The sequence below is a fragment of the Magallana gigas genome, chromosome 10 (genome assembly GCF_963853765.1).
Source record: "Magallana gigas chromosome 10, xbMagGiga1.1, whole genome shotgun sequence".
Lineage (NCBI taxonomy): Eukaryota > Metazoa > Mollusca > Bivalvia > Ostreida > Ostreidae > Magallana > Magallana gigas.
Window position 1 is genome coordinate 15,172,453 of NC_088862.1, and position 72,089 is coordinate 15,244,541.

The following is a 72,089-nucleotide window of genomic DNA, read 5'->3' on the forward strand; positions in this document are numbered from 1 at the left end:
CCCAGAGAAATTTCAAAAATAATCTGCGCTTGGCTGCGTTGAATTTCTGTAGGTGATGTATTTTTTATTTTCAACCAAAAAAAAATAAATACAACAAAAGAATGAATTCTTAAGAAAACTTAAAATATCCAAAACCATAATTGAATCTACATTGTTATATTGAATAGAATTAGATTGTACTTTTCTTCAATTAAAAATGAACACTCGTTTTTTTTAAATGCCTCTATCACAATTTTTTGTTAATGAATTGATTTTTTTCTTTTCATACTAGTCTCGTGCTCATTGTTTCATAAAGGCAATTTCTCCAGTCAAAACATTTTGAATACTAGTAATTCCAAAAGCCAAATTTTGTGAAGATGGTATTTTTTTTAACTGCAATGATGAATGATCTTTCAGCACCACTTCTGAATAAATAAATGCGCCAATTGCATTATAATAAACCAAGTGTTTTATATTAAAACAGGATCATAGACTACTTCACTGGTATTTCATGCATACTAAAACTTCATCAGTACAGCTCATATCTCTTCCTTCTTTGCCTATACAAGTACGGCATGTTTGTGAACTTAGATTAAACACTATGGTGACCATTAAAGGGACTTTGACATGATTTATGATCAAAAATTTTATTTTTATTTTTTATGTATAAAATGGTTTACTGGTGCATTTTAAATGATTGACCAAATTATTGAATGTTTAAATCAAGTTACAAGCGAGATACAGATGTAAGAATTCATTGTTTTGTTAACAAAGCTCGAGTCTTATAGATGTTTACAAAAAATGTAATGTAGAGACTTACCATTTCTTAGACAAAATGACATGTAAAAAACAATTTACTATCATCAACAAAAGAAAGATACATTCGATTGAAACTTACACCAATACAACACACATGTAAAAAAAAATGACAACATTTGAGCTTTGTTTACGAAACAAAGAATTATGAACTCTGTATATTGCTTATAAGTTGATAAAGCATCTTAAACTTCTCATGATATTTATCAGTATAAACATTGAAAATGGAAAAATAAAATTTAAAATTTTTAAGTCAAACCGTGTCCAAGTCCCTTTAATGTCTCGTGTTTTCTATACTTGTACTTTTTAATTTCAATGTCAACCATTATTAGTGTTTCTATTAGAACCATTTTAACAAGAGCTTGGACTTTTGGTAGCTGTGTCAAACAGTATTGTGACGTAGACCTGTCTATTTCATTCCTGGCCACTCAGCCATGGCTCTTTGAAATCAACAAAATTTGTCTGGCTTTTGAGTTAAGACTACGCAATCGGTGTTTATTTTGCTTGAAACAGGCGTCTTTTTTAACTTGTTTATTAACACAATCAATAGATAGTAACCCCAAGGCCTTGTTAAAATGGTTCAAATACAAAACAGATCTAGAAACATTAACAAAATAAACAAAAACAAAAAACTAAACACACAAACCAGTCCAAAAACCAACTGAATGGTTCCTACGCGTATTGGGAGTTGACAAAACAACGACCGTGTAGAGCAATAATTGTGCTCTCATATATAGACAACCTCGGAAAGATTAAATTAAAAATAAGAACAGAGGTGAAAGCCAATTATAGCGGGATAAATAAAGACAATCGAGGCTAAAACAAGAGACATATTAATTGCTATTGCGTTTCTTTTTTTCACGTTTTATTTTTTTTTCTTCATTTTGTACCTTTTTTATAAACCAAATTAATTAAGGGCAAGAGACATCACTTTTCCCGTGGAAATTACGTGTACAGTAGATAAAACAAATTTTCTGCATGATAGCGTACTTTAATTTTTCCTTTTTTTTTTATTAAGGTGAAGTTTTCCAAAATTATTTTAAAATTTCTTACGTGACCGATTTCCTCCGCCTCAAAATATATTCATTCGGTGTTTCATTTTTAGAAAAATCTTTTTTCATAAAAGAGGTTGTTTTGGATCTAATTTATTTTTAAAGCGTTTAAAGAATATACATAGGCGGACACAAAAGGAATTTAAAAAAATATAAAAATGACTTTTTTAGGGGGGTGAGGGGGGTGAAGGTTGGGGAGTGGAATATTTATTATCTACAATATTGCATAGCAGTCGAAAATTCCTTCATATACATGCATATAAATAACAATAATTTATTCACATGTGTTTGAAAGAGATTGCTCAATCAGCAAGCAGCCAGATGATTTACACCGTCATATGCATAATATAAATATATTTCATATTTATTGCCGTCGCTTTATCATTTTTACACCTCCTACACCCATTCCATTGTTGTCTGGGTCAAATTGTCGGACGATGTTAGCTGATTACGTAATGTCAAAATAATTACACGACGCCATGGGCATTAATGACCGGAAACATTGAAGGTTCTACTAATTACGCTGATGGCTCTATAAATCCCGAAATTTCATAACTTTGGTTTCGCAATAGTCGTGTTTGCATTTATTGTTTAGAAATACGATTTCTGGGCCGCATATTTAAGTTAACTATTATAAGTAAAGAAATTAATTTGTGTGAAAAGAACATGTAGCCATTAAAAACCAATTACGCCAAAAGACACGTTAAAAAGGAAAAGTTAAACTGCCTTTTTTTCTACATTGCCTTCTATGCCTTTTCACATCGATGTGTTTTTGCTTTTTGGAAAGACACTGAACGTGAAAAAATAATTCTAAAGTATTAAAAATCTTTCACATTTTCAATTACATGTACATTTAAAAAAAAACCATCCATTCCTTTGTTATCATTGGACCTTTAGAAAAATGGCAACATTTTTGTTGGATTTATATTAGCGTTAACTTCCATTGCTCACAGTATAAATAGAATTCATTTAGAGCATTTTGGTAAATCATCAGATGTTTCGGCGAGAATGACACTATCGCCAGTTTAAAAAAGAATACATAGTTTAAAATACAAAAACAGTTCATCCTCTATACTCTGTAGGTTTGGTTACACTTATTAATCAAGAACTTCTCGAAGTCATTAATATATAAACAGAATAAAAAAGGTGAGAACTTTTCGCTTTGACGTACTCCAACATTGCAACCAAAAACAAAATCAAGGGATAAACCTTCAAACTAATCGGGTCTCCTGTAAAATACCCACTTCTATACTATACTATGTTTATTTGTAAAATCTGATGAGCTGCAAAGCTTAAAGAAATAAAGAATGAATGAATAATCTTTGATCTAACTTCCATATGTATGTTTTAATTTGATAAGAATTGTCTTTTACTAATTAACAATTTGTAATTGTCAATGAGTCCATGACTAATTATCATTGACAATTACAAATTGTTAATTAGTAAAAGACAGAATTATAACATTTTTTCATTTATTCCATTTTTAGTTAACTTGCTCCAAATACCATATCTCCAGACCGTCATTAACTAAGATGTAAATTTATTTGAAAATAAGTGTTGTCCCCTTAGTATTGATTTGAATCAGTAGATCAAAATTTGTTGCATACTAACAATTTATATTGAAAGAATGTGATCGAATTAAAAATTGAAACATCTTATTCAAACTTTTCTGTCTCTATTTGCGAGAGTATATTGCTATTTGTTTTATTAAATACTTATTATAATGTCATCAAATGATGAATGCAGTAATAATCACACATGATCATTATAACAATAAACACAAAGTTATGATCTATGTGATAATAATCACAAAATTATGATCAATGTCATAATAATCACAAAATAATGATCAATGTAATAATACCTACAAAATTAAGATCAATGTTTTAATAATCAATTGTTTGAAGTATACACATATCAGACTCATAAACATGCTTTTTATTTTACAGCCCCCGGAAGATTTTTTAATATTATTTTGACAGTAATGAAAACATTAGTAACAAAAAAGAGCCAGGAAATTTGAATACCAGTTTTGAAATCAAAGATAGTAAAAGATAAATCAATATATCAATGAAAACACAGAATGAGAAACCGAGCATTTGCTTTTATATTCAGTTCTGTAAGCATTTTGATCCCGAAAAAAACCTTAAATCTAAAAAATAACTGCCTTCTACTTTTTGGAGGGGATTGGGGATTGACGTGGTCTTTCGAATTTAATTTTTTTTAAATTAAAAATTAAGTTAGTACATTATTTTTTTTTTATTATTAAAATAAAACTTATTATGTTATGTAAATCATCCTATCAGTTCGTGATACATGCTTTGTATGCGAGTAAATAAATATTTTTGTTTGCTTTAGATATCCTTATGAGGTCGGACGTTGAATTCACAACTCTATGATTTACAGCGGCAAACAGACAGGTGTTCCATCGTTGTCGTTTCTTTTTTACGCGCGTCATTTCTTTGGCAGAGTGAAGAGTTAATACTTATACATATAATACCCGAGGTGATATGACTACTAATGTCCTCATTAATGCAGATGAAAGGCATGATTAACGACGTGTTAGAATGTGTGACAGTTATAATTCTGCAATCTTTTTTTTGTTTTGTTCTTTTTTTTCTTTCCACCAAATTTCATTTTTGTCGTTGTTAATAAGCGTGTTACATCGTGAAAAATGCGCCTTTTAAAAATTTAAAGCAAAAATTACGGTCAGGATATTCCGATGACATGCACGCACTGTTCTGCTGAAAAGTAAAGTTGGTGTGTCTCCTATAAAGATAGCCCACAAACAAGGAATGTGTGTCGTAAGTTACAATGCGATAGTGGTAGATTATTGCTATTATCCACCTTAAGTTCCTTTTTTTATTCACTTTTTCACCAACCTTTCACCAACCGTGCAAGCCTAATGCGACTCAATAAAAGTTCTGCGAAAGCTACATTGAGATACAATTTTTTAATCTTATATCTAATTATCCCTGCCTAACCTCTCCTTGAATTTGCGTTAAAAAACAATAGAAATACAAAATTTTAATAAATTATGAAGATGCACTGGAATTGCGTCAAAGTTATCATCGATTGTTTGTAGAGAAAAAAATGTTAGCAGATATATTGAACCTTGAATATTCTTTTTTTCAAATATATAAACCTGGTATTTGACAAGGTGAAACAGTGTACGCTTTACCATTTGTTGTCACCATAAACGATTAGTGGGAATTCTGTCGATCATATTAATATGCAAAGATGACGAACACAGTAATTTGATCAAGAAGAGAGAGAGAGAGAGAGAGAGAGAGAGAGAGAGAGAGAGAGAGAGAGAGAGAGAGAGATTTTCACATAAAAGGCAGTAGTAACCAGTGAATGCAGCTTTACAAATTGGTATCAAGATGTTTGGCGTCTCATAAAGAATAATCCGTTACTTACAAGTTTTTTTTCTCGGGAGAAGGTAGCGCATTATACATACATTGTAGCGTGCATATATGCATGCACCGTTCTCCTTAAATATATATTTATAGTAAGAAGAAGTGACCCTGTTCGTCGTGTGTCTTTTGCTGTCAAACATATGCATTTTCACGACTGAGATGAGCTCTGAGCATGGCGCTTTGTCGACACGTCATACTAAAGGTGTGTAGAAGACGGTGTTTATGTGACATTTTATAGCCGCTGCGCTGTTGAGGTCTCCACTGTCTTGTATCTACATGTAATATGTACATGGAGTACAAACTCTTATACCTGATCTTTATATGAGACCGCCATCAAATCACTGTATATTATTTCGCCTGTTCATATAGCTACACCTTCGATATATTTCACCTACTAAGTTGCAGTGTTTTGGTCCCACCATCTTTGATTTGTGTCACTGCATGAACTCTGTTCTTAAAAAAAAGTTAAGTTCAAGAACATTATGATAACATAATATTAACGAAACAGTTCCATCTGCATGTATTTCAAACATAAAGGTGCCGTATATATCTTTTGCGACGGTGCATCTCTTAAAAGTGAAGAAAAATAGTAAATAAATCGTAAATCTATTTTTTTTTTTACTGTATTGACATATATCTGCATACACTGTACTTGGACTGACAAGTATTCGTTTTATTGCCGTGTTGCTCAAAACTGTTTGGAATATATATTTGCTCCTATCTATATAGCCTTTTATTATCATTTTTTCCCAATCGCACCAAGCTATAATATAATATAATTTTTCAAACACTTTGGTTTTAATACTAGTATTTTTTTTTAAATTCTACACCTTGTGTGATCATTATGATATTAATTGTTGGTTTTTTTCTTCATTTTAAAAAAAATTGTTTATGACCCCCCCCCCAAAAAAAAAAAAAAACGTGATTTCTAAATCTATAAACATTTATTTTAGTCTTCAAGTTATTTCACAATACATCGATAATGTATGTACATGTACGCATGATTGATTGATTTATTGATCGATCGGTAATTCATGGCCTGCCTAACACTGCATAACATTTGGGCCACATCATAGCAATACACTGTAACAGTTGTTAATGTTTAGTGATTTTTTCCCTGAGAACAAGGATCAGGCTGTTATATGTTGGTAAAAACAGGCACGTTGCATCGTTTTGGAAGGTTTTTTTTTGGGGGGGGGGGGGCAGATTCATCAATCTTGACAAGCAAATAAACAAAAGAAAAGAAAAATATCTTCAATTTCACTATTAAATCTCTTATTTTCACTTCAATTTTTATATGCATCCCAAACAGTGGGGGGAGGGGGGGGGGGGGGGGGGCAACATCATCATAACTCCGTCATAACTCATCTGAAGTGTTTTATTTATAAGTGAATTAAAAAGAATAAATGTTTTCTGCGAGAGAAAAGTGTGCAACCCCCCCCCCCCCCCGATGCTACAACAACAACAACAAAACACAGAAAATTGTCCAGTAATAAATCGTTGTGCCATAACATACATTTCTGGTGAGTTATTTTTAACTGCCGTCTCTGTTGTTGTTTGTTTGGGTTGTAACGTGTTTTTTTTTAATAAAGGTTAACTTTACCACATACAAGATTTTTCAATTGATTCAGATCATAATAACATCGGATGGCCTGTTGTCGAAAACGTAAAAAAAAACCCATAGATTATAATACAAATTGTCAGTAAGATTTTGGCACTGCTGACATTTTAGCATTTAGATGATTATACGATAAATTTTTTTTTTTTTTAAAGATTCTCTGAATTGTAAGATAAAACACATGAGGAAATAAAATCACCGGCCATGCATCATCAAAAAACTTGATAAATCAAGTCATTGCTTTTTAGGATTTAAAAAAAAAGGTTTTACATTATACATTGGTAGGTATCAGGCCGTTGATCGTTAATTGCCACGACATCTCAGAGAAGGAGGATATAACTTGACCTTTGTTTGCTTAGGCTTCAAGCTGGCGGGCGATTGATACCTGTATGTAAAATAATGTATAAAACATGAAAAATGCCAGGAATTAGAGATAAACAGATGACTAACTTGGAGCATATCACGTCATAACGTTGTCAAGCACGCATAAAAAATGGGGAAAATGTATTAAAAAAAATAATAATTGTTATAGTTTTGACCGCGAAAACAAGAATGCGTAAATAACATCAAAATATTCACAAAACCATCAAGAAAAAATTATAACCTAAGAATGGTGTCACGATATTGCTGAGTTCAAAGTAAAATGACAAAATGTTGAGATAATGGCGCATGTAGATTCCTCACGCCAACTTTTAATACATACTCATGCGCAAAATCACTGATGACGCTGAAGCTGGTCATGTGACTACGCGCGTAGTGATGAATGAAATAATAAGGATGGACCACGCAGGTATTTCTAGATCACGAAGTCCACTGAAGCAAGCGAGGAAAAAAAACCAAAATCACTCAGCTAGGAGAGACCTGCATTCAAACAAAACACGATAAGCTGACCAGGGGTGTGGTGATAGATGGGGGGTTAGCACTGTCGTAGCATGGGCCGACAAAAGCCAATTACAAAGATCATGGGCCGTGTTGTAGGGTGAGATACTGCCGCACGCAGCCGTGACTCCCATCTGACAAAAAATAATGTTGATTTGTTTTGACGTCCATGCAACACTCCGGACTTCAAACCGACGCCCTTTCGCCCCCGAATTCACCCCTCCCCCATACTTTCACAGTTTATCTCATTTTAATATTTTTTTTTACCGATGAGCGAACTTAAAAATTGGCAATAAAACAAAGGGAAAATCGATCAGCACACATTTGAAAAGAAAAATGACTATATACAATGTTAAGAATCTTATGCATTTTTTAGAATCAACGAGCAATCAACTAATTCTGCAATGGACATTAAAACGCATGTAAAGCATTGTATTTAAAATGAAATGGTCTCTTTGAATATATGCAAGTAAAAAAGAATGTAGAACATTATACCTAGTCTCTTTTTGGCATGTCAGAGAGTACACCATACCAGAATGTTGACTAATTAAAGCACTATTTCTGTTTATTCCGCTGTTAACATGACAAAGCCCTGTTCTTTGGCCTGTATGACACGAAAACGGCCCTTTTTGGTCAACATTAGAACTATAAACACGCGTATTGCTGATAGAGACATCATAACAAGTTCAGCGCAACTACATATACATACTGATTTAGGAAGAATTGGTGATAAGCAAACGGTTCCTACGATTTTCATACTAACCGAAGTCAATGCCATCATGTCACCACTAACCACAGTTAGCATATCTGTACCGAAATTGCATACATTGCGATAACGTTTTGATTTAACTTCACCTCTTCTTAACTTAAACCTTTTATTTTTTTACTTTTATTTGTTTGGAGGTAGAAAAATGACTTAAAATCATTTACAAATTTAATCTAACCGCTTGAAATGCTATACCGGATGTATCATCTGCTTTATAACTTACATTGTAGGTCAATCCCCCCTCCACCCACCTCCCCCCTCCACCCCCGCCCTCCTTCCTCATCCCAATGCAACATATGGATAGTGTTATAAAACAAAAACTTCGATTTTTAGTCCCTTTCTATTGTTACTAAATGCTTTTTATGTTTTCGTACCCTCCTGTCATATACTAGTATGTACATGTATGTATGCTCTAATGGTGTGTCGCCAGGCACCAATAGCACATCTAATGCAAGAAATGATTCTTCTCTAGAGATATACTGTGGAATCATTAGATTTAGTGGTGGATCAATTTTCGTGGAATTCGTGGGTACCTCTCATCCATGAATTAACATCCTCCACGAATTGATAAATTAGGGTAATAAAGTCATATTTCCTTTTGTAGATATATAAGAATACACGAAATTACGTTCACACGGACCTGTAAAATTTAAGCCATCCACGAAAATTGGCACCCACGAAATTTAATGATTCCACAGTATATGTTGATGGTTCTTGTTTGTCTGCCTGATTTAGCCAGAACTGAATATAAAAAGTTTGACATTTGCAAAGAACTCTTAATGTTGTTCACACTTTAATGAACAGCACTAACAGGAGAGTAACTGTTGCATTCTTTAGAATAATTTTATCGATTAGGTTTCTAAGACTACACACAAGACATGTATAAATTTAATATTTAAATTTAATATTTGTCATGAAACTGTCTATTCTGAAATACTGGTATTGATTTTTTTGAGGTAGATGAGAAAATATTTCGCGTTCATTTTAAATATATGCACATTATTTTTGACCTTAGGTATCCATCTTCTTTTTAATTTCCTATTATTTATAATTTCATAAATGTTGGAATATCTATATATCCCAATATTTTGCTGATATAAGACATATTTAAACACATGTATGTAAAGATCTATGTGTAATTTTAAGTTTAAAACTAATTGTGCAAAGATATTCATTTGTTAAGTTCCCCCCCCCCCCCAAATCAGCGAAGATAAGAAAAATAGAACGTACCTGGGTGAAAAATTCCTAAATTCATTAACCAAAATTTTGTTCACATATTTAGTCATGTTTAAATTTCTGTATACAGCTGTAAATCAATTAGAGAGTAGTAAACTCAAAGAAAACGCAAAAGACAAAAAAAAAAACCAATTAATTTACATGTATGCATGTTTGCACGAGAGTCTGAACTTGACCAGCAACATTTATACTGACTGTCTCCATATCAATAATTTTTCTTAAGAAATTATTTAAAGATGAAATTATTTTTTATACGTATTATTTCATAATTTGCTTATCGACAAAAGCTGTATTTTGAATTATTCAGAAACAGTGTCATCATTAATTGTTGACAGAGTGCTGCAGGTCAGCAGAAATAGACAAGCTTTGTTTCGAGAGTGATCAAGGCATTCTTACGATTCATCAATGCTACTTGTTGCATAATCCGATGCAGTACAAATCATCTGTCTTGACACCGTTTTGACAGCTGGGAAAAGTATTTTATTTCTTCATCACCTCATAAAATAACCCATCCAGACGTTAGACAGCAAGAAAAACAAAAATTACAAATCGGCACCAATCTTCATACAATTCTTCTTTTCCTAAACGAAAAAAAAAATTAATTAACCTTGTTTAAGTAATAGAGATGCAAATGATTATTTTAAAAAATTCAAAGATACATTTATCATAATTCACATTATAACATAATACGAAAAAGGTGACCTCGGGGTATATTTTCATCGGAATTATTAGCTCTGGTCTAGATAAGGTGTCACTTCGGGAGACACAATAAAGGCTACGTTGAAATGACCGCCGCAGGGAGAGAATTTTGCATGATTTTTTTTGTGTTGTATGTAACTGAACTAATGTGTCTTCGGATAGACCCATCAATAATGAACGTAACAAGTCATGCTTTGTTTCAGATCGCCAGCGCTGGAGCGGACAGCTCTTTATAACCCGCGCTCCCCTCTGCAGAATTATCAGTGTTGCTTTGAGCGTCCACTTGTCGTGTAGCATAGGATCTCGCCAGGGACTGTCTTTACTTCCATTACTCTTCACACTAAACAAAAAAAGGTTGGTGTTTTCTCTAACAGTGGCTTTCTTTTACAGGGGGAACTATTATTACTTTATCTTCTTCTTTAGTTTAGTTGAAGAATTTTGATATTTTTAACTTTTTTTCCCTTTTACTAAAGATGATATGCTATGGATTATGTTTTGGATGAAATATTCATACCAATGCTGTTTTCAACAATCATTCAAAACTATGGTGCTAAAAATTTGTTCAAATAATAATTAGTTTTTTTATTAGTTATAATTAGACAAATAATTAAATAGTCATTTAGTTTGTTTTATTTCTAATTTTTATTTCTAATGATTATACAAATGCGTTAATCGTAAAATTAAATATTTATGAGACTGCACTATGCAAGAACACATCATTTTTGCGGTAAATGAATCTTGATCATAGGAAAAACGTAGCATAATTTTATATTTCTTTCTTATAGCTTGTAGTTTTTGAATTTTAAATACGAATTTCGTACTTTTCCCAAGATAAATTGGATGTTATTCAATTGTTAGGTTTTTAATATGGACCATTTAAACTTCAGAAATTTCAGATAGTATTGCAAAAGCATTCATTAATTCGGCAAAATTTAATTAAAAACAAAATCACTTTTATCGTTTACAAAACTTGGGAATTAATCATATTTTTCATTTACAAAACACCGCCCACACTGTTGGGTTAATTCGGACATAAAGCTTCAGGCATTACCTTCTCCAACCTACGTTGGACATTGTATGGAGTTATTAATTATCAACTTAAGTTAAACGAGGGATAATGCGTCCTCATTAATAATATGCACCCTTTTATCATGGTGACAATTCATTCATCAGCGGATTATAAACGCTACCTATTATATAGACTAAGAGAAAAGCAAATTAATTAATTGGCCGTCCATCCGCCTTTAATGAAAACCATTTGTTATTCAAGACATTTTGGACATGTCTGTGGCTTTACAATCTTTACGATAATAACAATTCACAAGTTTGCTTAAAGGAAGTTAAAAACGTACTTGATTTTTTTTTCATTATAAATCAAGCTAGCATTTTTGTATCATTCTTGAATTTTTGATTAGTTTGTTCGTAAAAAGGGTTTCATAAAAATATTTATTAATTCGTTCGTAAAATGGATTTTGATTGATGAATATATTTTCTTTTTAATTTCAGTAGTCACCATGAATTCCTACTTGGCTATCGCTTTCGTCGTCTCTCTGGCTGTCACGCAGGTCACATCACAAGGTACGTCCTCTAATAGCCACTAGCCGCTAAACATAGGCATAGCTTCACTTCTACACGAATTTCTATTGCATGACTTAATGATTGACGAAAGAAAGATTAGATTTAAATTCAAAATTTTAAAACTGTATTATTCCTCTTATTTAAATCATCACAATATTTATCAACTTTCTATCGTCGATCTTTTTTTTAAGATTTTGGGAAAGGGATATCCTATAGAATAACTTTTTAAAGACACACTAATAACATTCAAGCATATTCATCGACTTGGCATTGTCTTTGAATCAGCACTTGCATGCGTTTGATGCATGGTACTTTTCTTTATATTTTGTTTGTCTGAACGCAGCGAAGCACAATCGGAACGCCATTTAATTTTTGGTGATATTATTTGCTTATTGCGGGAATTTCTTTTAAGATCGAGCATCTGCTGGAATTTTGCTGGGATGGATTTATTCTTTATTATATTGGCTCAATTCTATGCTCTCAAATCTTCTAAAAGGACCTCTTTTTTTGAAGAAACAAATATCGTTCTCTGTTTTTCTTACCTTTGTAAAGGAATTCATAAAAATACCGACCCTAAACAAAAATAACTATTTAATTTTTTTTTTGTTATTGTGAGAAACACGTTTTTAACGTAATGGACAGTGTGCATGTATAAGCTAATAAAATTGACCTTCGAATGAGGGGTTATTTTTTGATGGCTTCACAGCACCATTGTTTATGGTGTTCTGTTTAAGGCTGCGGGGCCATAAAACGTCAAACGGTTCCACCTCAAAATGTCAGATCACGTTTTTGATTGCCCACGTCAATCGGGAGCCACGCTGAGAGCTTCTGGGGTCGAGGTTTACGACGCTAGAACAGCGCTTAGTTGACATAAAACCACTCTACATCAATCTTATGTCAACTTGAGTGATAGACTTACTCCGTTCGGTACTCCTCGGTTTTTATTATTATTATTTTTAGGTCATCATTTTTGTACCATGAATAACCCCTTCGTAAGAATAGATAAAATTTCCCATGTTGATAAAAAAAATTTGGACACGATATGTATTTTTTAAAAATCTTATCGGAATAATAATAACACAGACCGCGTTGCTTTTTCCATGGACAATGGAAGGCTTTATACCATACTGGACAGTTACTATGGTGCCCTTGCAGATCTATATTAAGCATTGAGTATATTTATCGCTTTTTCTTTTCTTTTTTGCTATTGCTTAATTGCTTTAATTTTATTACCTGCAAACTCGTATGCATCTTGTTACGCCTTTGTAAAAATCTTCAAAATTAAAAACATTATTTATCAAAAGATTAAAATAAATATAAGTATGTGGAATTGCAATTGAATAAACAATTTATGCAGAAATAATTATAATTAAATATATTCTCAAACAATTCTAATTTTATTTGAAAAGTGAGGACATTGTAATGAAATTAGATCATATTGGCAGGTTTTAATGATTTACATCGACTGCTAGCTATGGAAACGATGGGATTGGACATCCCCGATTCCTTCATTAATTACCAATTGTTTAGGGGCATGGTTCCACCCAGCCAGGGATTTAGAACAAACACTCCGTTTACATCGACCAGATTTTCAAACTCTCAGGCTACCTTGAATCAACGTCCAAGGAATACTGCTACTTCCTCTTCCGGTTCTACCACGCAAACTGATACTAACCCTACAAGATTCAACTCACCAGACTTTTCTGCATTTTTTCCGAATCCTACTCCGGTCCGTTCGACAAATACTAACAATAATTACATGTATCAGAGAATGAATCCTTTCTTTTTGGCCATGATGGAAAACTTTGTCTGAATGAGAGACCCTCGTGTATCCTCTTATTAAAATTTTTTGGTCCTCCTAACATTTTTAACCATTTTGTACGAAACTAAATTAATCGGATAAATATGCATGTGTTTTACTCCCCCTAACGGCACAAATTTGCCTTCCAAATTTAGACACTCAGCATGGACTTCTAATAAATGTTAAAGAACAAAAACAATCTTTCAAATCTCGAGATTATCAATTTTGAAAAAAAAAATGATTTTATTCTCATTCGGACCTTTACGCATGCGCGTCTGATATGCAGTTTCCTGTTTACTAGGTACACGAGCGGTCTCGAGGCGCAGAGCCGAACAGACAATATCTGCCAAGCGAACATCCATAAATAGGCCAATTCCTAATGTACCTTTCTGGGCTCTGCAAAATGAAAATATGATGGAGTACTTAATGTTCCAACAAATGTTTCATGGGGCTCAACACTCCAACCAGCATCAACAGCCGAACTCATTTGCTAACTATTTTTTCTGGGACATGTTTCAGTGAACTAATGAACTTTGATTCCCGCCGATCGCTAAATTTATAATTAACTGTTTTTAACCATTTCAAACTATCTTTCTTTCTTTTTTTTATAACATGCTCTTGAATTTGTACTATTAAAGGTGAAATTCTTTCTGCGTTGGTTTTACTGGTGCCGGGATTTTTCTATTTTATTTTATTCATTTCTTTTTAAATTTTTGGATGATGGGCCACTGGATGATTATTCAGCGATTAAAAAAAAAAATCTCACTTCTCCCAAATTTTTCCAAATTCACATTTAAAACTTTTAAGTAAATGATAAAGAAGCGCTTTTTCAATGATTAAAACCATCCTTACAGGTGCTCAGAATGAAACCCCTGCGCAAGCGCAGAAGACTCAGGATCCAATGGGACAGCTTTTCCCGTTGATGGCGCTTGGGGGCATGAGCGACAAGTTTCTCTCCAGCTATCTTGTTATGAACATGCTCGGGGGCCAGAACTCAATGATGCCCGGTGCCATGGGCGGAATGAACCCACTCTTTTTGGGCCCAATGTTTGGCATGGATATGGGACTGTTCTGAATGCGTTTTAGACTTTGCATACACGTTTTAAAACTCTCATTATCGCTCATTGCAACAATCATTGATGACGCCATCATCTTCATTATCGCAATTTTCCGTGCCATCTTCATTAGAACTCTTTATTTATTATTATGTGTGCTGTGTGATTGTGTGACCTGTATTATTCCGCTAATTCTTTGATTTACAAGGCTTAATAAATCAATAAGAAATTAGGCACTCTGTTTATGTTTTATTTCGTTCACTATTATCTCATTTCTATATATATATTTGCATGTCTTGAACTATCGACGTAGTTCATTTTTTCATTGCATATGTGGAAGGGTGGTGATTTTTTTCATTTTATTATATTATAATTAAATCTATATGAAACTATGCTTATTATATAGCCTCATCGTCACCTTTCATTGCATTACTCATTTCACCAAATTTCAGTCTTATTTGATTTATTTATTTTATCCCAACAGTCCACAAAAATTTTATTCGAGGAAAAATCCTTTGAAACGCTCAAATAGATCAGTGAAAAAAAAAAAATTCAATTTTTTTTTTCATATTTTTGATATTCATTGCTTGAAAACAAATCATTATGCACATGTTGCCTAGCTTTTGCACTCAGCACTTTTTTTCTTACGCCTGTAATTTGCAGCTGCCCCTGCCGCTGGATCTCAACCTGCCGATGCTTCGACCGCCGCCGCCCAAAACGCCAGAAACAGGATGTTGCTCCAGCGTTTGAGCCGTGCTAGAACCGCTTCCGGTCCCGGAGGACTTCTCGGCGGTGGAATGAACAACATCCTTCCCTTCATGCTCCTCAGCGGTGCCGGTGGAGATTCCATGAGGTCCCTTATGATGTTGAATATGTTCAGTGGTGCTGGTGGTGCCGGAGCCAGCGCTGGTGGTGCCCAGGGAGGCATGATGGGAAATCTCCTCCCCCTTATGATGCTTTCAGAGGGCGGACTCTCCTTCTAAGCAGCAAATAACTTACAATCTTTTCATAGCCTGTTCATCGGTTTTCCGGGAATTGGAGAGAGGTTGATTTCGAGCGTTAGAAGGATCCGATTCTGTGTTTTCCATAGACTTGTGTGCTTGGTGTAGCCCAATGTCATCTTCTCATGCCCGCTTGCATTTCTTTTTAACTTCATCATTTCACCGTTTTTTTTCCATGAAAGTGTGTTCTTTTATGAAAACGAACAATCCCACATACAAACTATTTATTATCATCAATTACTTTTAAAACCAACGTTTTAGCGCGGATGTTAGCAAATGTTGCGTTACCGAATAAAAATTTTATCTTAATATTATGTTTCCAGCTCTTTTTTTTCCTTTTCATTTTCATTCAAAGAGAAATCTTCCCTTTTAACCGTTTGTTTAATGACCTAACACATCTTTAGGTTAACAAATGTTAATTTTTACTTGTTCATAATATAATTAGGGAAGGCGTCTCTTAGTTTGATCACGTGATGGTTATCGATTTTACTGATTATTAATACCAATGTCTGATTAGACAGAAGGAACTTCTTGGGTGTGGATAGTGTAGATAGAAAAATTAAGAATTAACACTTCAAGAAATAAAATCTTGAGTAGAAAATTATACTAACCTGTAGAAAAGAAAAGAAAAACCAAAATTTATTAATTCTAACCAGATTCAGAATTTCAATTTACATTTTTTATGATTACAGACAAAGGACGTTTTAACATTCGCAAAGTGAAAAAGAACTTTTAAATCTAAGTACATGTATAAGCAATATAAAACGTTTTACTGCAAATGCATTCAAATGTACTATATCAAATAATGTAAAAAACTTTAAAGAAAGACCAAAAAATGCTTTAATCTATAATAATTATCAGAATTCTTTTTATTAAAAATTAAAGCAGGGTATTTGGCAAAAATATGTTTGAATTTACTAATACAAGTTCTTAATTCATAAAGATAGACTCTAGTACATATCAAAAAAATCTTGCTCCGTTTCCCTAGAAATCAAACGGTACAGATTTAGTCCCAAGATCTGCTTTGGTATTAAAGAAAATAATGGTCTGAATCGTTCATAAAAAGAAGTACGTCTAAGAGGAAGGAAGTATGTTTAAAAAAAAAACCCAAGGAAATATGTCATGTAAGCAAGAAGCTGTATGTCATGTCCGCAGAAAGTATGTCATAAAAGCAGGAAGTATATTTCATAAAACAGGAAGTAACTCATGCAAGCAGGAAGTATGTCATAAAAACCGGTATGCTTCATTTAATTATAGCAGGACAATCAGCAGCACAGAACGCCGCCAGGAAGCGACTGATGCTGTCACAGCTTAGCAGACGCGGCTCCGGTGGTGCAGGGGGTGGATTGTTCGGGGGTGGACTCTCCGGCATTGCTCCACTCATGATGTTGTCTGGAGGCGGTGACGGACTCGGAAAAATGCTGATGCTTAGCGCTCTCACCAAAGGCAGTCAAGGTGGAGCCCAAGGAGGTGGCATGCAACAACTCCTGCCTTTAATGTTCCTAACAGAATCCGGAATTATGTAATCCCGATCTCTATTTGAATTTTAGTTCTGGTTAATTAATTTCCGGTTCTGGCTGTTGTGGTAGATGTTACTATGGGGTGCGTACGATCATGGATCCTGATGCTGCTTGTACATAACTGTATAAATTATATAAGTGTGCTTGGGCTATATTTACCATATACTTCTGAGGAATTGTACCTAGTGAATTATGTTGTATGAAATAACTAATATTTAGTTTCTTTTAAAAGAAATGTTAGAAAAGATATGACATACAAAGAAAAATTATTTTTCTTGAAGTCTTTCAACAAATTATTACATATATAAAGTTCAGCAACCGATTAAAATGTATAATTGTATCTCGTCCATTAACGGACACTCTGCATAAATTGACATTTTTTTAACATACAAATGTTTTATGAAATAAAATACGTGTTATTTCTAGACCAGTCTTCTTCTTTTTCTTTCAAACTCACAGAAGGAAAATTGTAGTAAAAATATCAAAGGTTATGCAAAAAATATGTGAAATTCATAAACACACCATCAATTTGTGATCACATGGCATGTCATGCCTGAACGACGTAACGTTACATTACGTCATATAAAACATTATGTTAAATTAAGAAAGAACTAAGAGAACATGAAAGTCTTGAGAATGACCAAATAAAATCTTTGATGGAATTGTTAATTATCAATTCATATTAATCCATCAATACATGGCTGTAATAATCGTATCATATATATGCGCCCTTGTTAAAATCAGTGTGCTAAAATTTAAACAGCATCAAGGTCTGCAACTTAATTGCGTGAGTTTGGTCTGCGCATCTCGACCGGAAGATATCAAAGTTTGCTTTATGCACAACAAAAAATATCTATACATGTAAACCATAATTGTTCATTTAGGAATGAAATCTCTCAATAATAATAAGATTTTGTTTTAAACCAGCGTAGTTTGAAACTTAGGTCACTTCCGGTCGAGATTAGGAGCATACAATGGCGGCGAATTGAAATTTGTTCACTTTACTGTATGGATATGAATTTATGATGAGATAAAATATATAACATGAAATTTGGAGGTCTTTGTTTAGAGTCGCATGTATGATCATTCAAGTTCAACAAAGAGGCAAAAAAAAAAAAACCCAAAGTATCAGAAGCATAATTATGAAATACATGTACGGGAGCACGGTTTGGAGGAAAGTATAGATTTTCTTAAGAACGATTTAGTGAGTGATGCTCATATGTAATATAAGCAGCCATTTTTATGACATGAATATGGACAGAAATCATTCAATGCGGCTTGTGACATTCTAAGACGAGAACTTGGCAGCTTTAGATGAGAATCTGATGGATATATATAATATTGTACACAGAAACACCGCATTGGTTTGACGTTAATGTATTCGATCCTCAGGTGACCAATCTCAGTCAATCATAATTCCATAATGCTAGCGAGAATAAGGATTAACATCTGATATAAGCAAATCTGCATTTGTTATATCAATGTGACTTTTTAATTATGGTGACATTTGCTTGATATACATTACATGTAAAAGTATATTATGTCGTTTTTAACGGTATTTTCGCGATGTTGAAAACCTGACCCAAATTTTGTCAGCATGACTTGATATATGAAAAAGAATTTTAAATAATAAAAAAATTGGCAATTTTATGATCAATATTAACGAGGTTCTAGCCTTTGAAAGTAAATAACGGCGATTTACATATGCATATTAGTTGTTTGATTGAATATTGACAGGACTTTGTGCTGTTAACAAAAAATTACCAGATATTGCAATCTGCATTTTATGAGGAGGGTTGCGTATCAGTGTCGATGACAATCGGCGAGAGCTCTTTTGCAATTGACATTTTCATACATTTGAAAACATATATAGATGATTATAAAATAGAGCATAAAATTTTATATCCCTTCTGGAACCCCTTGACTCAAAACATAATTATACCACTTATAGATTTTAAGTATTCGATGGATAACTATACAAATTTTATCATATTCAGATTAGTCCCATACACATTTCTTCTTTTCTTTTATGAGTAAACATCTTATTAAAAAAAGAAAGCACACTGCTGTGTGACCCACCTGTCTATAGCGAGAAGCCTGCAAGCTTATAATTAAACATGAAGTTTCTAACACATACCCACCGCTCAAAGTGGTCTCCAATATAGATTCTGATTTTAAAACGTTCTCTGTCAAACTGTTTCGCTACAGTAACTTCGTTTTTCCCCGAACGCGTTATCCCATTGCCAACAGACCAACCACGTTTTCGCGTCGACATCTTGACGTGTACATTCTAAGATTAGCTTGTCACATCACGTGCTTATGAATATTCAAAGTTGGGTGTTTACTGACCGACTCGGTCAGTAAAAATAAATCAATTATAATTGATATTTAATACTTTTAAGATGCATTTGATGACTTTGATCTAAACTGTATCAATAATTTTGTTTTGTAGCTTAATGGAAAAAGGCAAACTTTTCTTTTAAAATTTTCATTTCAAACGGCATATATATACCTTTCAGATAACATGTTTGTTACACCAAGATTGATGATTTGATCGAATGAACATAATGAATTTAAAGATCTTTTTAAAGCACTACAGTATTTATAACGAGTTGAAGGACTGGTTGATTTAGTTCAGCATTAGTTTAATTTAATGAACTCTCTCCTTTAATTAAAAAGAATACAGCCTCGATCTGCTGTCTGGTCGACATCCTCACAAATCTAGAAATATCAGACTTATATTAAGTGAATGTTTGTACATAAGTCGATAATAATTAAGCTGTTGATATTTATTTACTTTTGTGCCTCGGTAACTATATAGTACATGTATTATGCATACCTACTTGAAGACTCAACTGTTAATTCTAGAATTATATTTATCCCTGTCAGCTGCCGAGAATTATTTCATTTCTAAAATATAAATGATAAAGTGAGAGAGAAAAATTACTACAGGCCTTGTTTATTTTGTATAATAATGTAATTTTGCGAGACTTACATTGCAGAATGTAGGTGAAGGAGGATATCTTCAAGAATTTTTTTGTGTTGGAATAATTCATCTTTGAATTTTCTTAATCTGTCAGAGGGTCCCATCTACCTCCTCAAACCCCACGCCATATCATTCCCCTATCAACATCTAGATCCGCTCCTGAATAACGAAAGCAGATCGAGGCCCATAACTGCAAAGTGTATATTAACTAAGTAAGCTAATTAGTCTGATCTTGACAGATTTTCATCAAGAAAACAATTAGACGTGGACGCCTGGCATGAATAGTTTTAGCATATTAAATAACTTTTCTACCAGAAGAGAGTGTGGGGTACATGTAAGTATGTAAGTCTCGATAGATTATTAGGGTTGCCTGGGCGAGAGAGGGTGACAGAGGTTTTTTGTGGTAATTTTACGATGTGAATTTAATTAATTTTAATTTTTCTACCCCCCCCCCCAACATAATCGCATGCTCGTTAAGTTAAGAACTGATAATCATACTATTAAAAAATGTATGTAAAAAATAACGTAAATGATAGTCAAATATTGAGTGTTGTGTTTTTCTAAGAAGAACGAAAAAAATATTTGATTATTGTTTATTTCATTAATGAACATATTCTTTTAATATCGCCTTAAAAAAAAAATAAATGTATTAAGGCCTAAAAATTATAAACCACTGTACATATGTACTAGGCACTTTTGTACTTTTCTTATACCTTGTATAATATTTTGTTCTTCGGAATATCCTTATTGCATCACGTCTCCCCGAAAGTCCAAATAAGGTCAACTTATCCACTCGATGATCTGATTGGCCACAAAGTGATACCACATAGTAACCAACAGCGATGTGATGCCGTAATTACGTAATGGGACATACAAATAAAAGTACCCTGGGTATCATTGGTGAACTGTGCTTGAAAATTCTGAAAGCAGTCTTGAGATAATAAAGGTGAGTCTCTGTCTCTGTCTCTCTCTCTCTCCCCTATAAGCTACCTACAGTTTTTCAAACCGCTGTTTTGTTTGTATGTCTGTCTCTAATTTTCTAATAAATATAAAAATCGCAGATTTGCGTGCACAGCGATGGTGAACGTATGTAAATATGTACATGTATGCGATTTCTTTTTACAAATGAATTTCTACTCTTACCATTTTAGATTTAGGACAATGAAGTTTCTTCCGTTCTGTCTCGTTTTCGCTTTTCTACTGATGACGTCAACGGTACTCGGAGAGTCCGAGACTTTGAGAGAAACGGACAAAACGAGGCATTATACCAGCAGAGTATACAAACTTTATCATACTTACTTGAAAGATGTTGCTAGCAAGAATCGATTCCAGAAATATCAATCGAAGCCGGTAATAAAAGAACACGAGCAGCCATTGTTCTAGATTTTCAAGCTGCAAGTTGCGTTGAAACGATTTCAAGTTATTTTCTTGTGGCCAATATATGTGCAAAATTATATTGTTGTGTATAGTATATTAAATCAATACAGCTGTGTTGCACAATACACGATTTATTCTGATTGTTTTCTTTTGCCTCTCTATTTTTTACTAACAGAACGGTTTATTCAATTATTTTTCGTATCGAAAACAGTTCTAGCAATATTGCTTTCTGAATTTTTGGTTAAATATAATGTCTGATGTAGTAAACATGTTATTTTGGGATTTTAGCAATTTTGGTGCCTCTCAGTGAGAAATATTGAAACAACGACCACATGCATATTGTTTGTAATTTCATGCAGGTGCGTAGCGTCGTTTTTGAAAAAGGGGGGGGGGGGGGGCAGACTCATCCAAAAAATCTTGTCAAGCAAATAGAAACAAAAATGGATTGAGTGGGCTTGATGGTCAACAGTTACCCCCATATCTTTCTTAAATTTCTTATATTTACATTTAGAACCATTTTAACAAGAGCTTGGACTTTCGGTAGTTGTGACAAACAGCAATGTGACGTAGGCCTATTTCATTGCTGACAACTCAGCCATGTCTCTGACTTTGAAATCAACATGATTTGTCAGGCTTTTTAGCTAAGACTACGCGATCGGTGCATATTTCGCTTGAAACCGCGTCATTTTTAACTTGTCTTGATGCAAGAAATAGCTACTTTATATCCTACTGAAAGTCCAAGGCCTTGTTAAAATGGTTCTAGCTATTATAAACTATACTGTTAGAAAAAGAAAATTTGAAACATTTTTGCGTTAATTTTCGAATATTTTTTCTATATCTACATAGAGTTATAATACAGAGCTTTTCTTTTCTATGAGATTACATGTAGTATGTAGTATTCGAAAAATTGTCGCGATCATCCTTTTAAACACAAAGTTCTGCAGTTGACAGCAGGATTTGGGTGTCCATGCAAGCTAAGGTTGGAGCGTAAACTCTCGATAGAGAAACTGAATGGGGAGGAATTTTCCCTAGGGGTCGGACACCCAAGCTCAAGCAACGGTGCAAAAGTTGAACCTTTCCATAATAAAAATATGAAAATGTTAATCTTCTGACAAAAATACTTTTTAATGGGCATAATTGAAAACTAGGAAATTAAATTTAAGAGTTTTTAGCTCAAATCCAGACAATGCCACTTTGAGGAAAAGGTTCAAATAAAAGCATGCGGAAGCAATTCTAGTACCTAAAAAATTCGAGTATGGTACAAGTACTTTCAAAGATAACTTTTTCAAAATTATTTAGATGCTGTAAATGATATTTACCTTGTCAAAATGACCTTGGGTCAAGGTTATGACACACCTTCAGGTCATAAAAAATCTTTGTGTGAAGGATCAACTTCCAATGTTCATCCACAAGAACGATATAGACCAGACACAAATTTTTCACATACAGACGGACAACGTGATTCCTATATATACCCCCAGACTTTGTTTGCAGGGGATTTAATTAACAATGTACATTAACTAATTCTCAAAAATAAAATTTGCAGGGGATTTTATTAATGTACATTAACTGATTCTCAAAAAAGAAGTTTTATAATAATGACGCTATCAGGTATTTTATTTTGATCTTGCAAAGGGAAATAATTCATATCTAATTCATATATCAAGATATTCCCCCTTTCACTACAGCAACAACATCGATCAATGCTGCTGCATTTAAACTATTGAGGCAATGTTGCCTCAGAACCAATACATGAATTCTTTTCTTTTAATCAATTAAGGATCCTCGACACCCCATGACTTCTACTTTTTATGACAGTACCTCACAACATGGCGATTTTAGCATATTGTGACACAGTTTAGACCACCATAATTTGTACAGTTATCTTTCTCTGTAGCGCAGTGGATTTTACTTCGGTCTACCAGCCCCCAGGTCCCGAGTTCGAATACTGCAGGGGTTTTTATTTTCATAAACAGTGGTAAAATTTTAAAAGTTGATTTTTTCCCCCAAAAAGTGAGATTTTTTGGTTCATTTTTAAGTCAAACGCATGCTAAAAATTCAAATCTTTAAGTAATTGAACAGAATGGGCTTGTAGGCAAAACTTTTCCCAGGTGTGTGGAGGACCCTTAATGGATATATAAAAGCACAAGTTTTAATCTTTGAGAATTTAATCAACACAGCTCTGCAGCCTTTTATTCTGAGTTCTTTTCCCTTGGGATCATAAATGACCATTTCTGTCCCTTTCTACTCCTTTTTCCCTTTCCACTTGTCTTGTTCTTCAAGTTCTCTGTGTGTTCCATCACAGAATGGCTGATTCTTCGTCTGTTTACAATTACACAAGAAATATGTCTTTTCTTCTTCCACCCGAAAAACCAAAGGTTTGAATTTGACTTTTGTCCAGTTCCGGTCAGCTAATGTCTTGTGTGTTCCATCACAAAGGGGCTGAAACAAAAAAAACTTCATTTTAATCATACAATTTATTTTTTTAAATCATGATAACAATTTACTGAGGGATTTAACTATTATTTTTCATATACTATTGATGCTATTATGTTTAGGTTAAGTCATCCATCAATAAAATAAAGGCTATGCCTGTCCACTTTTTTATATCATTACAAATACAATAGATCATAGAAGCTTTAGAGTTGAACAACCACCTTTGACAATCATAAATATGGAAGAAATGTCATCTATCTAATACATAGAGTTGTCAACTTCAAATAAATAGAACTCAAATTGTACAAAACATTGGAATGCAACCAGCTGTAATTGATTTTTGAACCAACAATAAAAATTAAAAAGAAATCATCTACCATCCATACCAAATTAATACATCAGTTAAATATTATTGTCCATAGATGAGATTTATATATGGTTGAACATGTGTGTTTATATACATTTCGTACAAAATCCCAAAACATTGATGCCAGCAAAAATTAATGAAACCTCAGTATTGAACGTGTAACTAGTGCTGCTAATTTGCAAACCTGTGAGTGTGAGTAACCACAGGAACACCAGTGGTAATTCTTTCCAGGCCTCAGTTCAACTTTTGCTGGCTTCTTCTCATACACCTTCCCTTTCACACCCAACACTTGATTCTCATACTCTTTTAATACTTCAGATTCTGGGTCGAAGCCTTTTCTGAAATATCTGTGACGAACTGCTACCAGACACTGCAAGAGTTTGTAATGTATGATTATCATCACAACCTTTATATTAAAAAATAATTAAATGCATGTACTTTTTGCCTTCCTTCTTCGTGACCACACCTTTACTATAAAATACACAGGTAGGTAAATAAAGCTATGTAAGCAAATCAAGCCACGTTGCTAAATCTAGTGATCAATTGTTCTGGGCCTGTTTGTTTCAGGCGAATAACACATAACTTGCCTAACAGAAAAAACTTTTAGACAGGTTAGGTTATTACATGAGACAGACTAAGTTAATGGCTGTCATTCGTCGTTATTTATCAAATTTGTTAAATGAACATGCATGCGATAAATATCACGATACATTTTCGTATACTTTACCGTCTGGTTTTGTCGAATAAACGAAATATTTTTCAAGGACGATAAATGTTTCATGGAGAGCGCCATCTTTATAGTCCCGCAGCTAAAACAAACAAAATAAAGTCTGATTTATAAAAATCATTAAGCACTACATTTAAATCTAAGATATTTCTTATATGATTAGTTATTGAATTTTTAAGTTATTTAAAAAATACTATTTGTTTACATTCCCGGACTGGCGACCAGTTTATTTACCCCGTGACTATTTTGTTACTAACTTGACTTAGCGACCGGCATAGTAACGGTGAATTTAGGTGATCGAAAAAGCCTTTTCCCTAGTGTGTGTTCTACAACGGAGGAAATATGAGTCAAAGACAAGTTTTGCAAGGTAAATTGATAGTTTATATATGCATGTTTATTCTGATTTTACGCCATATCTTAAATATCTGTAAATTCAAAATTGAAAAAAAAAAATACTTTATAGAGTTTCTCTCAACATGATTTAGTTTGTCATCAGTTTTGATTGACAAAACTATACCTTAAATTAAAACAAAAGAGTTTTTGTTCTGTTAGTTATACTCTTTTGGAGGTAGATAAAATCATATTTCATGAAAAGCATGAATTCATATATATGATTATATCATTTTTTTTTTTACCATGAAAACAACGGACTTTTCTGTTGATATATACGATAACATTACCTGCTTTGTAATATACATTGTATTTCAGTTATTGACATAAGCTGTTTCAAATTTGTATGATCTAAGCCTTTTGCAAAAACAATTGTTTGAACTATCTTAAAAATGCAGATCATTGATCATGCATGCATATATGTGACCATAAAAATAAGATTATTCTCTCCAATAAAACCAAACAACTATATTCCCCGTCTTTCTTACAGTGTTTGAGCAGTATCAGAAGGCTAGAACTGGGTTTGTACAGACCGTAGCAGAGCTAGCCAGCAGGCCCCAGAACATTGAGACTCTTCAGAATGCTGGAGTTATGTCCCTTCTTCGACCGCTCCTCCTGGACATTGTGCCCACAATCCAGCAGACAGCTGCCCTCGCCCTCGGCAGACTGGCCAACTACAATGATGACCTGGCAGAAGCTGTTGTCAAAGGAGACATCCTTCCTCAGCTTGTTTATTCCTTGGCTGAACAAAACGTAGGTTTCTCTCTCTCTCTCTCTCTCTCTCTCTCTCTCTCTCTCTCTCTCTCTCTCTCTCTCTCTCTCTCTCTCTCTTTTGATCTATAGTTCTATCTTCCTCCCAATTAACATTCATAACAACAGTACTTGCGTATACATGTATTAATATAGAATTTCAAAATAGAAAGAGAAAACCATTTTTTTTTACATTATTATTTGGGTTTTTTGTTTTTTGGTGTTTTTTTTACACATTTAATTCTTTGATAAATACATCTAGATTTTCTTAGATTTAATCAGTGGTATTGAAAGCCCATATATTTTTATGCCACAGTATTTAAACTGCTTTATCTTGAAACATTTTGATTTGCATTTCAGAGATTCTACAAGAAGGCAGCAGCTTTCGTCCTGAGGGCGGTGGCTAAACACTCCCCTCAGCTGGCCCAGTCGGTGGTGGACTGTGGGGCTCTGGATGCCTTAGTGATTTGTCTGGAGGAGTTTGACCCCGGGGTCAAGGAATCGGCTGCCTGGGCGCTGGGATACATTGCTCGACACAATGCTGGTGAGTTCATGACAATGTTAATTAGGTCACTATATGCAAAGAAATTACATATAAACGTACATTTAAGACCAAGGTATTCAGTATTGACTTTGTTATATGAAGACTGACAATGGATTACCAATGATTTTTTAAAACAAAATTTTGGAATGAATATATAAATTGTACGTTTAAGTTCTGTGCATGTTACTCATAGATTACATGTTTAGTTGTGACACTATATTATATGGCTGGTGCGTAAAATCGCGAGAAGCATCCCTCGCGGATTTTAAAACCTCGCAATTACATTTTCTGAGAGTTCATACCTATTGTAAATATGGATAAATGTTCCGCTTTCACGATTTTATATTCTCGTCATTTGATACAAAACAGCGGGATCACGGAATCAAGTACTTGCGTAATGTAAGAAATATACAGTATTATTTGAACTGATATTCATGCATTCAATGATCCTTCTCTCTTCCCAGAGCTGGCCCAGGCTGTTGTAGATGCAGGAGCAGTCCCCCTCCTTGTTCTCTGTATACAGGAGCCAGAACTGTCCCTGAAGAGGATTGCTGCCTCGGCCCTCAGTGACATCTGTAAGCACTCCCCAGAGTTGGCCCAGACTGTGGTGGATGCTGGTGCAATAGCCCACCTGGCTCAGATGATCCTTAATCCTGATGCTAAACTCAAGGTAGGTTAATCTCCAAAAGTCTCTTTCATTTTGGCCATGTTAAAATATAATATGGCCGGTAGATATTCTATATTTGATTGCAAGACTTGAAAAGGGGAATAACTCACTTTATGTCAATTTAGACTAGAAAAATGAAAACTGGGCCATTTTATTTTTTTTAAAATGGCAGTTAACTTAATGAATGCAGCAGCATTTTCCTGGTGTAGCACCACTCAGATTTTTCCATAAACATATTTTTTGGCCTTACAGAGGAAAAGTTTTTTAAATAAATGTTGCTTCATGCATAATTAATATACATGTACTTATTCATTTTCTTCTTTAGCTTAAGAAAAAAATCCAGATATATGAAATTTTCAGAATATTCTGTATAATATTCTAAATTAGTTAATAGTAGATTTGAAGGTTGTTACATTTTAAGAAGTTGTATTTTGAATATAAGTTGTGCTAAGTTCATTTAATTTTTTTTTTCACTCCTTAGCGCCAAGTTTTCTCGGCACTGAGTCAGATTTCCAAACACTCTGTTGACCTGGCTGAGATGGTTGTTGAGGCAGAAATATTCCCCGCCGTACTGACGTGTCTGAAGGACCCTGATGAGTACGTCAAAAAGAATGTCGCCACATTGATCAGAGAAATCGCCAAACACACACCAGAGGTACAAAATCTCTTTAATTAAACAATATCTCTAATTAATTATTAGTAATAAGAATTGTCTCAAACTTTTAACATTAACTTTTAATTTAAAATTCCCTTATAGAAACAAATAGAAATAGAAGCTTTTATCATAGAAAAGTCTGTAATGAACTTTATCTAAACATTTAAAAAAATTTTCTTACTGTAAGATTTTGAATTATTACAATTACATGTAATATGCATGGTTACATGTAATATAATTTTGTGTGTGTGTGTTACACAGTTAGCCCAGCTGATCGTGAATGCAGGAGGTGTAGCAGCTGTGGTGGATTATGTCGGAGAATCCAAGGGAAATATCCGTCTCCCAGGAATCATGATGTTAGGATACGTAGCTGCACACTCCGAAAACCTCGCCATGGCAGTCATTGTGTCAAAGGTAAAACAGAAAATCAAACTATACTAGTGATTATGTAAAGTAAGAAACAATCAATGCAACTTTGATTGATTCATACAAAAATTCAAAAAGGTATTAAATCCTGCTCTATTTGTGTACTAAACTGCATATGGGTTCAGCAGTGTTCAATTCATCCAATTTCTTACCCTCCTCAGTACAAGTATATATAAATAGGAATTGATTTGAGAGGTAATTATGTACTGGTACTTTTGTTTTTATATATGAATGATGAGCAACCCTCACTTTTAATAAAATTTTGGTAAAAAAATTGCATAATAAACAGGAGACTTTACAGTAGCTTTGTTTTGTTGATAGGGTGTGGTGCAGCTTGCCATTGCTCTGTCGGAGGAACCAGAGGACCACATCCAGGCTGCCGCAGCTTGGGCGTTAGGACAGATTGGTCGCCACACTCCCGAACACGCGAAGGCTGTTGCGGTGGCTAATGTATTACCCAAGCTCCTTCAGTGTTACCTCAGGGCAGATGCCTCAGAAGATCTTCAGACAAAGGTTAGTATCGAAGTCAAAATGTTCTGGGCAGAATAAATAGAGATCACAGCTAGAGTCATAGGCAGAACATGTAGAGGGTCAGGGCCAGAACAAATAGGGTTTAGAGGGTCAAGGGCAAAACATATAAAGATTAGTGAGTCAAGGGTAGAACGTATAAAGTCAGAGGGTTAAGAGCAGATGCAGATATTTTCTTTAAGAAATGAAGTTGTAGCGCATTGATGAAAAAGTTTTCCGGTCAATTTTTTCTTTGATACGTCGATCAATAGAAAAATTATTATCTTCATTTCTTATCATTTAATAAAACATTTTCAAATAAAAAAATGTGAAGTGTCATTGATCAAAAATGTAAATAATGTATATGAAGCGGCGCGTATGAATACAAAACAACAACAGCAACAATATTCAAAATGGATTCGCCTTCAGCTGATGCAGAGCTATTGTGCTGAATTTAATGGATTAAACACAAATAGTGAGTTAAAATCTGAACCGGCTGCATTGAAAACGAAAGGAAAATACATGCGATAGCTTGTGATATTATTCACTGTGCAGAAAACTCGTAATAAAACAAGTTTTCATGTGAGATCGCTGGAATATGCAACTGGACATAACAATCCAATGAAAGGCGATCGTGGACGAAAATAGCTGATATGTTGACAAAGAATAGTATGTATAAGCGACTCTTGTAAACGTTGTGGTAACTATTGATAGCCAGTGATGTACTTAAATGGTATATCTGCCGCTTGGAATGCGCCGAAGGATCAGGAGTTGATGCATTACTCATAGCTTTTCTTTACGACGCTTATTCTGATGACCGATCATTTACGTGTGTAAATTTAAAAATTATCGTTACCAAATTTGAACAGCAGTGTTACCGTGAAAGTTTATAGGCCTATATGTTCGTTATAATATTCCTGGAAAAGGAACAGCCAGCCTCGCTGTAAATGTTGATTGATTTCAAGCAGACGAAATCGTGAGAAGACGCTTAATTTTCTATCTCGTGAATCAAACAAAGTGTTTTGTTTATTTTTGAAGGTTAAACTTTCAAGTTTTTATATTCACAAGGTTGCATTTTGTTTGCTGACAATAAAACACACACAACTTTACATTTTGTTGACAGTGTTTATCTTGGAAATTCCCGTTCTATAAATAGTGTTAGATCAGAACAGTTGAGAAAAGTAGATCCGGCAAAAATTTTATTGATGCAGGTATCAAAGAAATTTTTCAACCAATCAGAAGCGTCGATATCTCATCAAACGAATAAATATTAAATGATTCAAAAATCAGTTTGATATAAAAAGGAATTTTTGAATGTATGAAATCAGTGATGATCTGTTATAAAAAATTTAGTTGTTTGGTTATAAAAATTTTGTGTTAAGGATATCGCCACATAATTTTCCGTGTTTTTTTATTTTATAGAGCAAGAAAGCCCTAAAGAACATCCTACAGAAATGTGTCCATCTACCAGCCCTCGAACCTCTCCTCCACGACGCACCTCCAAACATCCTCAAACACGTTGTCGGACAGTTCAGCAAAGTATTACCCCACGACTCCAAAGCCAGGCGCTTATTTGTCACAAGTGCTGGTCTCAAAAAGATACAAGAAATCAAGGCCGAACCTGGCTCTGCACTGGCTGAATACATCAACACAATCAACAACTGCTACCCAGAGGAAATTGTCAAGTATGTACTCACTCCATGCTTAACTTATAATTCAATTTCTTTATTTACCGATTAAGGGCCCTCAAGGGGCAACATGCAGATTGTACATATAACATTTAATGTATATAAAACATTCAATAAACATATATACAAGAGGGAAAGAGTTGGATGATTGAAAGAACTAGGAGAGACATGAACTATTAATCACTGTTATTGTATAATTGTAGTACAGTTTAGGTATTGTAATGCTATAATATACCCACTTTTAGTATCTCAGACTTTCAAATGAATAAGAAAAACTTTAAGTGGTTTCTAGATATAAGAAAGATAAAAGGTGAAAATGGACTCTTTCTGATTTTTTTTATGGGGGGGGGGGGGGGGGTGGGGGTGGGGGATGTTGAGGAGGGTTGATAGTCTGTGTAAACTCAAAAAAAATTAAAATTGAAATTTAAAATTAAATTTAAAATCAAAATTAAACCACATGATCGATGTAGAAGTATATATAAATATTTATTTACAGATTGGGGGGGGGACTAACCCTTCTGCGCATGTCTCAACAAACACTAGAACACAAAAATAACTAACCCCCCCCCCCCATCTGTAAATAAAGAAAAACACAACAACAGATGATAAATAATAAACCCAATGAATAAATTGAAAAATAAATATAAAAGTACATGACTCGTACATACACACTTTATTGAAATGATTATAGTTGTATATGTATACACATGTAGACTTTAAAATTAGAAATGATAATTTTAAAAATACTATATAAGGTGTGTCAATGAATGTAACCCTCATATGCTCTCTTCTACACCATGCATCATCATTATTGCAAAACTATTGTATAACTATAGCAACTAAAGCTAAAATCAGAATTTTATTGAATTCCGAGTTAAATAATTATTCCGAGTTCAAATAATACCCTGTTATACATTATGAGGAAGAATTAGACAGGATTTCATTATTAGCTAGGAGATAAATGTAGCATGATGAAATATTTATTAATCTTATTGAGAGTTATCTCCCTTATCAAAGGATCTCTAAATCTTAAATAAAAACTTTTTAACTATTAACTTCTGCAGTCTTATTTTATCAGGCTTAAATCTTCATGGTCACTTAAAATATGACTGTAAAAACAACATTAATTATCTAATTTCTAATCACATAAAATGTGACTGTATAAAAAAGTTCTTTTCTAGTATCTACTATTAAATTAACTTGTTATTTATTTATTTATTGTTTTTATTAAATTTTGCAGATACTACTCTCCAGGATATTCCGACACTCTGCTAGAGCGAGTGGAACAGTACCAACCCAGCAAGTAAACTATAGGACCATTATCTTAATAAAATCATCAAGTGCAAAATGGACACAAATAAACAAGTGCAAATAGGACGCTGAAAAAATTTATGTGACCAAATAAATCGGACAACAAGAAGATGGAAGAATTTCTTTTTTTCCCCCTGTTTTTCTTTTGTTTGTTAGAGATGTTAACTTAAAAAAATTATAATAGCATTTACATGTTATATTATATGGGGGTGCTGTTGATTTATGCATGTTATTTAGATCTGGTGACATTAAATTACTAAAAGATTTGGAGAAACTTGCAAGAAGTTTGTTAATATGAATTAGAATAAGTATTACTGTTTTTAATTAATTAAACTAAAAATTTTGAGTTTAAAAAAGAAAAAATCCATGAAAGTTTGTGTTATTTACAATCATTACAAAAACCATCATTTCAGGGCTTTAATTCTGTACATTTATATATGATTATTTATAAATATTTCTAATTTCTCTGAAAAGAATGTGATAAGATAATTGAAATTATAGTCAATGTTATTGCTATTACTGATTACATATAATTATACAATAAATTTTTCTTAATCTTTAATATCTGCTTTATTCTTTTTTTTTCTGTACAGTTTGGTTTGCTCTGGCGACCATACTTTTCTGTCATTTTACAAAATATGAAATTCTTATACTAAATGATAAAATTGTGCATCACTTGTACAACTACGAGTAATCAATGTACTGCAATAAATGAAAAAGAGAATTGTACACTAAGATGTTTATGAACTCGAGATCAGAATTAAGAGGCGTAATAATGCGAAAATGGGCATAATAACATCTTTTCAAAATGCACAAGGGAGTTGAGAAAGCACAAAAATGCGAATATAGACATTATATAGCTTTTAAAAAAGCAAGATGAACGGTTTTTGATGAGTTTCATAATGGCATAATTAAGCCCTTCTTAAAGACATAATAAGACATTTTTCAAAGGCATAACAGTTTTCAAAATGCGTAATAACACATGTTAAATGCGGGGAAAAAAGTCGAAATAATGTCTTTTCAAAATACGTTATATTACGCGAAATTTTTTTTTCATCCAGTGTAAAAGTGTAAATGGTATATTTATCGAGTTATATTCATATCTAGTACTATGGGATTTTTAAAATAATGTTATTATCAATCCAATTTAGTTTAATTAAATTGAATTTACAATTTAAAAAAAAACCCCATACACACGTCAATTTATTCACATGCAGGATTTGTGCTCAGTTGCATTAAACAAGAAAAAATGGTCTTAAAGCCGAATTATTTTGAAGTACTAATTCTTTGAAAGACACTGTCTAGATATAAGAAAGGTGTAAATCAATTAATTATTCTGAGACGCCGGAATTCATGCATATTAAACAACCCGCCTATATTTGGGTAAAAGGGTGGAATCTTAAGTCCAAAAAATTTCCTTCTTATTACGCCGAATTAATTTTTCCTTTGAGTAAGGATAATAACTTCACTTTAATATCTTGCATATCTTCCGAATCTTTTGATCCATTATCAAATAACATTCACCCAATCGTAAACTCTATTCTATCTTTTCACGAGGCGTATATATACATAAATGTTTGAAGGATATATAAGCCTAAAGAACATACTTTAATTAATTTCACAATAGATTCTGGCCGCGACGGGAAGTGAATGCTGGGATATGTTGTTCGTGCTGGTTTTAACGTTAATAACGTCTCTTCTAGACATGTCTGCCTCTGCATATTTGGAAATGAAACTCAAAACTGACGCCAACTACCAAAACGTGATCCCTCTGGACATCAGATACGACATCGAGGCCGCGTATGACGTCAGTCTTTTAACCTGCTCCTTCAGATGTCTTCAAAACCATCCGTATTGCTGCGCAATTCTGTATAACGAAATCTCGAGATCATGTCGAGTACTAAATAGTTTTCTAGATGATGGTTTGGTTATGACGTCACATGGAGAAACATGGACATTTCTAACTAAAGAGCAAGGTTTTAAAGCGTGACAAGACTTGTCATATTTATAATTTTGAATTAACACCCACACCAGGTGCGGATCTCGGATTTTTTTTTCAATTGGAGGGGAGAGGGAGTTAATCCTCACCACCCCACCTCCTTATATAAAAATCTTCTACTTAGTTTCTACCATGTGAATTTACAAGCAAGGACAAAAAATCTTCCCTGCATGCAATCGAATTGCTAATCTTTCGATGGAAACTATTGGGAAAAGGTTCCTGTCCACTTCCGGTTTTTTTTAATCCGCGCATGCACCTAGCAAACTCAAATTTTATAATATGACAAGCCTTTTATCATTTGCTTTTGCAATAATAGCCATAACTTCTAGACATGTAACTTTATAGACTGTATTTATTGTTTTCTGTTCAGTCTGTCCAAGTGGATGGTTCCCATTCAACGGACACTGTTACTCTTTTGTAGAGACCAAGTTTAACTGGGACGATGCTGAGGTATGTTAACTGTTCTTGGTATAATTTCTACAACTTTCTGCTAAACATGGGCATAAAAGTTCATGCACAGAGTATATTTTATTTTACACATTTTCAGAAATCCTGTATGAAGAATGGTTCATATTTGATAGAGATTGGTTCGGAATCTGAAAACAAGTGGGTCGTGGATTTTTTTGTCAGATCCAAACTACCAGGTGAGATCCAAGGCTTGGTTTACACCGGTTCTTTTTTATTCCCTTTGTCCAACGATCAGTACTGTGAACCAACTTTAATTTGCGTGCGAGACATTTTCGCGAGTTTCGCGAGAGTCTCGTCGTCCAGAATTTTTTCACCGCAAACCAGCCCAGTTCCCAAATTTGGGTGGTATTTATATTTCAGGTAAACTTCATCTTGATCGCGAAAATTGTTCGCCGCAAACTAATTTATTTCCTGTAAATCGCGAAATTAGGTCGTCGCAAATAAAAGTTGGGTTTCATTATATCGAAGTGTTAACAAAATACATGTTTTGCAAAATGCTTCATTAGAAAATCTAAAATTACCATGTAGGGTTAATCTTCCTAAAATCATAAGGCCTCATTCAGATAAAAAATAAACTAATTCAGTTTTACTTGATGACCAAATATCAATATACATGTATGATGATATTTATAATTCATTCCGATGAAATTAACAGTAAGGTACTTGACTCCAATATATGACCTCAGGATATATACATATTGATATGAAATTTATTTTGATCAATTTATCAATACGCATCAAACTATGCCATTTCGTCAGATATAATCATGTAGTTTTTTGCAAACGAAGCAGATATTTTATATTGTTTTTGATCTTAAAAAAACACAGAAAAATGTGCGGAATATATGGAATGCGCTTTTTGGATTGGGTTTACGGATCAAGCTTTGGAAGGAACGTTCTCATGGAAACATAACAACGAGAACAGTGAATACACCAACTGGGGAACAAATGAGCCAAACAATGGCGGCGACGAAGACTGCGCCGTATTCACAGCGCCATCAATATCTTATAAATGGAACGACGGCAGATGCCCAAAACTGATGATGTCCGTTTGTGAAATGGATACAAACATGTAATTTTGTTTTATTGAAACGTCAAGATAAACATATATCGTTACATGATTATGGTAAGTTATTAAAGAGGTTGGATGGCCGTAGTAATTTTTTAGGCTATTGTAATCTCATTTAGAAGGAGAGATATGGATAAAGATATAGGAATTTTTTAAAAATAATTTTATGGCTAAAATTTTGAGACTTTTTTTTCTTAATAGTAGTATAATAACCGAAGAACACAAATCTTAAATTTTAAGTTTAATGTTGTTTTTTTTGACAATCCAGCCTCTTTAATTGTTTTGCTTAACTTAAAGCAAGTTACAAACGTGTACATATCATAATTTTATAATAAGATATTAGTATAATAATGAATAAAAGCTTTACAGTAAATTTTGGGGTATACATGTACTATAGATCAAGTCGAAGACGCAGATATGTAACATTCTATGGAGTTCAGTCACAATAGAAGTCCACAAACTTCATTTCTGTATGTCTATCATGTTAGCCAAATCCGAGAACTAAGTTTGTATATACCCAGAAGAACTTTGTATAAAGATACAGGAATTAAAAAAAATAATTTTATGGCTAAAATTTGGGTTTTTTTCTTATTAGTAGTCTCTATGACCGAAAATCTTAAGTTTAATGGTTATATTTTTGAAAATCCAGCCTCCTCAATTGTTTTGCTTTACTAAAAGCAAGTTACAAACATGTACATATCATAATTTTATAATGAGGTATTAGTATAATAAGGAATAAAAGCTTTACAGTAAAATTTTGGGTATACATGTACCAGATTAAGTCGAAGACGCAGATAGGTTATTCTGTAGAGTCAGTCACAATAAACTAGATGTCCACGAACTTCATTTCTGTATGTCTGTCATGTTAGCTAAATCCCAAAGCTCAGTTTGTATATACCCATTTAAATATTGACATTGATTTGAAAGGCTGGCAAATATACAGGTACATGCACATGTAACTGGTACAGATCGCCTTTACATGTACATATACTGTACTTAGAAACAAAACGATATTCTCAATATTCTCTGGAACATGGATAGTAATATGAGCACCAGATTTCCACTGAGTCTGTAAAATAAAAAAAAAAAGAATACTTCAATATTAATGATTTTCGTGAAAAATAAAATTACATTAGAATAACATACTTGACAGTTATATATGTATATGTTATGTTCGACAAATCACAACGGGAATATTCCATTTAATAAGTTCTGCTTAGATTTCCTGATCTGAATTAGCCAATGCGAATAACAATTAAATGATTTGTATAATTTTAAAGCTCATTCAATTCAAATAAAGCATGTTAGGATATTATGCAGTGAATACTTTTAAGGAAGATGTCCGGCCATATTGTAGAAACATGTAATATGTGGACCAAAAATGTGAACATTATTTTAATTTTTCTTGGCAAAAATTTAACAAAACTGTTGTTAAAATAATTTTAAAAAACCCAAATGATATGATGTTTTAAATGCTGTTCTGTACGCAAAATGAGCACACAAGACAGTACAAATTTTAACAACGCCTTTGAATCACAAAGAACTGCGCAGATACAGGCTTAAACTGATTATCTTAAAATTTAAAAAAATAAAATTATTTATCAGAGGAGGTCATTGGTGTCTACTCTTCAACCATTTGTTGAGGAAAAGGTTGAACCACAGTGGTGGGTCAAATTTTTACATTGGAATCTTTATAGAAAAATCTTTTTAAAAAACCATTTGGTCAGAAAAGCAATAACTTGTGCGGAAGAAACATCAGGTAGTGTAGATTCAAATTTGTTCAAATCCTATGGAGAAGGGTGGGGCAACAATAGAAGGTGGCAACACTTTACATAGGCTATAGAGAAAAATATAAAAAAAATTCTCTAAAAATATTCCAAAGAAAAGCTGTAACTTGATTAAAGAGCATCCTCAGATGTAGATCGAAGTTTGTAAAAATCTTGATTTGCGGGAATAGGGTGAGGCCACATTGGGGGAATTTTTTTCTCCAAAAACGCCAATGTCATAATACTATTACATGATGCTACTTATTTGCAAGCATCTTGACCTAATGTCAATCCTCAATCGTTTAGACTGTGGCCCCTTTGACAATTCGTGGGTCCCACAAGGGTTTCAAACTTTGATGTAGATTTATATACATTTACATAAGGAATTGTTCAAAATAATTGCAATGCTCAATAGTAATATAACTATGAAATCATCCTGTTAGTTGCAATAGGCGCCCAATGTTTAACTTAAGAATGTCTGGAAAAACAATCAAAACTCTTTCCATACAGGATCTATTCTACTATATTGTCAATATATTATTTTTTTATTTGACTCCAAAAAACTGATTTTAAAATGGCTAGTGTTGCACAGGCGAGCGATGTGGCCCATAGGTCTGTTACGTTTTGGCCCGTTTTTGGCATATAAGTTCAAGAAATGTTTATACATATTTGCACAGTACATTGAAATTAATGTCAAAACATGACTGGTCCATATGCATATTTGGTCCACATACGTACAAGATTGCTGAATATCTTCCTTAAAATATCTTAATGCAAAAAATCATTATAATAGTAAAAAGATCAAATGTCCACCCCCCCCCCTAAGTATTGTACTACACGAACATGAAAAGATTGTGGCTTACTATAATGCAAAACGTAACGCACCTCACTGAATTTGATCGCAAATCCGGATTCTGTGAATCTGTATCCATGTTTTCTGTCTTTTGACGATTCTTTCTAACCAAGTCATAGCATGTTTGATCTAAAATTTAAAACAAATTAAAGTGAAAATATTAAAGGTGAATAATTGAACAGCAAAAATGTACGTAATTTACAATAGATCAATTTTTATGTCGAACAATAGCTAGGCATTGTCGTGCTGAAATATTTATTTCCCAATCCTTAGACCTTTTGTTCAGCCATTTTTACATGTAAACAAACTGTACCACTTCACTTTACGGGGGTGACGATGTTGCTTAGAAAATCCTATTTGAGGCAAGTAAAGAGACGATATCAGTAGTTAGTTGTAAGAAAAATTTAATGGTTCTAATTGTTTTTACATAATTTGCGTATATATAAGGTTAATCAGTCCAGAAATAGTGCACGTTGTTGTGCGCAATAGATACACAATTTTTTCAGTGGGTCGTCCATCCGTTTTTTTTTCATACCGGGAGCTAGAGACCTGCAGCTATGTTTATTATATATAACACAACAGTAATATAATCAATATGCATGTACGATGACTATTGTACTTATGCACATGCATATACAAGTATATGTACAATGTTTGTAAAATACCAGCATAAAATAACATATAACGTACACAGTGAACAATGCACCCCTGCGAATGTTTTCTTAATCATTGCTAAGTACGTAATAAATCCAGAGGTGCTGGAATGAAAGTTCACGAGACTTCACCAAATTTTGTTCAGTTCCTGAGAAATTTCGAGCGGAAGTATTAGTGTTTTGATAATATTCTCAAAATACGTAAGTACTGGTCGTTTTTCATAACTTATCCTACTTTGATTTATGTTAAGACATGAAAATCTATAAAGATACATGTCTTATTTCATCATTTAAAGATTACTATTACTACACGATGATATTTAGAACAGAGTTATCGTTCGTGTTCAACCACTCTACACGTGGTTGAAAGTATAAACATTGGGTTGCCTAATAAAATCATAGCCATGTTTAAAGCTTTTGGCATGCAATACCATGCTTTTAAAAAAAAGAATGAATGTCTGTTTTATATGAAAACTTAGTTTATCGAGATATTTTAAAGGAACATTCTGCATTAAATATTATAGTCTGTTTTACTATTGTTTCTTATGCTAGGTCAGGCGCGGATAAAAAATTAATCCTATAAGGAGGGTCGCTATACTTAGCATGTTAATTGTTGCAATAGCAGAAAAAACGTATGATTTCTATTCTTTGTGATATTTAATTCTAGAACTCATTTTTTCTACCAATTAATGAAGATAAATTTTAAAATCAATAGGCTCTAGATTTTATATTTGACTACAAGACTAGTACCTATAGATTCTAGGAAATAGACTATAAACACGAGGCACGAATTTTACTGCGAAACTGAAAGGGTCAAATAAAACTACGTATTAGAAATTTAAATGACAACAACATTCGCAGGGGTGAATGTTTACATTCAATTTGATGCTTAACTGGAATAGAATAGAACCAGTGCATGGACATGGATTAAATAAATATCAAAAGTACGTACTAAACAGACATCTCGTAACCATACACTTAGGCATAAAGTCTTTTGAACGCCTGACAATGTACGAACACATCCGAGTCGAATGCTCAGAACCATGAAATTCAAATGAAAGCTGTTTTCACTGAGAAATCAGCGCTGGCAGTAAGGATTTTGTCACTTATACAAGGCAGGTGATGAAACCAAATACTAATACCATTGTAAAATGAGTGTTTGAAAATATGAGCATGGTATAAGTAAAGAAAGATTTTTTTAAGTGTGCAAAAGACTTGAAAAAATAATTATGCATTTCCAAAAGCAATTAGAAAAACCGTAGTATTTTTGTAGTTACCCATGATGCATTTCAACTCAGAAATGTCATTCAGCCGATTGGTCAGTTTGTGGATTACGTCAGTGTCTCATTTAGTATGTAAATTAATTCCTACGCCACTTTCAATAGTTTCCCGACCTATTTAAAATGGATAGGTTTCCATTTTTCGTCAACAGGGCAAAACTGTTATTGTATGTAAATTAGTCATAATCGAAATTTAGAACAAACTTGCTGCAAAGAGATATGACAACGCTAATGCTTCTTTGGTATTGTAAACAGAAAAAAACTTTAAGTCAGTTGGTTAGAAATGAAATGTGGTGATAACAAACAGTGTTCAGATTTGAAATTTCAAAGGAAAAATACAAAACAGAAGCTGAGCAAACACGGCCCTCTAAAAAAATATAGGTAGGATCAGGCGCCATGTAGACGTGATCATCCTCTGCTGACCCTAATCAGGTTTTTCTTCAAAACTACGTACTGTTTTTGAAATTGTTTGATCTTTTGGTTGATCTTTACTTCTTGCCAAGTTCATGGGGATTAATCTCATAAACTGTAGGTTTACAGCAAAACTTGCATACGATAAAATGATGCATTTGATGTATATGCATTCGGATTTGTCACAAAAATTACCAATAAATGAATTTCAAATTTTTGCACTGTCAATATACTCTACGTTTGGATTATATCACAAAAAGAATATTATATCCTGTTTGGGTGATTGGTCTCAACCTGCTATTTTAAAGTGAAAGTAAACATTTCAAATCTTTATAATTTGTTGGATTTATATCTCGTCGAGGCAAGAAACAAACGTTTTATTCCAATAGGAAGTTTGAAGGATATCCAAGTTCAAGGCTGAAGCGGACAGATTAAATTCATTCCATTTTAATCAAAACAAGCAGCCAAAACTTTGGGCATAAATTTTTCGAATTAGTAGAGTGGAACGTCCATAAGTATCAAAAAATCTCGCCAACATTTGTAACCGAGATTTAATTCTTGCTTATCACAGCAAATGTGTAACTTTGTAACTCTATCAAAAATTTGGGATGTCAACCCCAATTTTCCCCAATCTGAAAAACAAGAGGCCCAGGGGCCACATTGCTCACCTGAGCAACAATTGCCTTAATTCTGATCAAATTAGCATTACAGTATCAAATATTTTGACAACTAAGTACAGTAGATCTTGCGAAAGAAAATAATGAAAATCTGCCAATTTTTAAACACCTCTTTTTTTGGTAAATACCAAGCCCCTTTTGTTGTTGTACCTGTCAGAAGATTTTCTCTATTCCTATATACCCTCCTCCATTTCGTGGCCCCACTTTTCTCTATGGAATCATGGTTTCATCAAACTTAAATCTGCATAACCTGTGCTTTCACAATAAGTACTGAGTTTAGGACCGAAAACTTTCCCAGAATATTTTTAAAGATTTTCCCTAAATATTCCTATGTAAAAATTCAAACCGCCATCACGGCCCCGCCCCACCATTAGGGACTGTGATTTTGCAAACTTGAATTTACACTACCCAAGGATGCCTATACACAAGTTTAAGCTTTTCTGGCCAAATAGTCTTTATAAAAAAAGATTTTTAAAGATTTTCTCTATATATTCCTATGTAAAAATTCATCCCCCATTGTGGCCTTACCCTACCTCTGAACTATTATTTTAACAAACTTGAATCTATACGATCTGGGGGTGCTTTCACTCAAATTTGGGCTTTCCTGGCCTAATAATTTTGAGAAAAAGATTTTTAAAGATTTTCTCTATATGTAAAAATTTATCCCCCATTGTAGCCCCGCCCTACTCCCAGGGACCATGATTTGAACAAACTTGAATCTACACTACCTGAAGATGCTTCCATTGTAATTTGGGCTTTCCTGGCCTAATAGTTTTTGAGAAGATTTTAAAAGATGTTCTCTATATATTCCCATGTAAAACTTGATCTTCCAATTGTGGCCCCTCCCTACCCCCAGGGACTATGATTTGAACAAACTTGAATCTACACTACCTGAGGATGCTTCCATTTTAATTTGAACTTTCCTGACATGATAGTTTTTGAAGAGAAGATTTATAAAGATTTTCTTTATATATTACTATGGAAAACTTGATCCCCCATTGTAGCCCCGCCGTACCCCCAGGGACCCTGATTTGAACAAACTTGAAGCTACAATACCTGAAGATGCTTCCATTTTAATTTGAGCTTTTCTGGTCTAAGAGTTTTTGAGAAGAAAATTTAAAAAGATTTTCTCTATATATTCCTATGTAAAACTTGATCCCCTATTGTGACCCCATCCTACCCACGGGGACCATGATTTGAACAAATTTGGATCTACACTACCTGAGGATGCTTCCATTTCAATTTGAGCTTTCCTGGCCTAATAGTTTTTGAGAAGAAGATTTTAAAAAAATTTCTCTATATATTCCTATGTAAAACTTGATCCCCTATTGTGACCCCGCCCTACCCAGAGGATCCATGATTTAAACAAACTTGAATCTAGACTACCTGAGGATGCTTCCATTTTAATTTGAGCTTTCCTGGCCTGATAGTTTTTGAGAAGAAGATTTTAAAAGATTTTCTCTATATATTCCCCTGTAAAACTTGATTCCCATATTGTGGCCCCACCCTACCCCCAGGGACTATGATTTGAACAAACTTGAATCTACACTACCTGAGGATGCTTCCATTTTAATTTAACTTTCCTGGCCTGATAGTTTTTGAGAAGAAGATTTTTAAAGATTTGCTCTATATATTCCTATGTTAAACATGATCCCCCTTTTGTGGACCAATCCTACCCCTGGGGACCATGATTTGAACAAATTTGAATGTACACGACCTGAGGATACTTCCACTTTAATTTGAGCTTTTCTTGCCTAATAGTTTTTGAGAAGAAGATTTTAAAAGATTTTCTCTATATATTCATATGTAAAACATGATCTTCCAATTGTGGCCCCACCCTACCCCCAGGGACTATGATTTGAACAAACTTGAATCTACACTACCTAAGGATGCTTCCATTTTAATATGAGCTTTTCTGATCTAATAGTTTTTGAGAAGAAGATTTTTAAAGATTTTCTCTATATATTCCTGTGTAAAAGATAAGCCCCCTTTTGTGGCCCAATCCTACCCCCGGGGACCATGATTTGAACACATTTAAATCTACACGACCTGAGGATGCTTTCATTTTAATTTGAGCTTTTCTTGCCTTATAGTTTTTGAGAAGAAGATTTTAAAGATTTTCTCGATATATTCCTATGTAAAACTTGATCCCCCTATTGTGGCCTCACCCTACCCCCAGGGACCATGATTTGAACAAACCTGAATCTACACTACCTGAGGATGCTTCCATTTTAATTTGAGCTTTCCTGGCCTAATAGTTTTTGAGAAGAAGATTTTCAAAGATTTTCTCTATATATTCCTATGTAAAACTTGATTCCCCTATTGTGGCCCCACCCTACCCCCAGGGACTATGATTTGAACAAACTAGAATCTACACTACTTGAGGATGCTTCCATTTTAATTTGAGCTTTTCTGGCCTAATAGTTTTTGAGAAGAAGATTTTAAAAGATTTTCTCTATATATTCCCATGTAAAACTTGATTCCCGTATTGTGGCCCCATCCTACCCCCAGGGACTATGATTTGAACAAACTTGAATCTACACTACCTAAGGAAGCCTCCACTTTATTTTGAGCTTTGCTGGCCGAATTGTTTTTTAAGAAGAAGATTTTTAAAGATTTTCTCTATATCTTCCTATGTACAAATCCATTCCCCCATTGTGGCCCCGCCATACCATCAGGGACTATCATTTGAACAAACTTGAATCTACACTACCTGAGGATGCCTCCATTTTAATTTGAGCTTTTCTGGCTTAATAGTTTTTGTGAAGATTTTAAAAGATTTTCTCTATATATTCCTATGTAAAATATGATCCCCCTAATGTGGCCCACCCTACCCCCAGGGACCATGATTTGAACAAACTTGAATCTACACTATCTGTGGAAGCTTCCACTTTATTTTGAGCTTTTCTGGCCTAATAGTTTTTGAGAAGAAGATTTTTAATGATTTTCTCTATATATTCCTATGTAAAACTTGATCCCCCTCTTGTGTCCCCACCCTACACCGGGGGACCATGATTTGAACAAACTTGAATCTACACTATATGAGGATGCTTCCACTTTAATTTATGCTATCCTGGCCTAATAGTTTTTGAGAAGAAGATTTTTAATGATTTTCTCTATATATTCCCATGTAAAACTTGATCTTCCAATTGTGGCCCCTTCCCTACCCCGAGGGACTATGATTTGAACAAACTTGAATCTACACTACCTAAGGATGCTTCCATTTTAATTTGAGCTTTTCTTTCCTGATAGTTTTTGAGAAGAAGATTTTTAAAGATCGTCTCTATATATTCCTATGTAAAACTTGATCCCCCTCTTGTGGCCCCTCCCTACCCTTGGGGACCATGATTTGAACAAACTTATATCTACACTACCTGAGGGGGCCTTCACACAAGTTTAAGCTTTTCAGGCCTAATAGTTTTTGAGAAGAAGATTTTTGAAAAATACCAACTAATTTTCAATAATTCTCAATTATCTCCCCTTTAAAGTTAGTGACCCTTCATTTGAACAAACTTGAATCCCCTTGACCTAGTGGTGCTTTGTGCTAAATCTGGTTGAACTCTGCCCAGTGGTTCTTGAGAAGAAGATGAAAATGTGAAAAGTTTACAACGACGCCAACGTCGACAACGCCGACAACGGCGACAGCGACAGACAACGGACAAATTGTTATCAGAAAAGCTCACTTGAGCCTTTGGCTCAGGTGAGCTAAAAACTGATTCTCGAAACTCACCTTCTTTTTCTATTGTCGCTTTTCGAACTTAAGCTGAAACTCGGGTACGAACTCTGATAAGCCGAGTTAAACATGAACATGCATGGCATCGACTAATTGACTAAACTGACATAATTTGAACATTTACGTGCACCAGAGTTTAACTTTAATGTCGGATTCGAACTCTTTCAACTTGGCGTCAATAGGCAGAGGAGATGCATTTTAGTTTAAAAATTGCCCCATTTAGTGTTGATTTATTTTGGCCGATTCTGTGAAATTTCAAAGTACATGTAATATTATTTTTAAATATTTAAGTAATGCATATTAATAAATAAGGTTTGCAATTTTAAATCCTGATTTTATGAGATTTTTGGACAGCGTTTATGAATTTGTTCTGTTGATAAAGTAACGAGCTGCGTATGAAATAAAAGGAGTTCATTTTTCAGAAGTTTTTGCTAAGCATACCGTAAACATTGTTAAGTACAACAATTTCAATGCACCTTTTGCTTTAAAACCACAGGGTTTATTTGCTTACTTTTTGAACTGATTTAAGAAAAAAGTACAAAGGAGTCAGCAGCTGTAGTAAAATGTCGACACTCCTTGTGAACTTTGTTTTTACCGATGAAATCGTATAGCGACAACAGAAAAATAATATAAGGAACGGCTTGATGATTTTAATCAGATTGGAACTTTCCTCAACAAAGTAAGTTTTGTTATGAAAAATTTGATTTGCTTACACAAATCGTCAAAATAATGCTTTTAATTATATGATGTATTTTACAACAAATTGTAGCTAAATTACTGAACTTTAAAATATGTGTAAGTGTGTTTTTGCTAGAAATAGGAGAAACTGTGAAACTAATTGATGGATCTAGAATTTGAAGTTAGAGTGCGCCAATTTTAAGTAGGATGTATTGGATCCGCCTTGAGGCCCCCAAATGGGTCCATAGTAAAGCCCCTATAAGGAACCCAGGGGCGAAGCCCCTGGAAGCTTCTGGGTTTTAGAGATTATGTAGGGTAATAATTGGGTCCTTTTATGATTTTTGTAATAAATTTCTTTCTTGTGATTATACTTTAAAAGTAGTGAAAATTATTTGCAATTTTCAAAGGTTTGTAGATTTAACCTGCATGCAGTAATTTCATCAAAACAATAGTTTACGAAATGCAAATGAATTACGTTTTTCTGTCTGTTTATACGTTAACGATAGATTTTGTTGATAAATAGATATTCACATCTGTAAACTATAATCTACATTCGTAAACTATAATTAAGATTTGTTCACCATAGTTTCACAAATTATGAAACTATATTAACATGCCATATAAAGGAGATATAATAAATTAAAAATTGATTTTAAGAAAATAAACATTTGCGACATTTTACTGTGATCAAAGTTATTCATGTATAATGTATGTATTATATATGCCCTGAATTTTCCACAGAATTCGATATCCTAATTTGCATGTATGTCTAAATAGTGCATTTTCCACATGTTGAAATAGCATGCACCGCTTATCGGTGGCCGTGTTTACTTTTAAAACTTACATTTATAGGCCTCTGCCGAATTGTAAATTGCTGGACATGGCGGGTCATGCGTTGTACAATCTGCATTATCATTTTCTTGTATGACTCGTCCCATGACATTGTACTCTGTACAATAACCTAAAGTAACAAAAGAATTGCCATCTAAATATTCAATAATGAAAGTAGACACGTAGCGTTTTGATTGAACGCAAGTATTTTCAACATACATGTAAATATATTTTGAAACTTCTTCACAAAGGTCAATATATAAATAAATATACAATATATTATATACAATAAATATATAAATATACAATATATAAAGGACAATATAGTTTGAAAATTCTGAACCTGTAGGCTTATTGGGTGTGAAAAAAGGACATCAATCAGCCAAACTCGTCCATGAAATTTACTAGGACCCGACACTCTCAACCAAACTTCACGACATGTTTTTCTTTGATTTACTTTGATAAATAATTGAATATATACATAGTAATATAGGAAAGAGTGTTTCGGCGGTTTTTTTAAGAACGGGTATTTGCCCGAAGGCCCGCCTCTTCAGGGGTCCACCTTAGTAATGTACTCTTGTGGTAAACGTGACCTAATGATCATATCGCCTATGCTTTTATCCTTGCTATAGGCTATAATTGGTTCCGATGTAAAGATATCTTTGCTTCTCGTGTCTGTTTTCATTTCGTTCCAATATTTTAAGATGCGTTTTTTTTAATCCTTTGATTCTCGTATTATATTTTGTGACCATAACTAATTTATTTTGGAGTTTCGATTTGCTGTTATTTTTATACAGGATCTCATTTCTGTCTGCTCCAGTAATGCTTGTAATAATAGGGTCAATTTCTGTATCAGAGTAGCCTCTCTTTGACAGGTGTTTCTTAAACAGGTCGGGGAAACTATTTTCTGTGAGGTCGGAATAAATTTACATACTAAATGAGGCATAGACGTAATTTTCAAACTGACCAATTAGCTGAATGACATTCCTGGGTTGAAATTCATCATGGGTTAATACAAAAAATTACACGTTTAAAAAATGCTACTTTTTCTAATTGCTTATGGAAAGGTATATTTCATTTTTTCAAGCATTTTGTACACTTAAAATAATATTTACATCATCATCTTCTATTTCCATGCTCACATTTACAAACTCTCACTTTACAATGGTAAAAATTTTAGTTCATCAACTGCATTGTATAAGTATATTTGTTGACAAAAGCCTTACTGCCAGCGCTGATTTTTTAGTGAAGAGAGATTTCACGTGATTTCATTGTCCTAAACATTCGACTCGGAGGTGTTCGTACAATCAGGCATTCAAAACCTCATGTGGCCTTTTAAAGCCTAAGTGTTTATGGTTACGAGATGTGTGTTTGATGCGTAGTCTTGATATTAATCCATGTATTCTTTTAGACAATACTTACAGTTAGTGTATGCATCTATTCAGACTTATGGCATTCCATTAGAGCGAGTATATACAGAGATGACACATACTACTTATATATGCATGTACATATGTACAATGATCAATGTACATGCGTATTGATTATTACTACTGTGTTATATAAAAGTCATACAAAAATAAACATGTATCAAAATGAATTCATTTTTAAATTCTAGTCAACAAATAGCACTACAACAGCGAAAAACACAAAATTTACGAAAATCAAATACTGGAATATGACTTGTGAAGACTTTATGAGAGGTATTTTAACGTACTATTTAGCATGGAAGTCGGCAATGTTTGTTAATGTGAGCACGACAAATATTAATGAGTACCTAATCTTTGCATTTTTTAGAAAGAAATTGAAAAATTTTATAAATTGACGTTCCCACAGTCATTTGAAATCAACTCGTAAATTAGTCTAAACCACGTGTTTATTGTAAAAAACGTAAACATGTAGTAAATCACATGTGTTGCTTTTTATTCACTGATTGGACAGTTGTTCGCGGTACTCATCGCTCTGCGCAATGACAACAATATCCATATAAGGTAGTTTCCCCGACCTGTTAAAGTCTTGCAGAATTACATTGAGAGCTGTAGTGTCATTGGTATTTCTCACATGTCTTATACATTCACCCTTAACAAAACCTTTAAATACCGCTGGGTTGTGAGAGCTTTCTCTGTGTAAATACTGAAAATTGTTTGTTGGTTTTATGTATGCTTTGATATCTAGTTTGTTGAGTTCTTGGAATTGTCTTCCTTTATACACTATTGTGTATAAAAAGTTCACTGAATCAACAGAGATTTCAAAAGTGAATTTTAAATGCGGGTGGCATCGATTGCCAAGTTCAAAGAACTCAAGAATCTCAGTCTTAGACCCATTAAAAATGATGAAACCATCATCTCTAGATCTGCCGTGAAACCACAGGTGCTTGAAAACAGGATCGACACCCCCCTCCCTCCCCGATTATAGACCCCGGGACTTTATTCTTATTTTTTTTTTATTAAATTATCCTTTTATGACATATTTCTAATCTAATTTATATAATCATTGCCTCAAATTACCTAAAACAAATATTTTTAAAAAATCAGACCCTCTACATATATAATACAAGAAGGTTGCTAACTTCGTCCATCTAGAACCAACGGAAGTATTAGGGTTTATCGCAAGGAAGATAATTTGTAACATAATTTTTTTCTTTTTTCTCTTATGTCTTCCATTGTAATACACTCAGTAGGAGTGCCTTCTTTTAGATTTTCCAGTTCACAAGACGATAAAAAAGTTTTCGCGGCTTGATAAGAACTCATATTTCTTATGAATTGTACTTTTTTCGAGTTTGCCATGCAATTACATAAATCTCTCGGAGTTGTCTTCCTTGCGATAAAACCTCACTTCCTTTGGTTCTAGATAGATCGGTTCAAAACTTGCAACTTGTCGGTGAAAATTGTCTTATTTACCTAATAAATGTATTTACACGGGCATGACATGCAGATATTCAGTGAAGGGAATTATTGGGCTAAGACATTAGGTCACCGTTTTTACTGGTAGATGTAGTTTGATAGTACATTTCAACAAATATTCATCGGCAGTGCCTCTCGGCTGGCAGACGAAGTTAGCAACCTTCTCGTATTATATGTACAGAGGGTCTTCTGATTTTCAAAATATTTGTTTTATGTAATTTTGGGCAATGGATGAATAAATAAGATTAGAAATATGTCATAAAGGATAATTTACGATAAATGAAAAATAAAGTCCCGGGAGTCTATATATTGGGGCGGGGGTCGATCCTGTCCTCATGCACCTGTGCCGTGAAACAAGACTTTATAAGCATATTGAAACTGGGCCATGATTGATTGGGTTATCTGGAACTTTTAAATATCAGATATCTCCGGTGAAACTGTTAAACACATTGCACATCCGATGATTTGTTTGTAATATTTTCCATTAAATTCAAAATAATTTTTTTCGAGTTTGCATTTTACAAGAAAGAGGAGATCGGAGACATCGGGATAAGGTAAATCTGATACGTCTCTTTGGTTATTTTTGTAGGCTTCATCAACTGCGCTTAATAATTCATCGAACTCCATGTTCGTATACATACTTGTTACATCATAAGTGATCAGTAAAATCTGCGTAGGTAAGCGTAAAGTTTCGATTTTATTGATAAAGTAGGTTAAAGTTCAATATATTTTTTTTTCTTAATTCAGTTTAGCTGGAATGAAACAATCCAACATATTTTAAAAAAGATTTTAACACCAAAGATATCAGGATATGTTCATAGAATAAAACAAAACATTGAATTTGAGTAATTTAATATGATATGATTAAGCATTATTCTAAGGAAAATAATTTTTTCTTTCAACAAGGCAAATAGTGTCCGGAGAAAGCTTATCATAAAAATTCGCGTCCAGAAAGTCCAAACGCATAGAAAAATTAACTGGTAATGTTTGTATTTCTGTGTACTATATTTTATTATTTTAACTGAGTATATAGCTTACCAAATATGGTTCGATTGAGTGCACACACTTCCAAAGTAGCATTCATCCAGGCATTGATCACACAATGGTATTGAAAGCGATGATCCCCTTTGCTTCTTATAGTATGTAAACAGTTGTTGTCTATGGATTCACACTTCATACTTTTGGCGGCATTTTCCCATGATGACAAATCTGATGGGCATCGCGTAACAATTCTTACTGTCATGGCTGACTCTTCACAAGAAGTCAACGCTAACACCTTTTGATAAATAAGATATGTACATGTACAATTAACCGTATTCTTTCTCTGTATAGACAGTAGTTGTGTGTATGATAAAGCTTGAGATTTGCCCCAAACAAGTGAATAAAATCAGTGCTTTTACAAAATATCTTCTCCATGAAATAAATCATATCTTAAACATACATGCCTTCTCCCTCAGTATTGTGCCAAAGTGAACTCAAGAATCAATATTTGACGAAATTGTAAATTTCTGGACTTTTAAGTTTTCGATTAATTTTTTAATTTGTTTAATCTCACAAATTCAAAATTATTTGATTAAATTTTGAAATTAATACAGTTTTTTTGTTAAAACTAACACGCACGTAGCATCGTTCCGAAATTAGTTACCGTTAGTAGAAATTGACAAGCAATGAAAATGGAAACTTTTAATTTCATTGAACCTAGAAAGGGGAATGGCACTAATTTTACAAAGCCTTACATTCCTCATCCAAGGATGGAGACGGGTTGCCAGTTCTCTGTTCAAAAATTTTATAAATTAAAATTTTATCTTAGTGTATCTTCAGTCTGCGTCAACGTTGATCCCCCCTTCCCCATTTGTACATGTACTTGTACAGAAATCATCCTGTTGCAAAAAAAAAACTACAACAAATTAAAATTGTCAACTGACATTTGGACATTTACCTCAGCGTTCATGTATATGTTCATCATAAACAGTAGTAACACGATCGTTGCCATGTCTTCCATCATTTTACTGGGGCAATAAAGTGTTAAAAGCTGAAAATATTGAAAATAATCTTTACTAATTAAATTATTTTACAAAAGAGATACCCAATGTATAGTCATATGCATCTAAACTTGATTAAGTTAGTTTACTCTTTATTAACCACGAAGCGTAATTAAACTGTTTCATGCAACCCAATTTCATGTTCAATTAAAATATTCAACATTATCGAATAGGAGATAAACAATATGATTGAAATCAAAATTAGATTTTTGATCCCCTCCAACATATTTGTTGTCGCTAAAAAGGGTTTTAAGACATCCTTTACATGGTTATGTCTTTGTGAAGGGTTATCGAATTCGTCGCAGCATATAAAATCCATTCTTACAGCTTTGCAATTATTGATTTAATAAAATACTGAATTTCAAACAAATTGAAGCATTAGATTACGTGACCATATAAAATGATATATATTTACAGTAATTTTAATGTTTACTAATAAAACTGTCGACAAAAGGCAGTTTCCCTTTCAAAGGGGCGTTTCGTTTACTTTGAATAGCAATAGTGGGGAATTGAAATATGTTTATCGTGTGGACTTATAAGGAACACATTCCATGTGTTGTATATGACAAGTAATACATGGATACAAAAAGTATTACCGTGTGAACCTGCTTTTAGACCTTTATAAAAATGTTTTATTTTTATTTACATGTAACCACTGATTATTCAATAAATTCAGGAAAACTAGAACATCAACAAGTAAATGTATTGAGCTCTGTATCTATAAAATGTAATGAGGCGATATTTTTTGTCGTGATTACATCAAGAGAATACATTGCATCATAGTATTAAAAGGGTACTGTTATTAAAGAGATCTGTTTATTTTTATTAAAGAAATCTGTTTATTTTTATTAAAGAAAGCTGTTCATTAGTTTTTAATAAAAGTGACAGTACCCATAAAACTCAACCAAACACGAGAGTAGACCCCAACTAAACCCTCTGTTTACTTTCGGGGTTTTCTTGGGTTTAAGTCGTGTTTTTTGAAAAATTGTGTCCATGGGGTTTTTCATTTGGTCCATTTTGGGGTTTTCTTTGGGTTTACATTTACATTTTGGGTTTTCATTTAGCGACCACTTTATGCAATAAAGTGTGCCGAATCAGACCCAGCATTAACAGATATTCTTACTACCTGTAACTCCTGTCCCTTGCATATTCCATATTCACCTGTAGGGTCTGCTTTCAGATATATACTTCTGATCGTAGTGTAGCGGATAGTGGATGGAATATTTCACTTGTGGATACAAGCATCAAATTTTGCATGAAGGTTCCTTGAACATTACTTGATCAAAAAATATCGTTGGCCATTCAAGTTTTGGTCATTTTCAAAATGGCCGCCTCTTATTTCAAACTGGCGTCTTTTTTCATAATGTTTTCATGATATTTTAAATATTTCTGGGTAATGTTTTTATTTTCTGTGAAATTATGAAGAAGAATTTGTTGTATGATATAATTTGATTTTCATTTCACATATTCACCTGTAGGGTCTGCTTTCAGATATATACTTCTGATTGTAGTGTAGCGGATAGTGGATGGAATATTTCACTTGTGGATACAAGCATCAAATTTTGCATGAAGGTTCCTTGAACATTACTTGATCAAAAAATATCGTTGGCCATTCAAGTTTTGGTCATTTTCAAAATGGCCGCCTCTTATTTCAAAATGGCGTCTTTTTTCATAATGTTTTCATGATATTTTAAATATTTCTGGGTAATGTTTTTATTTTCTGTGAAATTATGAAGAAGAATTTGTTGTATGATATAATTTGATTTTCATTTCACATATTCACCTGTAGGGTCTGCTTTCAGATATATACTTCTGATAGTAGTGTAGCGGATAGTGGATGGAATATTTCACTTGTGGATACAAGCATCAAATTTTGCATGAAGGTTCCTTGAACATTACTTGATCAAAAAATATCGTTGGCCATTCAAGTTTTGGTCATTTTCAAAATGGCCGCCTCTTATTTCAAAATGGCGTCTTTTTTCATAATGTTTTCATGATATTTTAAATATTTCTGGGTAATGTTTTTATTTTCTGTGAAATTATGAAGAAAAATTTGTTGTATGATATAATTTGATTTTCATTTCATATATGAACACTCTGCGCATGCGTTTAAAAAGATGCTGCAGCTCATTTTTGAATGTACATGATCTAATCGTCTAAGCAGTTGCACTGAAAAGAGCAGTGCAAAATAATTCGGACTTGAAACATTTGCATTCCCCAGAACAACTGATATTACATCAACATTCCAGTAGTTCTTAACATGAAGCCGCCACTGGTGGTAAGGATGTCCAGTGTGAAATCTGAAAACCGTAATCTTTATCCCAACCCCATCTGGAAGGGGATGGTGAGTTTTGTCATTTGTATAGTGACTGAACCAATGTATGTTTAGCTTGCAATACAGATCTCTTAATATGATCTACAAGAGCAGCTTCTGAGGGATCGAGGGGTGCTATTGTACGGACGCTGCTTACGAGCAAAGAGGTCAAGGCGCGTGTCATTTACTCTATTGGCAGTGCTAGACCGAACGTACAAGATGAGTACAAATTGATTATATGTTCTGTCACACAGTCACATGGAGAACTTAAGAATCCGAATACCTCTGCAATGCTCTCAAACACATTTCAGCCTGCCATGCTCTCATTTTACATGTCCCATCAAATTCGGTCTCTGTATCACAATCCGTGAATGCATGAAAGAATTAAAGTGCTTTTGATCTTGGACCCACTGATCAAACATTATCATGAATTGGTATCGATCGCAAATTCCTGCCCTTTCACCCATAACTCATCAACTTTCAAATCATCAAAAACTCCCACACCAATAACAACAACAATCTGTATCCGAACTTGATTTGATACTACCCAAGACTGCATGTTTTGTATGTAGGAACATACAAGTGTCAGATTCTTCATGGTTTCAAGATAATACAAAGTCTGTATACATAGCTCTGTTACTGACAACATTTTTTCCTTTGTTACAACTATAGTAGTTTCTGTCGTTATAGTTACAGATACGATTTTGTTTCCTAAAAACCCAATAGATCCGTTTTTTCTCGATACACCGAAGAAAAGAGTTCCAAGTCTACTGTTTCCAGTTACCTACCCTCTAGATTCTTTGACAATTAGCAATATCGCATCATCATCACCTTTTACAATTACATGTACACTGTTCTGCTCATTGGCTTGTGCAATGGCTATGCTTGAAAAATTCAGTGATTCAGTTTTTCTAATGGTAGAGTTTCCAAACAAAAAGCTGATTCTTCAAATACATAGTAAGCAAATTAAGAAGATAACTGTAGCCTGTTATCTAGACTTTTATTTCCTGTCAGAGCATTGTGATTTCAAGAATTTTTGGAATATGAAACCAGAAATTCCCCCCTCGCTCTCTCAAAATGTTTTTTCGAATACTTGTGTGAAATCTCAGTCGATGCCTATTTTGGAAGCTAGTCAAGAATTGCCAAACAGTGTACCGACAGTTCCCTCACTTGTTATTGACGGCCCATCATTATAGTCAATTCAAAACAAACGAACAATGTCAAACCTTTGACATTATCCTAGCGCACTTCGCTTGTGCAAGGCTATTGTCTTCGATGTTTACAAAGATGATAACCATAAAGGTGAAAGTAGAAGAAAACGAGGCATAAGATCTAGACGGAAGATAACTAGAAACACTAGACCTCCAAACTCTTGGAACCCTTTTTTTCGGTATAACGAGAACAAAACAAGACCATCTGGATTTAAGCAGACAAAATCGTATCTGCTACTATTACCACAGAAACTACTATATTTATAACAAAGGAAAACATGCAAATCAATGCAAAATGCAAAACATGCAGCCTTGGGTACTATCAATTCAATCATCACAGTAAGTTCGGATACAGGTTGTTGTTGTTTTTGGTGTGGTTGTTTTTGATGATTAAAAAGTTGATGAGTTATGGGTAACATTTGGAAAGGGCAAGGATTTGCAATGGATACCAGTTCATGACATTGTTGGATCACTGGGTCCAAGATCAAAGCATTGTCATTCTGTCATACATTCACGGACTGGGATACAGAGTTCGCATTTTTTTGAGACAGGTAAAATGGCAGAATGGCAGGCTGAAATGTGTTTGAGAACGTAACAGAGGAACTCAGATTCTTAAGTTCTCCTTGTGACAGTGTGACAGAACATATAATTAATAAACTAGAAGAATTTGTACACATCATGTACGTTCGGTCTAGCACTTCCAATAGAGTAAATGACACGCGCATTGGCCTCTTTGCTCGTAAGCAGCTTCCATACAATTGCATCCCTCGATCCCTCAAGAGCTGCTCTTGTAGACCATATTAAGAGATCTGTATTGCAAACTGGACATACTATCACCGTGTGAAATGTTCCCCTTGGACATGAAACATTTTCCCCTGTCATTGGCGTTGAGTGACTTTGATCTGGACACCCTTAATTGACTCACAGTTTATCTGAGTAATCCGTTAATTGAAGTAACTCTATTATTCTCTTTTGTTAAAAATGTTTTGTTATCTATATGTAATTGTTGGCCATGTTTAATTATTTGGCAGTTGGAGAGCGACGGTCAAGGCGATCGTCCACCGACTCCCGATATCGCGGAATATTGAAATAAGTTGCGGAGTTTTAATAAATCTTGTAAAACGAATACCGACCGACTTGTGCATTTTCCATGGGTCACAATACATTGGGTCAGTTACTATGTAAGTAAAAAACCACAGCATCCCCTTCCAGACAGGGTTCGGATAAGCTTGCGGTTTTTCGGTTTCACACGGGACATCCTTATCATCAATTGCGGCTTCAGTTCAAAAACTACTGAAATGTTCATGTAATATTAATTGTTCTGGGGAATGCAAATGTTTCAAGTCCGAATTATTTTGCACTGCTCTTTGCAGTGCAACTGCTTAGACGATTAGATCATACCCATTCAAGAATGAGCTGCAGCATCTTTTTAAACGCATGCGCAGAGTGTTCATATATGAAATGAACATCAAATTATATCATACAACAAATTCTTCTTCATAATTTCACAGAAAATAAAAACATTACCCAGAAATATTTAAAATATCATGAAAACATTATGAAAAAAGACGCCATTTTGAAATTAGAGGCGGCCATCTTGAAAATGACTAAAACTTGAATGGCCAACGATATGTTTTGATCGAGTAATGTTCAAGGAACCTTCATGCAAAATTTGGTGCTTGTATCCACAAGTGAAATATCTTGCTGAAATATTGACCTAAGCCGCTACACTATCGGGGTTTACTCTCTGTGTCCTATCTGGGATTACTTTGGGTTTACTGTGGGTTAAGGCTGGGTTTACTCTTGGTCCACTCTACTATACCTGGAGTAATCACAGAATGAACCCCGAAAATAAACTCAGGGTTTAGTTGGGTTTTACTTACTGTGAGGATAGGTCTGAGCGGTCTGACGAAAAAATCACATCTAAAGTTTTAAGGTAGAATTAGGGATGACAATCGATTGCAGAATTGCTAAACGGTTAATTGAAATTTGTTTACATAATCTTTTTATTAAAAAAAACTTTGGCCAGAAGAAGTTGATACTTGTGTGGAAGTATCCTTATATAATGTAGATTCAAAGTTGTGAAAATCATGATTCTTGGGGGTAAGGTGGGCCATAATGGGGTTAAAATTTTATAAGAGAAAAATCATAAAAAATCCGCTTCTCAAAACCTATTTGGTCAGAAAAGGGTGGGGAGGCCCTTAGAAGGAAGGAGGATAATATTTACATTTGGAAGATATAGAGAAAAATCTTTTAAAAAATTAGTTTATAAATCTGAAACAACAAATGAATCACAATGTTAAAGTCAAGAATATCAAATTTGACTGAATATAAAAAATGTAAAAGAAAAACTATATATATTATAAATTTTGGAAAAATACCAAAGTTTGGTGCGTCCAGATATTAATCTAAGAACAGAGGCGTATACAGCAAGCAAGTAGCACCATTTTGAAAGTAAGGAACCGTTAAAATCCCGTATTATGACAAGAAAAAATGATCTCACTTGACTAAGCTTAAAGGGAGGGAGGGGTAGCATTAATTTTACAAAACCGCAACATTTCTAATCCGGGAGGATAGGATGCCAATTGTTTATAATAAATTTCATATATGCATATCAACTTTAAAAAAGTTAATAGTAGTAGTTTTCAGCTTCAAAACTTCATACACATGGCCTGGGGGCCATAAAAGTTAGACAAGCTCACTTTTGATCTCAGTCTCACTTTTACCAAAGGAACATGTAGTGAAAAAGTGAGACTGAGATCAAAAGTGAGCTTGTCTAACTTTTATGGCCCCCAGGCATGAAGTATGAAGAGTTAGATTATTTATATGTATGAACATGTTTGTGCAAATTAAAAATAATAGAAAATAAATTGTTGCTGAGACTGATGCAATGAAACAGCTTGCACAGTTGAAATACATTACGAAAATTTTCACTCATTTTTAAAGGAATGAATTGAACTACCAGATCAGTACTCACATTAACTGGGTATTGGCAGTTTCCGCTTTAAATTTTGGAAAGTGGTCGAAACCAATTTCTTTTTAAATGAAATTTTTAACATATATGGGATAATCGAAAAGTTCAAGTCAACAATTTAATAACATTAGATTAATAATCATTAAAAATAAAGATAGTTAAAGATTTATATATTTTGATGAATTAAAATTATTAATTTCAAACAACATCAATTATTCAAGTATATAATGTTATGAATAGTATTCTATTAAGTAACCTATATTTATCCTAATAATATTTACAAAACACGAAAATTACCGTTACCAAGCTTAAATCCACCAGCCTGAGTCATATGACATGTGATAGAGGAAATTTGTACGCATTTGTGTAGGAAGAAATGGAACCGTCCGCTCAATACTCACATACTCTTGGAAATTTTTTTTGGCAGTTTCCACTTTATAAATCGAGATGTGCAAACTGTTCCAATTAACCCAAGTTCTTTTTTAAATCTAAAACATTTAAGAAATACTTGAAAAGTTAACAATATGAGATAGAAAATGATGAAAAATGTGCATGATTAAAGCGCTGTAATTTTTGATAAATTAAAATTATATATTTCCAATAAATTAAATCATTCAAGTATGTGACATTTTGAAATAGTATTCTACATGTAATTAATAATCTACATTTATTCTAATAATATTTATCACACGAGAAAATTACCGGCAGCTAGCTTAAATCCATCAGCCACAATCATATGAATTGTGATAACTGCTATTCATATCGTTATCATTTATCCCCGTTACTTCAACAAATAGGTTGTCGGGTTTCTACGATAAACGGATAAAAATATCACGTTTCACAATCTTCATCTAAGAATTGATGCTTATTTTCACACTCTCTTACGCATGTACGAATCAAATGGGGGGGGGGGGGTGGTCGTGGGTTCCGCAATTCCCCCCCCCCCACCTGGAAAATTTTAATTTATAATATCCCAAGTTAATGCTATTGATTTCAATAGTTTTAACAGACCGGTATGTGTTTTTATCCAAAAAGCGTTATAATGAATTTGAAAAAAACCAACTTGATAACGCCTTTCCAAACAGCAATAATGTCTTTCCAAGAGCGTAATAATGCGTAAAGAGGCTGGGTTGTCAAAAAATTAGTAAAAAGATCTTCCTTAAATTTTTACATACAATCTATGTATTAGCTAATAACAATTATTTAGTAAAGAAAAAGTCCATATATTTACATTTAATTTTTTTTCCATTTTCCTATATACTTATAAAGAGTCCCCCCGGTAAAGGAGATCAATACAGTCTAAAAAATGCCGATACCATCTAACCCTCTTAAATTATCAAATCAATCATATAACGCACACAATTCGTTTAATGATTTTTGGGAGTTGATTTTTATCACGTCTCCTATGCAGTTACTCTGGCAAACCGAAAGTGAAACAGTGTTTGAACCTAAGCACAAATCATCACCGCTGACAAGAGTTAGTTCTTGAAAATAATAGAAAAATTCGATGTAATGTATGCTGAAGCATTGTTTGTCAAGGAAACTTATCAATAAACACTTTGTAAGTAGTCAGATTTTATATAATACAAACAATTTAGATATTTTTAAAGTCTCATGTATTATTACGCCAGAATTTAATAAAGCCTCGTTCAACCAAACGCTCGGCTGTATCCGTAAATCTCCGACAAGCAGTGAGGCTCTCTTGCTTGTCGGAGATTAATGGAGACTGCCGAGCGTCTGGTTGAACGAGACTAGAGTTCGATATCAATTGTGCTTGCATGGATCCATACAGGTTTTAGAACTGCTTCGATTACTATAATACATAGTTTGAAATCTATCTTTAAATATTACACAGCATGATTCATATGAGGTTTCTAGAAATTCTTGTCGAAAAAGTCTAAAATTCATATTATAAAAAAGTGCGTCATTCAAATACAGACTAGAAACTAATTGCCATGCAAGATAAGTTGATTTTAAAACAATTGATAATCGATAAAATCAACTCCCGTCAGTACTTTTGATTAAACATCAACACATTCGTCATAATTTTTTTTACTGCAGATTCTTTATAATTATGATTTTTTCATCCAATCTTTTGTAGGAATAGTTAAAAGCACAGATACAACAAATCGATCTTTTAAAAGAAATTATCCAAACTGAAAGCTATGTACAAAGCGACAAGATATAGACAGAATTTTTGTTTACCCAAATGTCGACTAAAGTAATTCAAATCTTTTTTTATCTACTGTTTTCATGAATGGAATGCACTTTCATTGAATATTCGTCAGATTGACTCCACTCGTACGAGAAAAGAATGAGCGTCAAGATTTATTTAACATCATTGTTATAAGAAGCTCAACACCATTTTTGTTACAAATAGTGATAGATATGTTAATACTATTAATACATAACTCCGACACAATATTTCATTTGATTACAAAAAATTAAGATTTTATCGTGTTAACAGTTCACTGTGTTTATTTGGTGAATCTGAAAAACCTTGAAAATTCTTAGTACTCTTGTTTTACATGTATGTGTGAAGTAACATATGATAACATACTTTTTGACAAAGTATTTTAAATTGCAAATATTGAAAACACCTATGATTAACTCTGGAGTGACAACTAAGTAATAGTAAAAACTATCACATAATTATTGTCATTAGCTCATCTTTATATAAAAATACTGAAAGATATACCTGATTCTACAATTATACGTACACCTTTAAACTAACAACCGATTACATTGATAGTAAATAAAATTTGATTGCCTTTTAAAATTCAGTTTCCTGTAGATGTTGTCTAATTCATTTACCTTATTGTATCATTTATTTTTAGTAGCAGTACGGCGATCTAAGTTTCAGAACTTGTGCGAGATCTCAATAGATATTAATATAATAAAAATATGTTCAAGACAATAAAACATCATTAATATAAAAAGAGATAATACGCACATTATACCAAGCACACCATTCATCCAGACACGTGAAGGGGGCAAGACAAAAAAAGGAGGGTGGGTACGTTTATTTTCAGATAGTAAAACTACATTTATAAGAAGATAAAAGTACCTTTAAAAAAATGAGGAACTACTCCTCATTCCACCCTCTCCTTGTAGCTAGTCGTCCCTGTGCGTGATCCACATGCAGGGTTCTTTCTTTCCGCGAGGCGAATATACATAAATGTTTGAGGGATATATACCTTACGATTGGTGGATCTTACTTGAAAATGAATCAAAGATCTCAGAAAACATATAAAGTATAACAGGACAGTTTTCATCTTTGCTCAAAAGAAAATTCAATTAAATCTAGCATGGTATCTCACCTTACTCAACACTGATACAAGTAAACTAAGCCTCTAAACAAGAGTACCAGTGACCGTTGAAATAGAACAACCCTCTGGGTAAGTTGGTTTTATTTGGTACATGTGTATCATTTCTGTAATTTTACAATACATTTGCAAAACAGTTCAGCATACGTCTTATTCTGTTTTAGACATTTACGAGGGAATCATGTTTTTAGAACGATTCGTATTTGAAAGAGATTGGTTCGGAATCTAAAAACAAGTGGGTCTTGGATTTTGTTGTCCAAGTTGCCAGGTGAGATCCCATGCTAGATTTTTTCATTTGTCCAACAAGTATTGTTAGCAAATTTTATACGCATGAAAGGCATTTTCGAGAGTGTCTCGATCGCCGCAAAGCAGCCCAAAATTTGGATGGTATTCTTTAGATAATCTACATCTTGCTCGCTGCGAACCAATTTGATCCGGTAACTCGAGTCGTCGAAAATAATAGTTGGGTTTCTTGAAATTATTAGACCTCATTTGGATTAAGATAAAAAAACTTTTACAACTATACCTGAATGATAATGTACATGTATTCAGATGAAACGGTACAGGAATTTGCATTCTAATGTGACATCAGGATATAATTATACATATTAATATCATTTATTTCTTTTATTTATAAATACGTATTAAATAATGCTTAAAGGTAGCTTATCGTATATCCTATAAGCCACATTAACGCCACCTATAAGCCACCTTTAAGGACTTTTCGCCCTGTGCCGAGAAATGGAGTCGTCGAAAATAATAGTTGGGTTACAATATATCGAAGTGACCATGTTAAGTTAATCCACTTAAAATTATTATTAGACCTCAAACAAACCTATACAACTGAGAATATACGTTTCTTTTTATAAAGTATAGAGTTTGACCAGATGACTAAATATTATTATATAAAGAAATTTAAAATTTATTTTGATGAAACAATACAAGAATTTGAACTCTGATATGACATCAGGATATGTACATATATACAGGATATTGATATAACTTATTTTTTTTTATCTATCAATGCGTATTAACCTGTGCTATTTCGTCATATATAATAATATAATTTCTATAAACGTAGCAGATTTTTTATATTGTGTTTACTATTTTTAAAAATTCAGAAAAATGTGCGGAGTATACGGAATGCACTTTTGGGATTGGGTTTACGAACCAGGATTATTAGGGAACGTTCATTTGGAAAAATAACATTGAGAACAGTAAATACACCAACTGGGGGACAAATGAACCAAACAATGGAGGCGACGAAGACTGCGCCGTTCTTTTTCGCCTTTTTACAAATGAAAGGGTGACATATGCCCATATCTGGTGTCCGTTTGTGAAATGGATACAACAATTATTTTTTATTGAATTTATTAAAAAAACAAAATAAGCATACATCGTGACATGATTATGATAAGTTATTAAGGTGGCTGGATGTTAGTGATCATTTTTTACACTTCAGGAATCTCATATAGAAGAAGATTTTTGTATAAATATACATGAAATATCTTTATAATTTTATGACACAAATTATAGATGTTTTCTGTTTTTGTTATGCCTTTATAATTATTCTTCTATATAATTCTTTATAAGAAAAAGTCAATGAAAATAAATAATCGACCTATCTGACAATTTTGATGTTGGTCGGTCTACCGGTAAGGTTAGTGCAAAAAGAGTTGTCGTTTGATATAATCCGAAAAATGTCATCCCATGCGTTAATGGCATATAATTTAAGTGAAGGGTGTTACAAAACAGTCAATGGTGGTATTCTGGCAATAATTATATATATTGTAGGACCTGAAGGCTAAAATGTTGCCTTCAGCTTGTGGCCTAAGGCAACAATTTTATCCTCAGGTCCAACAATTCATATGTTGCCCCCATACCCAGTCAATAACTATGCAATACTTCAAAGAAAATATCAAACCTAAAATATTAAGGTTTATCTGACAGTTAACTTGATGACAATCAAGTCCCCTTAATTGTATAATAAAAATAGTAGTTCTAGTAAAGTAAACATTAGATTGTAAGGTATGCATGTACCGTATCGAGTCATAGTCATAATATTATAGATGTCCACAAACTTATTTTTGTAGGACTAGCATTAAAACTAAATCCCAAGTTCAATTTGTATGTAGGGATTTCATTTTTGACATGTAGCTGTTTTACAAATCGCAATTTCAGGTGTATACTTAAAACGATATTCTCAAAGCACGTGCAGGTATCATTTGAAACATTAGCGCCAAATTTACAGTGAGTCTGTAAAAAAAGAATAATGCAAGACAAATTAATGATTTAAAAAAAAATAAAATAAAAATAACATTAGAATAACATATTTGGTAGTTACATTATCCAAATAATATTATGTTATGACCTTAAAAATTACAATGGAACTATACCACCTGATGAGTTCTAGTAAGATGTCCTGATCTGAATTAGTCAGTGCGACTAACAATTTAATCATTTGTATAAATCAAAAGATCAAGCAATTCAAAGAAAGCCTAGAACATTTTGCTCTGATAACTATTAAGAAGGATGTCTGGCCATATTGTACATATATGTATGCGGAGTTAAAAAATATGAACATTTTTTAATCTGTTGTCATTAATAAAACTATTTTCAAATGATTAAAAAAGCAAATGATATGATGTTTAACATGTTGTTTTTATGCAATTTGTACACAAAAATACAAAACATTGTCTTTTAATCACTTAAAACTGTGCAGCTTCAGAAATACGTTGAAAAAAAATTAAAATATCAAAGAAGGTCGTTCATGTCTACTCTTCAACCAATTGTTGAGAAAAAGATTGAACGATGTTGGGTCGAATTTTTATAAAGGAATACGTGTATGTAGAGAAAAATCTTCTTCTCAAAAACCACTTGGCCAGAGAAATTGTAACTTGTGTGGAAGCATCATAAGGTACATAGGCAGTTTTGCCACATATGTCTCTTGTTACCTGTTACGTTCTGGGTAGTTTAAGGCATAAACAAATCAGTTCAAAAAATGTTTACATTACAATATTATGGCTACATTCAAATGAACGTCAAAACGGGCTAAGCCCCTGTGCATTTTGGTCCACATATGTCCAAATAGCTGAACAATGAACACTCCCCTTAAATATCTTAATGCAAAAATAATTATAATAGTATAAAGATCAATTGTACACCCCTCCCTAAAGTTATGTAATGCACGAACATGTCAGGAGTATGGCTTATTTCAACGCAAAACTTAACGCACCTTAGTGAAGTGGATGGCAAATCCAGATTCTTTGAATCTTTATCCATGTTTTCTGTCTTTTGACGATACATCTGACCAAGTTATAGCATGTTTGATCTAAAATATAAAACAAATAGTGGACGTTTTGTTCAGACATTTGTAGATATAAACAAACTGTACTACTTCACTTTACGGGTCTTGCGATAGTGTTTAAAAGACTATCAGAGGCAGGTAATGATATCAGTCGTAAATTGTATGAAAAATTTAGTAGTATTAATTGTTTTCACATAATTTTCGTATAAATTAATTTAATCAGTCCAGAACTAGCGCACGTTCTTGTGCGCAATAAATACACATTTTTACGAGATGATGTATATCAACTCAGTATAGTCACTGCAAAGGGGTTTCCCATCACTGGGTTAAATCACATTTTCGTATTGATGGACAAACTAATACATCAATTATCAAAATGCAATGATATGAATCATGAAAGAATGACTTCTTTTATTGGAGGTAAAAAATTTTATCAACGTATTTTAATAAACAAAAAATCTTGATTTTCTTTATGTTAATTGATATCAATCCGCACAAGAATATAGGTTCAAGGAAAATCTTCTGACACATTTCATATACTAAGGATACATTATTGTTGCCATCATTAAATTGTATAAAACATATCAAGTATGTTTCTTCATAACCAAGAACATTTTAATTGACTGATAAAAATGTCGCTATAATTAAATTTGACGTATATGCATGTATATGAAACTTCAGTGATACCCGCGCTGTGATCGCATTTATGCAGATGAGCTCAGCTCAGTGTTGGACGTTTAACGTTTTCCTACGCATGAGTAGAAATTCAAGAACATGAATGCGTTTCATTACTTACACTTTATCAAACGTGAAATGATTTTAGTGTGACAAAATAAGGAGTTGAAGCACAAGAGTTGAAAATAATCAAGGGGGGGGGTCTATTTGATTTGATCTTTCGTAGAGTTGAAGGTCAGTGTGGCCCTGCAATATGCACATTGGGAAAACTGCGCGCCTGTTTATATACGTCATAGATTAAAAATAGATTAGCGTGGTAGTTACTGTGTGACGATATATACTTTTGAGCAGCGTTGATTAATTAAGAAGTAGTAACGTAAACATGATGTTTTTTACAAATCGGTTTGATAAACAGAGGCAAACTATTTTATCCAGTCTATAGAATGGCAGCCAAGTATAATAACCTGGTGAATTACAGAAAAAGAGACCATCATTTGATCATATTGACGGTTTGCTCTCAGTGAAGAAGATACAGAAAAATCACAGGCACAGGCGTTATACATTTTTTTCATAATAAAGAATATATACCCCCTACCTAATCATAAGGTACCGGTATAGAGGGTATATATATTTAATTATGAGAAAGATATATATAACGTTAGTTGAATGTGGCCGATTGAATGATCTTAACATTATTTGTGTTGTGTCATAACAATACAAACCACCTGTTTAAAGCCAGAACTCACATTTACTCTCGATGTCAAAGTCGTAATACAATCATCCCCGCCTAGACTTCAGGGGCGAATTTTGATATGAGGCGAAATAACGCGATACCCTTTTTATGACGTTTGTTTTGTATAAAAAAGAAACAAAAAAAAAAAAAAAAAAAAAAAAACTACAATTTTTTTCATTTAAATATGGCTTAATTGACTAGGAAATCTACCACAATGTCTGTTATTATACACATACTTAGCATAACCATCGTTTAAAAGCGTATACAAAAAATTATATAAAATCGGACCATGCAGCTTTAAAAAAGGTGTGGTTCTGTTTTCCTATTTTTGTATGCGTAATTTGCAGACTAAACAATAAGTAAAACTCATATTTATTTCCTTTTTTATTATGACAACTGTTTTAGTCAGTTTTGGGCAAAAACAAAAAATGTTAATATATGTTTACATTTTGACCCTCAAATGTACAAGATGGCCGAACATCCCTCTATATGATGATAATAATATTATTTCCAACAGAAGACAGCAACATTTGACGGAAATTCATACCAACAAAACACATACATGTATGTAAACAATAACAAGACTCGAATTGTATTTACAAAACAAAGAAAAAAAACTCTGTATCGTGCTTCTAACTCAATATATGACTTTTAAATTTTGGCAAGACAATAAAAATATCCAATTAAACCATTCTGAACATAAAGAAAAAGGAAAAATGAAATTTAAAGTGTTTATTCTAAGTCAATTTAAAGAATATTATGATATGCTCATCTATATAATTACTTATTTAAAAATGCTCTTTCAAGATTCATGATTTTTTATCGTTGATATGTTATGGCCTAGTATAAAAAGATACCTATATACTTTATTAATTATTTATTTCAAGTTCTGCTTATTGAGAGAAGAAAAGGGGTAATAAATGTCTGATTTCTGCAGCATCAACTTGTGTCTGTACTTTCAGTACTTTGATTTAATGGGTTGCTCTGTAGCTCACGGGCTGTACATCCGATTAATTTCAGACGGGGAGCTACATACCTGCCGCTATGTTTATTGTTGACATTTATGACATTTATAAAATACAATAGAAATATAATCAATTTGCATGTACGATGACCATTGTACTTATGCACTAGCAAATACATGTATATGTAGTATGCTTGTAAAATACCAGCATAAAATAACATATAACGTAGACAGTGAACAATGTTTACATTTAATTTGGTGCTTTACTGGCATAGAACAAGTGTCTGAACATGGATTAATATCAAAAGTACGCACAAAACACACATCTCGTAGCCATTACACTCAGACTTTAATTAAATGGCCACATGAGGTCTTTTGAATGACTGAAAATGCATGAACACCTCTGAGTCGAATGCAGAGGACCATGAAATTCACGTGAATCTGTTTTCACTGAGATATTAGATCTGGCTCCACCGTCACCAAAATTTTCAAATTCCTCAACTCATTCCTCAACTCAAATCCTTCAAAGAAAAGTGCATACATTTGAGGTCAAACCTCAGATTTGAGGCTGAGTATTGACTTGAGGAAAGTTGGTGACGGCGGGGCCAGGTAGTACGGATTTTGTCACATTTGGACTTATACAGTGCAGGTGGTGAAACCAAATATTAACCATTGTAAAATGAGTGTTTGTAAATATCAGCATGGAATTAAAAGATGATGATGTAAATATTTTAACGTGTGCAAAAGGCTTGAAAAAATTAATAATGCCTTTCCAAAAGCAATTAGAAAAACTAACATTTTCTAAGCGCAGTATTTTTGTAGTAACCCATGATGCATTAGAACTCAGGAATGTAATTCAGCGATTGGTCAGTTTGTTGAGTACGTCAGTGCTACATTTAGTATGTAAATTCATTCCGACGTCACAGAAAATAGTTTCCTCGACCTGTTTAAAATTGATCTATTTTTCGCCTACAAGGCCAACCAGTTATTGTATGTAAATTGGAAATAATCAAAATTTTGAGCAGCGTTTGTACATGCACGGCGTCCTTCTACGCGTAATTTGTTGCGAAAAGATATTCCACCGCTAATGCTTCTTTGTCATTGTAAATGGACAAACTTAAAAACTTCAAGTCAATTGGTTAGATATGACATGTAATGATAACGAACGGTGGTGTTCAAATTCAAAATCCCAAAGGAAAAATACAGAACAGGAGCAGAGCATACACGGACCGCTAAAAAAAATAGAGGTAGGATCAGGTACCATGTAGACGTAATCATCCTCTGCTGACCGTAATCAAGTTTCTCTTTAAATCTACTTACTATTTTGGAGATTTGTTAATCTTTTGATGGATTAACAACTCCTGGCCAAGTTCGTGGGGATTATTCTCATAAACGGTACGTTTATAGAAAAAACTTGTGTACTGAAAGTGGTTGGATTTGATGTTTATGCAATCGGATCTGTCTTAGAAATTACCAATTAATGAATTTCAAATTTTTGCGCTGTAAATATTCTCTATGTTTAGTTTATAACCCAAAATGATATCCTGTTTAGGTGATTTGTCTCAACCTGCTATTTTAAAGTAAAAGTAAGCTTTTCATATCAAATACTTCATATTTTGTTGGATTTATACCTTGTCGAAGAAGGAAACAAACGTTTTATAGCAAATAGGAAGTTAGAAGGATATCCAAAGTTAAAGGCTGAAGTGGACAGGAGATTAAGTTCATTCCATTCTAATCAAAACAAACAGCCAAAATTTCGGGTAAATTTTCTCGAATTATTAGAGTAGATCGTCCATAAGTATCTGAAAATCTTGTCACCATTTTTCACCAAGATTTCGTTTCTTGCTAATAACTGCAAATATGTAACTTTGTAACTCTTACAAAAACTTGGATTGTCTTATCATCCACGTATCATATGTCAACCCCAATTTTCCCCAATCTGAAAAAAACGAATTCTGGATCCGCTCCTTCTTTTTCTATTGCCGCTTTACGAGTTTCAGCTAAAACCCGGGTACGAACTCAGACATGAACAAGCATGGAATCGACTAATCGACTAAACTGACGTAATTTGAACATTGACATGTACCAAAGTTTAACTTTAAGGTAGGATTCGTACCGATAAGGCGATCTAAGTTTCAGAACTTGTGCAAGGTCTCAATCGATAATAGTACAATAAATATATATTCACGACAATGAAACACCATTATTATAAAAAGAGATACTATGCACATTATACCATGCACACCATTTATCCAGACGCGTGGACATCCAGACAAAAAAGGAATCCTTTATTGTTTTTGCTAATTAAAAGCGAGTTAAATAGTTTATAATTATATCGTTAAAGGGGCATAGTCACGATTTTAGTCAAAATGTTATTTTTCTATTGTTATAATTTTCAATGCTTTATGAATGCATTTCTAATGATCAAATGAGATTTGGATGCAAGAGGTTGACTTTTTCGTCATGTAAACAAGGCTTGTGCTCTGTTTTTGCTTACATATGTTTAATGTAACAGTAAAAATCTTTTTAATCTGATTTGTCTATCCTTTTTTTCATTTAAAGCATGAATAAACAGTTTCTAACGATTAACACATTCATTTTGTGTTTGAAAATAGAATTTGCACTTCAACATTCAAAATGTAAACAAAAGCTTTGTTTACATGGCGAAGAATTGTAAGCTTTGTTACTCGCTTATAACTCAACAAATATTTCAAATATTGGTTGCCTTTTTCAATCTGAAGCATTACTAAAGCATTGTAAACATTTAAATCAATTTTTTTTACCAAAATCGTGACCATGCCCCTTTATTAAACGATTATGAGAAATCCGTAAATTCTTGGTTAATAGTTTACTCTGTAGGTTAAAATACCATTCAAATTTGAAGAAGCAGATCTTATATTCTGATAATAAAATATCTAACTTATTTATTGTGGAACAAAATGAAACAATTTATATAAAGTGAAAAAAAAATATCCCAATTTAAAAAAGTAACCAGGTTTCTCGCACACTTACTTAAAAAAAAAACCACATTATCTTTGGTAAAAAAACCATTTAAATGATAAAAAGTATTCATAAGACATTTAAAACCTGGACTATGTATGTAATCGATGCAAGTTTCTTTACCAAATTCTACTCAAACCATTTCAAGCTTTAAAGCATATAAAACTTAAATGATACTTTTTATTTTGATGCTATGTTGGAATTTTGTTTATTCAACAAATCTAGAGGGAAAAAAAGCATCTAGTTGTTGAACAATGAGTTTTGACAAACATTATTTCTTTATGTCTACCATAATGATCACTTTAAAATCTGGTATATCCCATATTATTATTGACACTGATTAAAATAGACTTGGTTGTTAATATACATGTACACGTAGTTCTTTTGAAAATGAAATAAATTGGTTTTTGGTACATCATCATTCTATCATTCTATCCTTCGAAAAAAAAATCAAATTAGCCCTGAAACTTCTCGGCTGTATAAAATTTAAATTCAACAACATGAAACATGTAAGTAATCATTTAAAAATAATTTTAGTGGAGCGGATCCAAGATTTGCATTGTGGCAATGCCATCCTTATAGAAATTCTTAGATGTTGAATCATGACAAAATATATTGCAATATATGTACATGTGTATATAAAAGCAAGTGGTTTGTCGAACGCGGGTTTTGACAAACAGCATTTCAATAGACAACCATGTTGACTCAGTTTGAAAGTATTATGAAAGACTTGGTTGATAATATGTATGCACATGTAGCTGGTTTACGAATCAAATTGCAGCTCATTATGATATGTACATATTTAGAAACACGGGATCATCGCAATACACGGATGTGCATTATTTGAAACACGGGTAGGAAAGCGAACACCAGATTTCCATAGATTCTGTAAAAAATAAATTATGAAAAATTGTTGATTACCCGGTATTTTAATGAGAAATAAATCACAACGAATACTTAAATCATAATCCATTAGAAACAACATTTTTGACACATTTATACTCTAAGTCTATGCCATGTCTTTTATAAATCTTTCAAATGGAAATATGATCTGACTGAGTTTGCGCGACTAAGGATGAAATTAAATTAAAAAAAACAAACTAAGGCACCTCTCTGACGTCGATCTTAAATCCGGATTCTGCAAATCTTTATCCATGTATTCTGTCTTTCGACGACTCTTTCTTATCAAGTCATAGCATGTTTGATCTAAAATTTATATGCATATTGTATCAAAAAACTTCTTTTACATCAACTTTTGAATTAACATATTGAAAGCGATTGTAAATGTAAAAATCTGCAAAATGGTCTGAGGTTTATCTTTTAAACACTGTCTAATCAACATATTTCTATTTTTTTGTCCAAAGTGTTAATGAATTATAGTATGAATTTTGGTTTTGTTAATGCTTAAATATTTATCACAGTTTAACGACAAAGTCCTCTTTTTTACTTTAAAAACTTACATTTGTAAGCTTCAGCGGAGTTGTAGATTGGAGGGCATGGCGGATCGTGCGTTGTACATTCTGCATTATAATTTTCTCGTATCACTCTTCCCTTGACATTGTACTCAGTACAATAACCTAAAATTAATTTTTTTAATAAATCAGGTCAATTTTATACAGTATTTATAATATTAATGATAATAATATAAATAATAATTACAATTATAAAATGAGAGTAATTTTTAAGTTAAAGGTATATGTGGCGTATTTGGAGTAAAATGTTTGACATGAGTATGAGTGAAAATATGCATCATGTTTCTTATAATTAGTCGATTTACCAACTCTAGGTCGTAAAACATGTTCTATCTTTAGTTATTTGTCTGTATACTTTACTACACGTCTGATAAATATTAACGTGATCCGCCATTTGTAACGCAACTGCGCATGAGAGCGGGAAAACCTAGTATTGAAAACACGATGGAAGAACAGTTTATTTACAAACTAGAATCACGTTTTTCATGTCTTAGATTAGA

The 72,089-nt window shown here is 33.2% G+C and overlaps 5 protein-coding genes and 1 long non-coding RNA gene across 12 annotated transcripts; 4 read left to right on the forward strand and 2 right to left on the reverse strand.

Annotated features, from left to right (window-relative positions):
* The first annotated feature begins 10,579 nt into the window (after positions 1 to 10,579).
* On the forward strand, positions 10,580 to 17,846 carry LOC105321169 (uncharacterized). 7 transcript variants are annotated; one of them, XR_010710075.1, is made up of 4 exons: positions 10,580 to 10,594; positions 10,668 to 10,818; positions 11,971 to 12,042; positions 17,157 to 17,846. XR_010710075.1 is itself a non-coding variant. In XM_066073196.1 (3 exons), exons 2-3 carry the CDS (start codon positions 11,979 to 11,981, stop codon positions 17,423 to 17,425), a joined length of 333 nt encoding a protein of 110 aa, XP_065929268.1. In that variant the 5' UTR covers positions 10,659 to 10,818; positions 11,971 to 11,978; the 3' UTR covers positions 17,426 to 17,846. The 7 variants fall into 7 exon arrangements, 6 of the variants coding, with proteins under 6 accessions (XP_065929268.1, XP_065929270.1, XP_011417694.3 ...); XM_066073196.1 differs by lacking the exon at positions 10,580 to 10,594 and having other exon boundaries at positions 10,659 to 10,818; XM_066073198.1 differs by lacking the exon at positions 10,580 to 10,594 and having other exon boundaries at positions 10,659 to 10,818; positions 17,160 to 17,846.
* Positions 17,847 to 21,081: 3,235 nt separating this feature from the next.
* Positions 21,082 to 21,912, forward strand: LOC117684069 (uncharacterized). The gene is made up of 2 exons (XR_004597938.2): positions 21,082 to 21,351; positions 21,557 to 21,912. It is a non-coding gene; the product is annotated as an uncharacterized lncRNA (long non-coding RNA).
* Positions 21,913 to 23,932: 2,020 nt separating this feature from the next.
* LOC105328598 (CDGSH iron-sulfur domain-containing protein 3, mitochondrial) lies at positions 23,933 to 25,431 on the reverse strand. The gene is made up of 3 exons (XM_011429539.4): positions 25,313 to 25,431; positions 24,770 to 24,955; positions 23,933 to 24,224 (listed from the first exon to the last, which is right to left on the reverse strand). Exons 1-3 carry the CDS (start codon positions 25,376 to 25,378, stop codon positions 24,027 to 24,029), a joined length of 450 nt encoding a protein of 149 aa, XP_011427841.2. The 5' UTR covers positions 25,379 to 25,431; the 3' UTR covers positions 23,933 to 24,026.
* Positions 25,432 to 25,528: 97 nt separating this feature from the next.
* Positions 25,529 to 32,812, forward strand: LOC105328603 (sperm-associated antigen 6). The gene is made up of 9 exons (XM_011429552.4): positions 25,529 to 25,679; positions 26,193 to 26,455; positions 26,813 to 26,996; positions 27,461 to 27,666; positions 28,145 to 28,318; positions 28,580 to 28,732; positions 29,066 to 29,257; positions 30,674 to 30,936; positions 32,180 to 32,812. The coding sequence occupies exons 1-9, from the start codon at positions 25,655 to 25,657 to the stop codon at positions 32,244 to 32,246; spliced, it is 1,527 nt and encodes a 508-aa protein (XP_011427854.1). The 5' UTR covers positions 25,529 to 25,654; the 3' UTR covers positions 32,247 to 32,812.
* Positions 32,813 to 33,847: 1,035 nt separating this feature from the next.
* Positions 33,848 to 35,985, forward strand: LOC105328613 (lectin BRA-3). Its single transcript, XM_034454719.2, has 4 exons — positions 33,848 to 34,226; positions 34,620 to 34,699; positions 34,797 to 34,893; positions 35,546 to 35,985. The coding sequence occupies exons 1-4, from the start codon at positions 33,911 to 33,913 to the stop codon at positions 35,791 to 35,793; spliced, it is 741 nt and encodes a 246-aa protein (XP_034310610.2). The 5' UTR covers positions 33,848 to 33,910; the 3' UTR covers positions 35,794 to 35,985.
* Positions 35,986 to 38,020: 2,035 nt separating this feature from the next.
* On the reverse strand, positions 38,021 to 51,765 carry LOC136269593 (uncharacterized). Its single transcript, XM_066072628.1, has 5 exons — positions 51,511 to 51,765; positions 50,610 to 50,847; positions 46,682 to 46,798; positions 38,438 to 38,534; positions 38,021 to 38,030 (listed from the first exon to the last, which is right to left on the reverse strand). The coding sequence occupies exons 1-5, from the start codon at positions 51,574 to 51,576 to the stop codon at positions 38,021 to 38,023; spliced, it is 528 nt and encodes a 175-aa protein (XP_065928700.1). The 5' UTR covers positions 51,577 to 51,765.
* Positions 51,766 to 72,089: the final 20,324 nt, after the last annotated feature.

What these genes read in the sequence shown, in the direction of transcription:
- LOC105321169 (XM_011419392.4), top strand. Translation starts at nt 11,979, where the DNA reads ATGAATTCCTACTTGGCTATCGCTTTCGTCGTCTCTCTGGCTGTCACG. An exon ending in CACGCAGGTCACATCACAAG is followed by an intron (nt 12,043 to 15,561) that starts GTACGTCCTCTA and finishes TGTAATTTGCAG; the next exon opens with CTGCCCCTGCCGCTGGATCT.
- LOC105328598 (XM_011429539.4), bottom strand. Translation starts at nt 25,378, where the DNA reads ATGGCGCTCTCCATGAAACATTTATCGTCCTTGAAAAATATTTCGTTT. An exon ending in TTATTCGACAAAACCAGACG is followed by an intron (nt 24,956 to 25,312) that starts GTAAAGTATACG and finishes AAACTCTTGCAG; the next exon opens with TGTCTGGTAGCAGTTCGTCA. An exon ending in GTGGTTACTCACACTCACAG is followed by an intron (nt 24,225 to 24,769) that starts GTTTGCAAATTA and finishes TTTTTGTTTCAG; the next exon opens with CCCCTTTGTGATGGAACACA.
- LOC105328603 (XM_011429552.4), top strand. Translation starts at nt 25,655, where the DNA reads ATGAGTCAAAGACAAGTTTTGCAAG. An exon ending in TCAAAGACAAGTTTTGCAAG is followed by an intron (nt 25,680 to 26,192) that starts GTAAATTGATAG and finishes TCTTTCTTACAG; the next exon opens with TGTTTGAGCAGTATCAGAAG. An exon ending in CAGAAGATCTTCAGACAAAG is followed by an intron (nt 29,258 to 30,673) that starts GTTAGTATCGAA and finishes TTTATTTTATAG; the next exon opens with AGCAAGAAAGCCCTAAAGAA.
- LOC105328613 (XM_034454719.2), top strand. Translation starts at nt 33,911, where the DNA reads ATGTTGTTCGTGCTGGTTTTAACGTTAATAACGTCTCTTCTAGACATG. An exon ending in ATTTCTAACTAAAGAGCAAG is followed by an intron (nt 34,227 to 34,619) that starts GTTTTAAAGCGT and finishes TTTTCTGTTCAG; the next exon opens with TCTGTCCAAGTGGATGGTTC. An exon ending in TTAACTGGGACGATGCTGAG is followed by an intron (nt 34,700 to 34,796) that starts GTATGTTAACTG and finishes ACACATTTTCAG; the next exon opens with AAATCCTGTATGAAGAATGG.
- LOC136269593 (XM_066072628.1), bottom strand. Translation starts at nt 51,576, where the DNA reads ATGATGGAAGACATGGCAACGATCGTGTTACTACTGTTTATGATGAAC. An exon ending in ACATATACATGAACGCTGAG is followed by an intron (nt 50,848 to 51,510) that starts GTAAATGTCCAA and finishes ATTTATCAAAAG; the next exon opens with GTGTTAGCGTTGACTTCTTG. An exon ending in TTCGGCAGAGGCCTATAAAT is followed by an intron (nt 38,535 to 46,681) that starts GTAAGTTTTAAA and finishes TTTAAATTTTAG; the next exon opens with ATCAAACATGCTATGACTTG.